At 49.2% G+C, this 72,089-nt stretch overlaps 1 protein-coding gene across 1 annotated transcript; it reads right to left on the reverse strand.

Moving 5' to 3' along the window:
* Positions 1–35,042: 35,042 nt before the first annotated feature.
* On the reverse strand, positions 35,043–38,910 carry her6 (hairy-related 6). The gene is made up of 4 exons (XM_078410081.1): positions 38,371–38,910; positions 37,780–37,875; positions 37,496–37,583; positions 35,043–35,964 (listed from the first exon to the last, which is right to left on the reverse strand). Exons 1-4 carry the CDS (start codon positions 38,476–38,478, stop codon positions 35,411–35,413), a joined length of 846 nt encoding a protein of 281 aa, XP_078266207.1. The 5' UTR covers positions 38,479–38,910; the 3' UTR covers positions 35,043–35,410.
* Between the last annotated feature and the right edge of the window lie 33,179 nt (positions 38,911–72,089).

Here is a 72,089-nt window from a genome sequence, read left to right on the forward strand (position 1 = left end):
CTCCAAAGACGTGCAGGTTTGTAGGTTAATTGACTTGGTAAATGTAAAAATTGTCCCTAGTGGGTTTAGGATAGTGTTAATGTGCGGGGATCGCTGGTCGGCGCGGACCCGGTGGGCCGAAGGGCCTGTTTCCGCGCTGTATCTCTAAACTAAAGGTTGCAGCCCTGCTGTGTTTTGCAACTTCAGATGAGCTGAGAAGGAATGAAGACTGTACCTTCTTCACATCTGTTACAATTCCCTTAGTTTAATTTGCTAATGAGCACTAAGTAAATTCAGAATCTATAGTTTGTCCAGTTGCGTCAATCTGTTTAAACGCCTTGTCCGCCACCATTACTCACAAACAGCCACAGTTTACTCTGCGTCTGTGAACCACCTTTGTTTCTTGGCATAGACAATAGACAATAGACAATAGGTGCAGGAGGAGGCCATTCGGCCCTTCGAGCCAGCACCGCCATTCAATGTGATCATGGCTGATCACTCTCAACCAGTACCCCGCTCCTGCCTTCTCCCCATACCCCCTGACTCCGCTACCCTTAAGATCTCTATCCAGCTCTCTCTTGAATGCATTAGGCATGTGATTAGATTTAGTTTAGTTTAGTTTAGTTGAGTTTAGTTTAGTTTAATGTCACGTGTACCGAGGTACAGTGAAAAGCTTTCGTCGCGTGCTAACCAGTCAGCGGAAAGACAAGACATGATTACAATCGATCCATTCACAGTGTGCAGATACATGATGAGGGAATAACGTTTAGTGCAAGGTAAAGCCAGCAAAGTCCGATCAAGGATAGTCCGAGGGTCACCAATGAGGTGGATAGTAGTTCAGCAGGGATAGGGTGAGGGAGGGTGGGGGTGAACTGCTGTAGTTCAAAAATATTTATTTCAGCAATGCGGAACAGTTTTTATGTAGCGAGACAGTGTGAAGTTGTGCTGCTCCAAGGTTCCAGTGTATTTTCCATGTATGACTGTAGGCCACCACACAGTCTGACAGCCCGTCACGAGGGCAATGGCACACTGGCCTTCATCGCAAGAAGATTCATGCCAAGCGTAGAGCTGCCTTTCTGCAGCTACACAGGGCCATGGTGACATCACACCTGGGTCTTCTCAATAAAGTTTAATTGTCCTGTTTACCCGCAACAGAACTATGATATTCTTAGTTGATGCAGATTAACGGGCCCGTAAACGCAATAACATACATAAATATTCAATAATAATTTATACAATAAATCAATAATCAGTGATACTAGGTAATCATAATAGTGTAAAACCAGAGTCCGTATTGCAACCAAGGACACAGTCCGTAGAAGTTCACAGTTGCTGAGGTCAGTGTTGTGCGGTGTTCAAGAGCCTGATGGTTGCTGGGAAGAAGCTGTTCTTGAACCTGGAGGTCATGGTTTTCAGGCTCCTGTACCTTCTCCCCCATGGTAGCAGCGAGATGAGAGTGTGGCCAGGGTGGTGTGGGTCAGTGAGAGTGTGGCCAGGGTGGTGTGGGTCAGTGAGAGTGTGGCCAGGGTGGTGTGGGTCAGTGAGAGTGTGGCCAGGGTGGTGTGGGTCAGTGAGAGTGTGGCCAGGGTGGTGTGGGTCAGTGAGAGTGTGGCCAGGGTGGTGTGGGTCAGTGAGAGTGTGGCCAGGGTGGTGTGGGTCAGTGAGAGTGTGGCCAGGGTGGTGTGGGTCTCTGATGATAGTGGCTGCCTTTTTGAGGCAGCGCCTCTTGTAGATCCCTTAGATGGTGGGGGGGTGAGTAGCCGTGATGGACCGGGCAGTGTGTAGTGGGGGGGTCAGTGTGTGATGGACCGGGCAGTGTGTAGTGGGGGGGTCGGTACCCGTGATGGACCGGGCAGTGTGTAGTGGGGGGGTCGGTACCCGTGATGGACCGGGCAGTGTGTAGTGGGGGGGTCGGTACCCGTGATGGACCGGGCAGTGTGTAGTGGGGGGTCAGTGTGTGATGGACCGGGCAGTGTGTAGTGGGGGGGTCGGTACCCGTGGTGGACCGGGCATTAGGGCTCGGCTTCTAAAGCTCTATAGGAAGGCTAAGATGTTGCAAAGTGATACTTTCAAGCTGTGTCTCAATCAGTGACTCTGTCTGTGTTGAACCATAGAATATTTTTCATGCATCGGAACGTGTGAGAAAGGTTTGATGGGCCAATTGATGTGGAACGCCCACGTGCAAAGTTCAGGCTGCTGTTGAAATGCTTTTAGACCACTTCTGGGAGCATAGAAAATGGGGAAGAAAAACGGTGAAGCATGTACAATTGATAAAGCCTCGCATGAAAGAAGTGGGCCGGCCAGTGAATAAACATTCCCTTTACCAGTGGCGGTGTTTATATTGTGGTGAATAACTTTCAAGGGTACATGTATAGAGTTCAGATACAAAACCCCCTCTGCTTTGTCCGGGGGGAGTGACTCATTATTTAAAGTTAAGGTGAGGACACATGGAGGACAGATGGAACCTGCTTCTCCGCTGAAAGAGTTTCTTATGCTATTTATGATAATCAGTGGGAATGTTGCTCGTGCATTTGAGATGATTCCATAATGAGGTTGCTGAGAATGTGTCTGCATTGTTCAGGAGAGACCATTAAAACACCCACTTGCAACGTTCACAGCCCCTCTCTTTACACCCAGCCCTTGCAAAGTTGAAAGGAACAATAAGTGAGAGCATCTTCAAACACACAGAGGAACGCCTTTGTTTGCTGCCTTTTGAACCTTTTCAAAACCCCATTTTGAAGGGTGTTCTGATTCTGTTTCTCAGCATTACTGAACTCAAATCTCCCTGTCGTTTGGTAACACACTGAATGTCAATGCAATTGTCCGAGTTACTGGGCTCCATATGGTGTGTGTGTGTCCGGTGTACGTAGCGGTATGTTTCTCCACAAACTCCCAGCTTCGTCCACATAAATAAGATGCATGTGTAGGAAAGAACTGCAGACGCTGGTTTAAACCGAAGATAGACACAAAATGCTGGAGTAACTCAGTGGGACAGGCAGCATCTCTGGAGAGAAGAAATGGGTGATGTTTCGGATCGAGACCCAGACTTCTTCAGTCTGAAGAAATGTCACCCGTTCCTTCTCTCCAGAGGCGCTGCCTGTCCCGCTGAGTTACTCCAGCATTTTGTGTCTATCTTCTAAATGAGATGCTTTCTAAATGTTATTCAGCCACTAACCATAGCCGATCAATACTGTAACACAGCAACACCAGCGACAGTTCAATGTGACTGTGCGTAGACCTGGTGATCATTAATGGAACAGGAAACTTCTTGCTATTGAGGGCGTGCAGCGTGGGTTTACTAGGTTAATTCCCGGAATGGCGGGACTATCATATGTTGAAAGACTGGAGCGACTAGGCTTGTATACACTGGAATTTAGAAGGATGAGAGGAGATCTTATCGAAACGTATAAGATTATTAAGGGGTTGGACACGTTAGAGGCAGGAAACATGTTCCCAATGTTGGGGGAGTCCAGAACAAGGGGCCACAGTTTAAGAATAAGGGGTAGGCCATTTAGAACTGAGATGAGGAAACACTTTTTCAGTCAGAGAGTTGTGAATCTGTGGAATTCTCTGCCTCAGAAGGCAGTGGAGGCCAATTCTCTGAATGCATTCAAGAGAGAGCTAGATAGAGCTCTTAAGGATAACGGAGTCAGGGGGTATGGGGAGAAGGCAGGAACGGGGTACTGATTGAGAATGATCAGCCATGATCACATTGAATGGCGATGCTGGCTCGAAGGGCCGAATGGCCTCCTCCTGCACCTATTGTCTATTGTCTATTGTCTATTGAAAGGTAAATTAATGACCTGCTTTAGTCTTTAGAGATACAGCGTAGAAACAGGCCCTTCAGCCACTGAGTCCGTGTTGACCAACGATCACCCTGTACAGCAGCACTACCCCACCCTACACACCAGGGACACTTTTGCTGAATCTAATCGACCTACAAACCTGTACGTCTTTGGAGAGTGGGAGGAAACCGGAGCACCCGGAGAAAACCCCCGCAGGTCACGGGGAGAACGTACAAACACCGTACAGACAGCACTGGTAGTCAGGATTGAACCCGGATCTCTGGCGCTGTGAGGCAGCAACTCTACCACCGCGCAGCATCTCATTGATTTACTCATTTACTTCACTCATTGATTTAATTCCTCTTAGTTATTTGATTAATCCGCAATAATAATTGCCCTCTAGTTTTGGAATCTACCCTGGGGAAAAGATTGTGAGTGTTCACTTTATCCATGCCCCTCATGATCTTGTACACCTCAATAAGGTCACCCCTCAACCTCCTATACTCTAAAGAACAAAGTCCCAGCCTGTCCAATGTTAGCCAATGGTACTGACAAGGAATACATTTGATATTGGGTTTTGCATGTAAGGTATGTGAATCATTATTAAAACAGTAGTTAAAAGGATCATAATTCAGGCAACTCTGGTTTTACAGGTGTTCAGGAATGTAAATTCATCTTTACAGAATTCACAAAGCACTTCCTTAAAACATGAGATAGGGATTAAAATTTACTGCCACAACACTTATGTGAAAACAGGTAAACAAATAAATGTGCCATTTATGGAGAGGGGATGTATATAGGGTTGCCAACTTCCTCACTCCCAAATAAGGGACAAGGTGACGTCACCGCCCCGCGCCCCACGTGACCTCACCCAGCCAGCGGCCATGTGCTCCCGCTCCAGAAATGGTGGCCACCCGGGCCGGGAGGTGGGTTGCCCCCGGGCTACAACCTCCAGGCATACAGTGTCCGGGCCTACAGTGTCCAGGTCTACAGCATCCAGGCATACAGTGTCCAGGCCTACAGTGACCGGGCCTACAACGTCCGGACCTACTGCGTCCGGGCCTACAGCGTCCGGGCCTACAGCGTCCGGGCCTACAGCGTCCGGGCCTGCAGCGTCCGGACCTACTGCGTCCGGGCCTACAGCATCCGGGCCTACAGCGTCCGGGCCTACAGCGTCCGGACCTACAATGTCCGGGCCTACAGTGTCCGCAATTACATCGCCATCCGGGCCTAATACGGGACAAGGGCGGTCCCGTACGGGACAAAGCAATTTAGCCCAAAATACGGGATGTCCCGGCTAATACGGGGCAGTTGCAACCCTCGACGTATAGGCCATGCTTTTAGTGCAATGGTCCGCACTGGTACGGCATAAGGGAACCATGATAAAGTCAAATGTCATGATTTATTTTTTCTGGCCATGTGACACGATGTTTATTAACCATGCTTGCCGACACAGCACCGTGTATATATCTGGTAAATCTTGCACTTGACAAAGTGTGCACTAATATGCCAGTGCAGAGACATGAGGAACAAGTGGCAGAGGTTCTGGGGAGAAGGCAGGGGAATTGGGAGAGATAAATCAGCCATGATTGAATGGCGGAGTAGACTTGATGGGCCGAATGGCCTAATTCTATTCCTATCACTTATGACCTCATGAACTGCAGATGCTGGAAACTTGAATAAAACACAACATGCTGGAGTAACTCAGTGGGTCAGGCAACACCTGTGGAGGGGATGGACAGGTGATGGATTGGAGTGGGACCTTTCTGCAGACATGAAATTTAGTTTAGGAAAGTACTGCAGATGCTGGTTTAAATCAAAGGAGGACACAAAATGCTGGAGTAACTCAGCGGGACAGGTAGCATCTCTGGAGAGAAGGAATGGTTGACGGTTGACGGTTGACGTTTGGAATGGTTGAATGGTTGACGAGAAGGAATGGTTGAATGGTTGACGTTTCACAGAGTGCTGGAGTAACTCAGCAGGACAGGCAGCATCTCTGGAGAGAAGGAATGGGTGACGTTTCACAGAGTGCTGGAGTAACTCAGTGGGACAGGCAGCATCTCTGGAGAGAAGGAATGGGTGACGTTTCGGGCCGAAGCCCTTCTTCAGACCTCAGAGTTTAATTTTTTTCAGCTCGTGTTCCTTGTCACAGACGGAGTTTACACAGCTTCCTAGCGTGAGAGGGGAGAGGTTTAGGAGGGATCTCAGGGGAAATCCTTTCACTCAGAGGGTAGTCCGTATCTGGAACGAGCTGCCAGAGGAAACTATGGAAGCGGATATAATTACGTTTTTTAAAAGTCATTTGGACAGATATATGAATAGGAAGGGTTTAAGTAAATTGCAATCCAGATTCTTACTTGCTGCAGTTTTTCAGGCACACAATCTGTACTTTCAGCTGTGAAGCTGTAAACTCTGTGAGTGAAAGACGTTGAACTTTTGTTGTTCAATGGAAGTGTAAAGTTTGGTTTCAGAAGCACGGCTACACGTGGCGTAGCGGCAGAGATACTGGCGCTGTGAGGCAGCAACTCTACCAACGCGCCACTCATAACCCCACTCCCCTGCCTTCTCCCCATAACCTCTGCCACCCTTCCTAATCAAGAAAAATGTAACCTTTTAAAAAATAAATTAAAACTGTACATTTTCATGCCCAAGTGTGGTTCTAAACAAGATTATAAATTTGTTACTTTTGTTTAACTGATGATGATGAGATTAGTTTTAATTCAAGGTCAAAATTAGCAATAATTCACTACTTGTGAAGAATGTATCTGGTTTATTACTAAACATACATATTTTTAATGTTCACATTTTCTTAAGTGATGTTATATTTGTTAATGAATATAATAAAACAGCTGGAATAGTTAATTTACTTCTTGCTTACAAAAAAAACCTTTTCTGCCATTGTGCTAAGGAGCCTATGACTGGCACAGGCTTTAACAGAAAAGTTATTTGTTTGATACCAGGGGGTTGATATATTTACCAGATATAATTTGTCATCTCCCGAGGAGAGGTTAAGGACCGAGAGCACAGATTGCTTTGAGTTGCTGGCTGCCAGCGTGTCATGTGTCCAGCACTAATCAAGTTATCATATCAACAGCTCTGGGCAGTCACAGCCGTTAGTGTGGGCCCTGTGAGGGGAATGTGCTGGCAACAGTGTGGACAAATGTCCAGCAGCGGGGTGTTGCAGCTCCCTGCCCGGCTGTGAGAGAGGTACCTGTAACCCCCACACAACCTCACTCTCACTCACACTCACACTCACACATCCCCCCCCCCCCCCCGCTGCTCTGTGCAATCAGTCATCGGCTCTGTGATTAGACCCGGCGGAGGGGGCCGCCAGTAATTTCCAAACAGAATTTGCTCTTTGCTTCTCAATAGACCCTTGAGCTTCGAGCTTCACTTCTGAAACATCATATCAATCTCAAAATAAATGTCAGCTTGCAAATTGCTCTCAGCATGGCTGCACTTTGTACGCGTGATTAAGCAAACCATTCTATTTTTGGACGAAACTGAACTATTTGCTTGCAAGCGTTTAACAAGTTGGACTAAGATGCACCAGGAAATTGGGGAAGGAATTTCTCCAGTTGCCAGCATCAAGTGTACGTGCATTTATTGGCCATGTTGCAAAAAATATCGATGGGAATGAGAATGATCTTACATTGAACTGGGCTTGTGAAGTGAGATTACACTTACACTTAGATTACACGTGCATTTAGATAACTTTCTCCCTCACAGTGTGACAATGCACAACATCACAAAACACTTTCAGCTGAAGCCACTGTGGAAGACGGGGTTAATTAAAGCAGAGCAAAACATTTATTCGATACCTGAACCAATAGCATTTTTATGGCAAATATTCACATTGAAGTAAGTGGTCAGATTACTCTGATAAATGTTTATGTTACAAAATGTAGGGTTTAAACTGCAAGAGAAACAGAAACAAGTTTAAAATGCTTCAGCCTATTGAAATGCTCTGTAAAAATTTTATTTCTAAAAGTGGAATGAATGAATGAATGAATAAAATGTTATTAGCCAAGGATGTACGCATACAAGGAATTTATCTTGTTACTTTGCTGGCAAGGATAGAAATACGATATACCATCGACAATTAAAAATAAAACATTAGAATTTAAACAAGTGAAAATAAAGTGTATGGAGCGGCTGCAGACGTTTGTCTGTCTGATGATCAGTTGGAGTTGTTTAGAGGGAGCAGTAGTCAGCAGGCGTGCGGGGAGAAATCAGGATTCAGCTTTGGCTGTCGGCGCAACAAAAGGGCAGGTATGGAGGGTGACCTTTCACATGAACGGCAGCCTGCTGGGTACTCCCACACAATGCCCATGAAGCTTGGTCACTGTGCTGACCCTGGCTGCCACAGCTACCTGCTGCTCTCCTGAAAGCAACTCCAGCTCAGTGCTGCCTTCCCCATGATGGAGCCGCCTGAGATAATAACAGGGCAGCTAATGCTCCCACACACCACCGGCACTATTTTATCTGCCATCAATAAGATTTATGCTCCTGAAGCTATTATTTCCTAAACATTTTGGAATTGCTTTGACTTATTTTTTTCTTCCTTTGTGTAACTAGTTAGTAATGCCCTGTAAGCATCACTAACTGATTCTGTGCACTGCATAAAGGCGGCTTCCCATTAGCCAGAGGTAATACCAGCATGCAATTATAAAGCACTCAGGCCTTGCTGCCAGCCCTCTCTCACACTCAGCTACGGTTCTCTAAATAATGGCGACGTTTTACAATGTAATAAATCTGTTTCATTCAAAAGGCTTTGTGCTGCTGGGTCCTACTTTTCCGATAACACTCGGCCAAAATGCATCGAAACTAAAACTTCTCTTAGTTGGTGCTGGGTTATTGTAGGTGGAAAGTGTCAGTTGCTATTTACACACTAAATGCATTGTTGATAGAAATATCCTCAGATTTTGAAGTTTTATTTTAGTGTAGTTTATTGTCACGTGTACCGAGGTACAGTGAAAAGCTTTTTGTTGCGTGCTAACCAGTCAGTGGAAAGACAATACATGATTACAATCGAGCCTTCCACAGTGTACAGGTAGAGGATAAAGGGAATAACGTTTAGAGCAAGATTAAGCCAGCATAGTCTGAATAAATATATCATCATCATATCATATCATATATATACAGCCGGAAACAGGCCTTTTCGGCCCTCCAAGTCCGTGCCGCCCAGCGATCCCCGTACATTAACACTATCCTACACCCACTAGGGACAATTTTTTTACATTTACCCAGCCAATTAACCTACATACCTGTACGTCTTTGGAGTGTGGGAGGAAACCGAAGATCTCGGAGAAAACCCACGCAGGTCACGGGGAGAACGTACAAACTCCTTACAGTGCAGCACCCGTAGTCAGGATCGAACCTGAGTCTCCGGCGCTGCATTCGCTGTAAAGCAGCAACTCTACCGCTGCGCTACCGTGCCGCCCATATAGTCCGATAGTAATTTAGGACCGCTCTCTAGTTGGTGATAAGATGGTACACTTGCCTGATAACAGCCGGGATGAAACTGTCCCTGAATCTGGAGGTGTGTGCGTTTTCACACTTCTGTACCTCTTGCCTGATGGGAGAGGGGGGGAAGAGGGAATGGTCGGGGTGAGACCGGTCCTTGATTGTGCTGCTGGTGGGGTTTAGATTTTAGATTTAGAGATACAGTGCGGAAACAGGCCCTTCGGCCCACCGAGTCCGCGCCGCCCAGCGATCCCCGCACATTAACACTATCCTACACACACTAGGGACAATTTTTTAAAAACATTTTACCCAGTCAATTAACCTACATACCTGCACGTCTTTGGAGTGTGGGAGGAAACCGAAGATCTCGGAGAAAATCCACGCAGGTCACGGGGAGAACGTACAAACTCCGTACAGACGGCGCCCGTAGTCAGGATCGAACCTGAGTCTCAGGCGCTGCATTCGCTGTAAGGCAGCAACTCTACCGCTGCGCCACCGTGCCGCACAGGGTTGCCAACTGTCCCGTATTAGCCGGGACATCCCGTATTTTGGGCTAAATTGGTTTGTCCCGTACGGGATGTCCCGGCTAATACTCCTGGCTAATACACCGCGTGGGGCGGTGATGTCACCTTGTCCCGTATTTGGGAGTGAGATAGTTGGCAACCCCTAGCTGCTGGCCTTGCCGAGGTAGTGCGTTAGGGCATCATTAACCGTTAGAGGTTAGAGTTTTAGAGGTGTAGTCAACGACTTTGTTGAGTGGTGTGGGCTGAATCACCTGCAGCTCAACACCGACAAGACTAAGGACTTTGTGGTGGACTTTAGGAGGAGAGGAACACCCCTGATCCCGGTCTCCATCAATGGTGTGGACATGCAGTGAGTACAAATACCTTGGAGTGTACCTGGACAGTAAACTGGACTGGTCCAGGAACGCTGAGGCCCTGTACAAGAAGGGACAGAGCTGGCTGTACTTTCTGAGAAGACTCCGCTCCTTCGACATCTGCAGTGAGATGCTGCAGGTGTTCTACCAATCAGTGGTGGCCAGTGCCATCTTCTTCGCTGTCGTGCGCTGGGGCAGCAGGGCGAAGGCTGCGGACACCAACAGGATTAACAAGCTCATCAGGAAGGCTGGCTCCGTCCTGGGGGTGGGGCTGGATTCATGGGAGGGTGTCTTGGAGGGGAGGATGCTCCTCAAACTGTGGAGCATCCTGGACAATACAGCTCACCCCCCCTCAATGACACACTGGTCAACCTGAGGAGCACCTTCAGCAACAGACTGGCTCCACCAAGATGCAGCACAGAACGAACGCCACAGGAGATCCTTCTTCCCTGTGGCTATCAGACTGTACAACCCCTCCCCCTTCTGTCGTGGGGTTGACTGACTTCCCTCCCCAACCTCCCCAATCTCTGCACATCCCCACTCCTTTCCACTCATCACTTTAACTTCATGTTTCATGTATCTTTTAAAAATATTATCTGAATGGTGTCAGATTAGGAAAAGGGGAGGTGCAACGTGACCTGGGTGTGCTTGTACATCAGTAGCTGAAAGTAAGCTTGCAGGTACAGCAGGTAGTGAAGAAAGCTAATGGCATGTTGGCCTTCATAGCGAGAGGATTTGAGTTTAGGAGCAAGGAGGCCCTACTGCAGTTGTACAGGGCCCTGGTGAGACCGCACCTGGAGTATTGTGTGCAGTTTTGGTCTCCTAATTTAAGGAAGGACATTATTGCTATTGTGGGAGATCAGTGGAGGTTCACCAGGTTAATTCCCAGGATGGCGGGACTGACATATGATGAAAGAATGAATCAACTGGGCTTATTTTCACTGGAATTTAGAAGGATGAGAGGGGATCTTATTGAAACATGTAAGATTCTAGACAGGCTAGTTGCAGGAAAAATGTTGCCGATGTTGGGGGAGTTCAGAACTGGAGGTCACAGTTTAAGAATAAGAGGTCGGCCACTTAGGATTGAGATGAGGAAATTTTTTTCATACTGTTGGGTATCTGTGGAATTCTCTGCCATAGAAGGCAGTGGAGGTCAATTCATTGTATGTTTTCAAGAGAGTGTTAGATTTAGCTCTCAGGACTAATGGAATTAAGGGATATGGGGAAAAAGCAGGAATGGGGTACTGACTTTGGATGGACAGCCATGATCATATTGAATGGCAGTGCTGGCTTGAAGGGCCGAATGGCCTACTCCTGCATCTATTTTCCATGTTTCTATGTTTCTATCTTGTGTCTTGTGACTGTTTGCAGATCAATTTCCCTCCTGGGATACATAAAGTTCTATCATATCGTATTAGGATGGTGTTCATTGTTTAGGAAAATAACTGCAGATGCTGGTACAAATCGAAGGTATCACAAAATGCTGGAGTTAAAGGACCTGTCCCACTGAGGCGATTTTAAGGCAACTGCCGGCGAATAGGCTGTCACCAAACGTTGGCCGGGGTGTCGCGGGCATGATCGTGAGTCTTCAATGAATCATAGTGGATCTCGGATCTGAGGAAAGACATTCTTGCCATAGAGGGAGTACAGAGAAGGTTCACCAGATTGATTCCTGGGATGGCAGGACTTTCATATGAAGAAAGACTGGATAGACTCGGCTTGTACTCGCTGGAATTTAGAAGATTGAGGGGGGATCTTATAGAAACTTACAACATTCTTAAGGGGTTGGACAGGCTAGATGCAGGAAGATTGTTCCCGATGTTGGGGAAGTCCAGAACAAGGGGTCACACTTTAAGGATAAGGGGGGAGAATTTTAGGACCGAGATGAGAAAGTTTTTTTTCACACAGAGAGTGGTGAATCTGTGGAATTCTCTGCCACAGAAGGTAGTTGAGGCCAGTTCATTGGCTATATTTAAGAGGAAGTTAGATGTGGCCCTTGTGGCTAAAGGGATCAGGGGGTATGGAGAGAAGGCAGGTACGGGATACTGAGTTGGATGATCAGCCATGATCATATTGAATGGCGGTGCAGGCTCGAAGGGCCGAATGGCCTACTCCTGCACCTATTTTCTATGTTTCTATGTTTCGGCGCGGCACAGAAAAAAATTCCAGATAGAAATTTCTCGGCGACAGCTGGCTTGTCGCCAAGTATGGTAGCTTATTGCGGGCGCTGTCTGTCGCACGCTGTCCCCAGGTTTGCCAGGTTGTCGCAGATGCATTTAGAAGCACGGAATATTAAATTAAGAAAAGGCACTTGAAGATACCAGAAGATAGTTGTGTTTAACCAATTTATTTACCGTCAGGACATTTGACAGGTAGATTGGAGGCGACAGTTTGACGGTCAGGTAAGCGTGGGAATTTCGCGATGTTTCCGAAGACGGTGTAATCTCTTAGCCAGGTGCTAGTTTCACAAAAAAAATAACTTGTATCGACCTGACTCGGCATTGTCGTGGTCATTGTCTTAGGGTAAAAGAACATTTTGGCGATCTGCTACGACTTTGACAGTCGCCGGCAGTTGATTTAAAAATCACGTAGCTGGGACAGGCCCTTAACTCAGAGTGAAGAAGGGTCTCGACCCGATACGTCACCCATTCCTTCTCTCCAGAGATGCTGCCTGACCCGCTGAGTTACTCCAGCATTTTGTGATACCTTCGATGGTGTTCATTGTTTGACGGTGCGGACTCGGTGGGCCAAAGGGCCTGTTTCCATATTGTTTCTCTAAAGTAATCTGTTCCTAACAAATGGCCATTTCTTACAATGTTTAGTTTAGTTAAGTTTAGAGATACAGCGCGGAAACAGGCCCTTCCGCGCCGACCAGCGATCCCCGCACACTAACACTATCCTACACACACTAGGGACAATTTTTACATTTACCAAGCCAATTAACCTAGAAACCTGCACGTCTTTGGAGTGTGGGAGGAAACCGAAGATCTCGGAGGAAAACCCACGCAGCTCACGGGGAGAACGTGCAAACTCCATACAGACGGCACCCGTAGTCGGGATCGATCCCGGGTCTCCGGCGCTGCATTCGCTGTAAGGCAGCAACTCTACCGCTGCGCCACCGTGCCACTCTAATGTTCCTGAGAATGAAGAAGGATTTTTCCATTGACTGAGGTGTTGTTTTCCACACTCTTCCCAGTTTCACGATGGAAGGCTGTTGTTCCTGATGCCACCCTGGCTTCTGGGTCACTTCACCTCCGTCACTTCGACAACCCAGACCTTTTGTTGCTCAATGATCTAAAATGAAGTAGGATTACTGTTTTGGAGATGGTGTATGTGAATGGGATTGACAGCGTTCCAAAATAAGTCAACAATCGAGAATTCTCAAAGAGAAAATTGTCCTAAATGCCTCCGCCCCTCTCTCTGCAAGTACTAATCTCAGCATACATAAAGTCCTCAATTCATAGAAACATAGAAAATAGGTGCAGGAGTAGGCCATTCGGCCCTTCGAGCCAGCACCACCATTCAATATGATCATGGCTGATCATCCAACTCAGTAACCTGTACCTGCCTTCTCTCCATACCCCCTGATCCCTGTAGCCACAAGGGCCACATCTAACTCCCTCTTAAATATAGCCAATGAACTGGCCTCAACTACCTTCTGTGGCATTCTGAATTCTTCCACACTTCTATCCTGAACTTCATATTTACAATGAAAAAACTATTTGGCTCATAAATCGGCAACTTGTTTACGTGAATCCTTGAAAGGGATTGCAGTTCCTGGTTTTCCTTCAGCCCAGTTCTGTTTGTTCCCCCACACAGTACGGTATATTTGTCTGGTCCCATTTTCTTTTTGAAAGAAGGCTTTGATTATCTCCTGTTGTGTACAGTTTCTACACCGCATTGAACTATCGAGGATGGACATTCAAGTAGAGCTTTCCATTCTGCTTTCAGTGTGACCTTGCCACTAAATGATGTCTGCCGTGTCCACTAATATTGTTCCTGTGTTCCTAAGTTCAGAGTTGCCCCTTTCATTACCTGCTCCACTAACACAGTCTCTGTACTTTCTACCCCACTCACACAGTCTCTGTACCCTCTACCCCACTCACACAGTCTCTGTACTCTCTACCCCACTAACACAGTCTCTGTACCCTCTACTGACTAACACAATATTTGTACTCTCTACCCCACTCACACAGTCTCTGTACTCTCTACCTGACTAACACAGTCTCTGTACTCTCTACCTGACTAACACAGTCTCTGTACTCTCTACCTGACTAACACAGTCTCTGTACTCTCTACCTGACTAACATAGTCTCTGTACTCTCTACCTGACTAACACAGTCTGTGTACTCTCTACCTGACTAACACAGTCTCTGTTCCTGTGGGGGCCTGCATTACCTGCTCCACTAACACACTCTGTACTCTCTACCTCACTAACACAGTCTCTGTACTCTCTACCTGACTAACACAGTCTCTGTACTCTCCACCTGACTAACACAGTCTCTGCTCCTGTGGGGGCCTGCATTACCTGCTCCACTAACACACTCTGTACTCTCTACCTCACTAACACAGTCTCTGTACTCTCTACCCCACTCAGACAGTCTCTGTACTCTCTACCTGACTAACACAGTCTCTGCTCGTGTGGGGCCTGCATTACCTGCCGCACTAACACAGTCTCTGTACTCTCTACCCCACTAACACAGTCTCTGTACTCTCTACCCCACTAACACAGTCTCTGTACTCTCTACCCCACTAACACAGTCTCTGTACTCTCTACCCCACTAACACAGTCTCTGTACCCTCTACCTGACTAACACAGTCTCTGTACTCTCTACCCCACTAACACAGTCTCTGTACTCTCTACCTGACTAACACAGTCTCTGTACTCTCTACCTGACTAACACAGTCTCTGTACTCTCTACCTGACTAACATAGTCTCTGCTCCTGTGGGGGCTGCATTACCTGCCCCACTAACACAGTCTCTGCTCCTGTGGGGGCTGCATTACCTACCCCACTAACACAGTCTCTGTTCGTGAAGGGGCTTGCATTACCTTATCCTGCCTGCACTGCAGGGCACACGTTTGTACATAATGCCACTTTACAACGGATAACCCCACACGTCTGAAATCTTTTCATTGCTGACATTCAAACTTAATTAACGCAAGGAATATGAAGCAGAAACTCAACATTTTTAAGTGAAACTAATTTGTGGAATAGTTAAAAATATTTCATTTTAAACAAACATTGAAATTATTATTTCATTTCATTTCTATGAATTCCAAAAGCTTGCCGCTTGATTTCAATTAGGACAGGATATTTCTTCATTGATACTTCTCTGGAGAGAGTGTCCAGCTTCAAGTTTCTGGGCACTCACATTTCGGAGGACCTAACATGGTCCAATAACACCGCTGCGCTGGTCAAGAAGGCACAGCAACGACTGTTCTACCTGAGAACACTGAAGAAGTCTGGTCTACCCCAACAGCTGCTGACGACATTCTACCGCTGCACCATAGAGAGCATCCTAACACATGGCATCCCTGTGTGGTACCTCAGCTGCACGGAGGCAGAGAGGAAAGCTTTTCAGCGGGTAGTCCATAGAGCTCAGAGGACCATCGGAACACAGCTACCAGCCTTGGAGGGCATCTACAACACACGATGCCTCAGAAAAACCACCAGCATCCACAAAGACTCTTCACACCCCTGCAACAGTCTGTTCGAACTCCTTCCATCGGGCAGACGATACAAGGCCTTCTACGCCCACACCTCCAGACTCAGGAACAGCTTCATCCCCAGGGCCATAGCTGCTATGAACCGGTCCTGCTGAGCCGGATGGTCACATCGCACAGTGAACCGGCACAGATCTACTTGCACTTTATTCTGTTTTAAAACTGTTACAATTTGTTTCATTGGGTTGTTTAAATGAATACTGACTAGCTAATTAATTTATTGCATCGTATGGGAGGCGCATTCCCAATCTCGTTGTACCCCTGCACAATGACAATAAAGATATATTGTATTGTATTGTATTGAGGTAGACGGCAGGTTTGGGTTTAATATTGTCACGCGTACCGAGGTACAGTGAAAAGCTTTGTTTTGCATGCTTTGCAAACAGATCAGATGTACCACACATACATACAATTAGTTCAAACTCAAGTACTATAAATAGAGCAAAGGGGAAGATGCAGAATATAGTTTAGTCTGAAGAAGGGTCTCGACCCGAAACGTCACCCATTCCCTCTCTCCTAGATGCTGCCTGACCTGCTGAGTTATTCCAGCATTTTGTGATACCTTCGATTTGTACCAGCATCTGCAGTTATTTTCCTACAGAATATAGTTTAGTTTAGTTTAGAGATACAGCGCAGAAACAGGCCCTTCGGCCCACTGAGTCCACGATCCCCACATATTAACACTATCCTACACACTCTAGGAACAATTTACAATTATGCCAAGCCAATTAGCCTACAAACCTGCACGTCCTTGGAGTGTGGGAGGAAGCCGGAGCACCCGGAGAAAACTCATGCAGTCATAGGCAATAGACAATAGACAATAGACAATATGTGCAGGAGGAGGCCATTCGGCCCTTCGAGCCAGCACCGCCATTCAATGTGATCATGGCTGATCATTCTCAATCAGTACCCCGTTCCTGCCTTCTCCCCCATACCCCCTGACTCCGCTATCCTTAAGAGCTCTATCCAGCTCTCTGGGGTCATGGGTCATGGGGAGAACGTACAAACTCCGTACAGACCGCACCCGTAGTCAGGATGGAACCCGGGTCTCTGGCGCTGTGAGGCAGCAACTCTACCGCTGTGCCACCGTAAGGCAGCACTGTTCTCAGTAATGCAGTGCAATATTGTACTGCGTTTTGATATGGAATGTAAAATATGCTGGGTTATAATCAAGTGCGCCGTGCGGTTTGACCTGAATGTCATCTCTGAATGTAAACGGATCGTGATTTCATCTGTGGGGGAAAGCCTTGATGTTCCTTTAACGATATTCCTGTCTGCTTTCCTGAAGAGTCAGCCGCAGACACAAGTGTCGACCGGGGCTTTAAACATGTAATTCATGATGTGAAGGCTGTTAAACATCTTCCAAACATTGCTCTCCTCCGTCTGCGCACCTTTGATATTTCCATTAAGAGCTTCAGTCCTGAAACTCAATCTGAGAGAGGAATTTCCCAGCCTTTAATCTGGTGGAGGCAACGTACATAGACAATGGTCCCGGGCACAAGACATTGTTCATTGTCGCATTCTTTATTACAGTTTAACGGCTCCAAATAAAACTGACCTGGTCATGTCAGACAAAGTCATAAAGTTAACCAAACTCATGCATACAGTTCTGTTTCTTAAAAAAAATATCTTAAAACTGAGGTGAAAACTGAGTTGTGAATTTGTGAAATTCTCTGCCACAGAGGGCAGTGGAGGCCAATTCACTGGATGGGTTTAAACGAGAGTTAGATAGAGCTCAAGGGGGCTAGTGGAATCAAGGGTTATGGGGAGAAGGTAGGCATGGGTTACTGATTGTGGATGATCAGCCATGATCACATTGAATGGCGGTGCTGGCTCGAAGGACCAAATGGCCTCCTCCTGCATCTATTTCCTATGTTTGTATGTTTGTATGTTTCTTTGGAGCGGTATCACTCTAACGTTACCAGTGGAATTGGGTTCATAAGTGAGAGATATGAAGCAAGTGTGTGTTGGTGCTGGTCTGGTCATCAGTTGCACAGGGCTATCATTATTACCTGTCCTCTGTAGAACTAAGACATCTACTTATCACCCAGAAACCACGTGGGCTGAACCGTGAGAAAATGTGAAGCCCTCATGCACAGATATTTGTTTTTGGTGAGCTATTAATTACAGATTTCGGGGATGGCAGTGTATTTTAGTTTAGTTTAGAGATACAGTGCGGAAACAGGCCCTTTCGACCCACCGGGTCCGCGCCGATCAGCAATCCCCGCACACTAACACTATCCCACACACACTAGGGACAATTTTTACATTTACCAAGCCAATTAACCTACAAACCTGCACGTCTTTGGAGTGCGGGAGGAAACCGAAGATCTCGGAGAAAACCCACGCGGGTCATGGGGAGAACGTACAAACTCCATACAGACAGCGCCTGTAGTCAGGATCAAACCCGGGTCTCTGGCGCTGTGAGGCAGCAACTCTACTGCTGCGCCACCATGCCGCCCATTAAAGTTTCCCGGGGGGGGGGGGTGGGATATGTTGCTAACTGTGGGATAACAACAATGATCACTCCTGCATTAGTGGAGTAGAGAGGGTACACAGACTGTGTTAGTGGGGTAGAGGGTACAGTGTGTTAGTGGGGTAGAGGGTACAGAGACTGTGTTAGTGGGGTAGAGGGTACAGAGACTGTGGTAGTGGGGTAGAGGGTACAGAGAATGTGTTAGTGGGGCAGAGGGTACAATGTGTAGTGGGGTAGAGGGTACAGTGTGTAGTGAGGTAGAGGGTACAGTGTGTAGTGGGGTAGAGGGTACAGTGTGTAGTGAGGTAGAGGGTACAGTGTGTAGTGGGGTAGAGGGTACAGTGTGTAGTGGGGTAGAGGGTACAGTGTGTAGTGGGGTAGAGGGTACAGTGTGTAGTGGGGTAGAGGGTACAGTGTGTAGTGGGATAGAGGGTACAGTGTGTAGTGGGGTAGAGGGTACAGTGTGTAGTGGGGTAGAGGGTACAGTGTGTAGTGAGGTAGAGGGTACAGTGTGTAGTGGGGTAGAGGGTACAGTGTGTAGTGGGGTAGAGGGTACAGTGTGCAGTGGGGTAGAGGGTACAGTGTGTAGTGGGATAGAGGGTACAGTGTGTAGTGGGATAGAGGGTACAGTGTGTAGTGGGGTAGAGGGTACAGTATGCAGTGGGGTAGAGGGTACAGTGTGTAGTGGGGTAGAGGGTACAGAGACTGTGTTAGTGGGGTAGAGGGTACAGTGTGCAGTGGGGTAGAGGGTACAGAGACTGTGTTAGTGGGGTAGAGGGTACAAGAGACACAGTAAAAAGGGGAGTTCAGGGATCTTTTTCCCAGGGTGGGATTGTCCAGAACTAGAGGGCGTAGCTATGAAGATAGAGGGGGAAAGTTGATTGGCGATGTGCGGAGCATGTTGTTTACACAGAGGGGGGTGGGGGCCTGGAATGCACGGGCAGGGGTGTTGGTGGAGGCAGACACGATAGTGGCGTATAGACAATAGACAATAGGTGCAGGAATAGGCCATTCGGCCCTTCGAGCCAGCACCTCCATTCACTGTGATCATGGCTGATCATCCACAATCAGTACCCCGTTCCTGCCTTCTCCCCATATCCCCTGTCTCCGCTATCTTTAAGAGCTCTATCTAACTCTCTCTTGAAAGCATCCAGAGAATTGGCCTCCATTGCCTTCTGAGGCAGAGAATTCCACAGATTCACAACTCTCTGAGTGAAAAGGTTTTCCTCATCTCCATTCTAAATGGCCTGCCCCTTATTCTTAAACTGTGGCCCCTGGTTTAAGAGGCTTTTGGATAGGCACATGGATATGCAGGGAATTGTCAATAGTCAATAGTCAAGTTTATTTGTCACATACACATAAATGCGCAGTGAAATGAAAGATTACCCACAGTCCAACAATAAGACCAATAAAAATAAGCAATAACACACACAATCATAAACCAACACAAAACAAAAAGAAACATCCATCACAGTGAGTCTCCTCCAGTCCCCTCCTCACTGTGATGGAAGGCCAGAATGTCTTTTCTCTTCCCCTGCCGTCTTCTCCCGCGGTCAGGCTGTTGAAGTTGCCATGTTCCAGGCCGCGCCGGACGGTGAAAGGCCCGCGGCAGGCCGACCCAAACCTCGCGACTCGGGGCGGGCGAAGACGCCACCGCTGCAGGCAGATGAGATTAGTTTAACAAGGCATCATGTTGGGCACAAGCATATGGGCCGAATGGCCTGTTGCTGTGCTGTACTGTTCTGTGTTCTATATGTTTCGGGTCAGGACCCTTAAGAGATAGTAAATGTGATGGGAGGTGTTGTCTCTTCCTAATGCACTCGGGGTGGGGTTGATTTTTTTGGTATTCACCCAGCGTTACAGGGGCTTCAACATGGCAATCTTGCCTTACATCCCCTTATTTTAAATGGAAGGCATCCTCGTCTTACATTAAACATAGACACAGAGTGCTGGAGTAACTCAGAGGGTCAGGCAGCATCTGTGGAGAACATGGATAGGTGACGTTTCACAGAGTGCTGGAGTAACTCAGCGGGTCAGGGAGCATCTGTGGAGAACATGGATAGGTGACGTTTCACAGAGTGCTGGAGTAACTCAGCGGGTCAGGCAGCATCTGTGGAGATCATGGACAGGTGACGTTTCACAGAGTGCCCGATAAATATGAATTAAAACCTTCAACAGAACAATCCCTTGCAAAATTGATCAGCGTCCCTTTGTAAAGGTTCATAGAAAGATGGAAACTCAATGAAATGTGGCCCCTTAGAACAGGTTTACAACTGACCAACAGAGTGGAATAGTTCATGTAAATCCAATCCTGAGCACCAAGGCACATTCCTTGTATATGTACATACTTGGCCAATAAACCTATTCATTCATTCATTCATTCATTCATTCATTCATTCATTCATTCATTCATTCATTCATTCATTCATTATTTCATCTACGGCACCAACGCAAACCTCCCTCGTCGGTGACCCTCGGACTATCCTTGATCGGACTTTGGTGATTTTATTTTGCACTAAACGTTATTCCCTTATCATGTATCTGTACACTGTAAATGGCTCGACTGTAATCGTGTATTGTCTTTCCGCTGACTGGGTAGCACGCAGCAAAAGCTTCTCACTGTACCTCGGTACACGTGACAATAAACTAAACTGAACATCAGTATAAAAGCAAACTCAGTCAACATGAACATTGCATGTTCCCCATTCAAGGTCTTCGTAACTGTAATTGCGCGGGGAATCTGCATGCTGGCTAATGCCTCTGTTCACGGTTTATTATTAGAAAGTAGGAAATCATTTGGAATTAAAAGCCAAAGCATTTTAAGAATTCAGTAATGCGTCTTTTCCTGAGCAAACAATTGGGGCAGATATAACCCACCGAGATCAAAACCCCTCAAAATATAAACCATATGAAGCAAATTACCGCAGCGTATCAAGCCACATAGCCTAAAGGCCCCAGCTACCCCAGACAAGCAACCCAAAGACCCTGCAAAAATAGCTACGTGCTAAACACCCATACAGGAAGAACAACTTACACTAAAGTTCTTTGCAAAATTAGTCAATAACACTTTATTGCACATTTTACAAATTGGATCAGTTGGATCTGATATTTAATTAACTCACTGTTCCAACACCACACAGAAAATCATTACATCCCACAGAATACTGGATATCTTGACCTTTTTTACATCTTTTTATCTTTAAAAGAATATTTGTATATTTTTAAGTAATTGACACGGCACAATGTGTATCTATTTTAGTCCAAATAATTGTTAGAAAGCGTGGATTTGATTTTCTGATTGTACCTGGAACTGACTAGTAGCGTTTAATTGTCCACTGCTTATGGGATAATTTGATTACATAGTATATGATCAGCAGCATCTGTCAGATTACATCTTTTGTTTTCAGTGAAAACTTGAATCTCTAAATGTGCAAATTGCTCTTTTTTTCTGGCTCAGTCTCTTTTACTTTGTGTACAAGCTGCCTGCAGCATTCCAGATGTTTCCTGCAAACATGTCAAACATCTGCTCCATTCCCTGCAAGACTGCACAAAAAAGGTAGAACTTAGTTCTACACGTGTTTGGACACTGTCGAGAAAATCTGAGCAAGTTTCAGAGTATGCGTTTCTCTAAATGTACAGCATGTTGGCACAGTAGCCAAGATTGCAGGACAGGCGAGAGTAGGTGCTGCCTGCCCCGCTGAGTTACTCCAGCATCTATCTTCGGTGTAAAGCAGCATCTTCAGTTCCCTTCTGCACAGCAGGGTGCCATTTGTCTGTATGCGAGCATTTGTTGGAGCAACCACAACACAAGAGAGCACAGAGCTACTTAACCCCCTCTACTGAGTGTCGTGAGATCTAATGATAGCCTCGCTGGATGATCTGATAATGTAGAACTGAAATAGGCTTCATTCAACACGTGACAATATGCCGTGGGACTAATAGATGTGCGTTTGTGGCCACGACTGATAGATGTGCGGTGTACAACGTTCATATTTGCAGATTGTTATCAGTGACATATTTCTCCAGTGGAGGTAACTTCATGTAGGCTGCTGGTTAATGCCGAGCACTGATGAGGCAAACACTTGCAAACGGTTAACGTGGTTTGATGCTCTGCTACCATTCTTTAAAACAAAACCTAAATGTGCACATGCACACACACCAATGTGCTTTCCACCTTCACACTGATCAATCGTGGACTTCCCTAAACTGGAAGACAAATGCTCCACGTCTGGGCAATGCACAGAGTGCCGCTGGTCTAAGGTAGACGCACAGCAAAACAGGCAGCATCTCTGGAGAGAAGGAATGGGTGACGTTTCATGTCCAGACCCTTCTTCAGACACAGAGTGCTGGAGGGATCCAGCGGGCCAGGCAGCGTCTGTGGAGGGAGTGGACAGATGATGTTTTGTGTGGAGACCCCACTCCATCCGTCTGAAGGAGAGTGCTGGCCCACGACGTCGCCAGTCCATTCCCTTCCACAGATGCTGCCTGGCCCACTGAGTTCCCCAGGCAGTGTGTTTCACTTGAGTACCCTGTGCCCTGAAGCGGAACACTGACATTTTTACTTGTAGCTAGCACAACACACGTGTAAATGTAGCACTCTGCAAAACCAATATATATATATATATATAAAAGTGCAGCACAGTGGCGCAGCGGTAGAGTTGCTGCCTCACAGCGCCGGAGACCCGGGTTCCATCCTGACTACGGGTGCTGTCTGTACGGAGTTTGTACGTTCTCCCCAGGACCTGCTTGGGTTTTCTCCAGGTGCTCCCACCCTCCAAAGACGTGCAGGTTTGCAGGTTAATTGGCTTGGTATAAATGTAAATTGTCCCTAGTGTGTGTAGGATAGTGTTAGTGTGCGGGGATCGCTGGTTGATGCCGATCCGGTGGGCTGAATGGCCTGTTTCTGTGCTGTATCTCTAAACTAAACTAAACTAAAAAGCTTGAGTTATTGGTAGAAGATTTACAAGGATGCTGGCAGGATAGACAATAGACAATAGGTGCAGGAGGAGGCCATTTGGCCCTTCGAGCTAGCACCACCATTCAATGTGATCATGGCTGATCATTCTCAATCAGTACCCCGTTCCTGCCTTCTCCCCATACCCCCTGACTCCGCTATCCTTAAGAGCTCTATCTAGCTCTCTCTTGAATGCATTCAGAGAATTGGCCTCCACTGCCTTCTGAGGCAGTGAATTCCACAGATTCACAACTCTCTGACTGAAAAGGTTTTTCCTCATCTCCGTTCTAAATGGCCTTCCCCTTATTCTTAAACTGTGGCCCCTTGTTCTGGACTCCCCCAACATTGGGAACATGTTTCCTGCCTCTAATGTGTCCAACCCCTTAATAATCTTATACGTTTCAATAAGATCCCCTCTCATCCTTCTAAATTCCAGTTTATACAAGCCTAGTCGCTCCAGTCTTTCAACATATGACAGTCCCGCCATTCCAGGAATTAACCTAGTAAACCTACGCTGCATGCCCTCAATAGCAAGAATATCCTTCCTCAAATTTGGAGACCAAAACTGCACACATTACTCCAGGTGCGGTCTCACTAGGGCCCTGTACAACTGCAGAAGGACCTCTTTGCTCCTATACTCAATTCCTCTTTATGAAGGCCAACATTCCATTGGCTTTCTTCACTGCCTGCTGTACTTGCATGCTTCCTTTCAGTGACTGATGCACTAGGATACCCAGATCTTGTTGTACGTACCCTTTTCCTAACTTGACACCATTCAGATAATCCTCTGCCTTCCTATTCTTACCACCAAAGTGAATAACCTCACACTTATCCACATTAAACTGCATCTGCCATGCATCCGCCCACTCACACAATCTGTCCAAGTCACCCTGCAACCTCATAGCATCTTCCTCACAGTTCACACTACCACCCAGCTTTGTATCATCTGCAAATTTGCTAATGGTACTTTTAATCCCTTCATCCAAGTAATTCATGTATATTGTAAATAGCTGCGGTCCCAGCACCGAGCCTTGCGGTACCCCACTAGTCACTGCCTGCCATTCTGAAAGGGACCCATTTATCCCCACTCTTTCTGTCTGTCAACCAATTTTCTATCCATGTCAGTACCCTACCTCCAATACCATGTGCTCTAATTTTGCCCACTAATCTCCTATGTGGAACCTTGTCGAAGGCTTTCTGAAAGTCGAGGTACATCACATCCACCGGCTCTCCCCTGTCAATTTTCCTAGTTACATCCTCAAAGAATTCCAGAAGATTAGTCAAGCATGATTTCCCCTTCGTAAATCCATGCTGACTCGGAACGATCCTGTTACTACTATCCAAATGCTCCGCAATTTCGTCTTTTATAATTGACTCCAGCATCTTCCCCACCACTGATGTCAGACTAACTGGTCTATAATTTCTCGTTTTCTCTCTCCCTCCTTTCTTAAAAAGTGGGATAACATTAGCTACCCTCCAATCCACAGGAACTGATCCTGAATCTATAGAACATTGGAAAATGATCACCAATGCGTCCACAATTTCTAGCACCACCTCCTTAAGTACCCTGGGATGCAGACCATCAGGCCCTGGGGATTTATCAGCCTTCAGTGCCATCAGTCTACCCAACACCATTTCCTGCCTAATGTGGATTTCCTTCAGTTCCTCAGTCACCCTAGGATCTCTCGCCACTAGAACATCTGGGAGATTGTGTGTATCTTGATAGGCTGAAATCTTTGATAGGATTTGATAGGGTGAGTTATCGGGGGATTGGGCAGGAGGGTGAGGGATGATTTTATGGAGATGAATAAAGTCATGAGAGGAATAGATGGGGGGGGATGCACAGTGTCGGGTCCCCATGAGGTGAGAGGGGCAAAGTTTAAAGATGTGTGGGGCAAGACTTTCCCACACCGAGGATGGTGGGGGCCTGGAACGTGCTGCCAGGGGTGGTGGTGGAGGCAGATACCATAGTGGTGTTTAAAAGGTATTTGGATAGACACATAAACTCTTTGAAGCACTTCCCTCTGGAAGGCGACTCCGGACTGTCAAAGCCAGATATAGAAACAGCTTTTTTCCACAAGCAGTAACTCTACTCAATAACCTAAAGTCTGTAGCCTCCTTTTGCTCTGGTATTTTATATTTCACTCACATGTTTAAACTATAAAGTTTTATTCTTAATTGTTTACTGTGTGTTCGTGTTGTTCCTTGCGAGTGGAGCACCAAGGAACATTCCTTGCATGTGTACATACTTGGCCAATAAAATTTATTCAATTCAATTCAACATTTATTCAACATGGATTTGCAGGGAATGGAGGGTTATGGATTATGTGCAGGCAGAGGAGATTACTTTAACTTGGCATCATGTTCAGCACGGGCATTGTGGGCTGAAGGGCCTGTTCCTGTGCTGTACTGATCTATCATCAAGCATGATGTACACCAGAGGCAGGTAAGACGAGAGCTTACAGGTTCAGGGCAAGGATGAAGGGGCACATGGAGATACCCGGGGCCCTGAGCCCGGGAGTGTGGGGTATCTGCCATGTACTGACTGCTGGCAGCTCTTTAGGAAGGTGTAGACGAGAACTCCAATACATTCCAAGCTGCACGCGCTCTGGGTTAAAAATAAATCCTCCATCAATCCCCTCAAGATGAAACCCATGCCTTGCCACGGCACGCAGTATTCCCAACGCAGCCTTGCCCACATTCCACACAACTGCACTGCATCGTTCTTGTTCCTGTGCTCAACAAGGGCCCCCACCCAAAACATCACCCATTCCTTCTCTCCACAGATGCTGCCTGACCCGCTGAGTTACTCCAGCACTCTGTGAAACGTCACCTATCCATGTTCTCCACAGATGCTGCCTGACCCGCTGAGTTACTCCAGCACTCTGTGAAACACCACCTATCCATGTTCTCCACAGATGCTGCCTGACCCACTGAGTTACTCCAGCATCTTGTGTCTTTCTGCAGAGCTACATAGGGACCTGCCTGTGGTGTGGTATAGACTGCCCCCTGGTGGCTGTCTATCCGTGGCACTGCGCTCTGTGGACTGAATAGCGTCACCCATTCCTTCTCTCCACAAGTGTTCTGATCAAGTCTCTTCCACCTGTTGCTGCTGCAGCCGCCGCCACTCTCCCTTGCGCGCCTGTCCCGCCCAGATATGCCAGCACTAAGCACTGGCTGCTTTATTGCAAAACAAGTCTGTTTTCAAATTTAAATTAAAATTGTTGAATGGGGGACCTGATTGAAACTTACAGAATAATGAAAGACACAGATAGAGTGGATGTGGAGAGAATGTTTCCACTAGTGGAAGAGTCGAGGACCAGAGGGCGCAGCCTCAGAATCAAAGGACGCTCTTTTAGAAAGGAGGTGAGGAGGAACTTCTTTAGTTAGCGGATAATTAATCTGTGGAACTGATTGCCACAGAGGGCTGTGGAGGCCAAGTCAGTGGATATTTAGCGATTTAGACGAGGGAATTAAATGTAACATCTCTAAGTTTGCGGATGACACAAAGCTGGGTGGCAGTGTGAGCTGCAAGCAGGATGCTATGAGTCTGCAGGGTGACTTGGACAGGTTGGGTGAGTGGGCAGAAACATGGCAGATGCAGTATAATGTGGATAAATGTGAGGTTATCCACTGTGGTGGCAAGAACAGGAAGGCAGATTATTATTTGAATAGTGTCAGATTAGGAGGAGGGGAGGTGCAACGCGACCTGGGTGTACTTGTACATCAGTCACTGAAAGCAAGCATGCAGGTACAGCAGGCAGTGAAGAAAGCTAATGGCATGTTGGCCTTCATTGCGAGAGGATTTGAGTTTAGGAGCAAGGAGGTCCTACTGCAGTTGTACAGGGCCCTGGTGATAACGCACCTGGAGTAATGTGTGCAGTTTTGGTCTCCTAATTTGAGGAAGGACATTATTGCTTTAGAGGGAGTGCAGCGTAGGTTCACCAGGTTAATCCCCAGGATGGCGGGACTGACATATGATGAAAGAATGGGTCGACTGGGCTTGTATTCGCTGGAATTTAGAAGGATGAGAGCAGATCCTATAGAAACATATCAAATTTTTAGAGGATTGGACAGGCTAGATGCAGGAAACATGTTCCCGATGTTGGGGAGTCCAGAACCAGGGGTCACAGTTTAAGAATAAGGGGAGGCCATTTAGGACTGAGATAAGGAAAAACATTTTCACACAGAGTTGTGAATCTGTGGAATTCTCTGCCACGGAAGGCAGTGGAGGTCAATTGACTGGATGTTTTCAAGAGAGAGTTAGATTTAGTTCTTAGGGCTAACGGAATCAAGGGATCTGGGGAGAAAGCAGGAACGGGGTGCTAATATGCAGGAGTATTCTTGATTAGTACGAGTGTTAGAGGTTATAGCGGAAGGCAGGAGAATGGGGTTAGGAGGGAGAGATAGGTCAGCCATGATTGAATGATGGAATAGACCCGATGGGCCGAATGGCCTAATTCTACTCCTAGACTTAGGAATTTATGAAGCATATCTTGAACAGAATTGTTTCTGGTGTGAGTTTCTGGTTGAACGATTGATTGTAGAACTGTGTGGGCAGATAACTCGCCCCTTCACTCCAAAAACAGGTAATACACAGGAAGACCTTTGTGGACATTGGTACAACCTATCTGTAGGTGGTGGCTGATATCCACAGTATGTCTCCACACCTTCTCTTCACTGCTGTACTTTAGAATGGGGCAGAACGCGGTGAGAACATCGTGATACAGCTGTACCAGTGGTTGGTGAGACCACACCTCAGCACTGCGGGCAGTTCAGGTCGCCCGGCTGCAGGAAGGATGTCGTTAAGTTGGAAAGGGTGCAGAAGAGATTCACCAGGATGTTACCTGGGCTTGCGGGCTTGTGTTACAGGGAGAGGGTGGACAGACTGGGACTTCCTTCTCGAGACGTGGGGCGTGGGCAGGGGAGTGTGGAGTGTGACCCAAAACCTCACCTATTGATTTGATTAGTACGGGTGTCAGAGGTTATGAGGAGAAGGCAGGAGAATGGGGTGAGGAGGGAGAGATAGATCAGCCATGATTGAATGACGGAGTAGACTTGATGGGACGAATGGCCTCATTCTTCTCCTATCACCTATGAAGTTGTGAACTTCTCATTTATCCATGTTCTCCAGAAGTGCAGCCTAACCCGCCAGTTATTCCAGCACTTTGTGTCTTTTTCTCCATAAACCAGCATTTGCAATTCCTTGTGCCTAATTGTAACGGTAAACACGTTTACTTCACAGATAGTTTATTTGTGAAAACATTCAGGGAATACTTGCCCTGGTTGGTTGAGGACAAGTTGTGGTCTGTGTAGATATTGGCGAGTTAACGATGCACAACTGCACAACCTGTGGGTGTGTGGACATGCCAACACAAGGCAATATCCTGTTCAGCCCACTCCTGACCTGCACGTTCCTGCCGCACTCACCAGCTGCACGCCGCTGCAATGTATATCACACATTCCCACATTCATCAGCAAGTGTTTGTGTTCAACGTTGTCTCCGTGTGTCGGGCAGCGTCAGGTGACTGGGTTGCCATTGGTAACCCCTAACCTGTGTGTGTGTGTGTGACTATGTCTGTTTGTGACATGTCTATGTGTGTGCGTGTATGTGTGACTATGTGTGTGTGACTATGTCTATGTGCGTGTGTTTGTGTGACTATGTCTGTGTGTGTGTGTTTGTGTGACTATGTCTGTGTGTGTGTGTTTGTGTGACTATGTCTGTGTGTGTGTGTGCGTGTGTTTGTGTGACTATGTGTGTGCGTGTGTTTGTGTGACTGTGTGTGTGTGTGTGTGTGTGCGTGTGTGACTATGTCTATGTGTGTGCGTGTATGTGTGTGTGCGTGTATGTGTGTGTGACTATGTCTATATCTATGTGTGTGTGACTATGTCTGTGTGTGTGTGCGTGTGTGTGTCTATGTGTGTGCGTGGGACTATGTCTATGTGCGTGTGTGTGTGTCTGTGTGACTATGTCTGTGTGTGTGTTTGTGTGACTGTGTGTTTGTGTGACTGTGTGTGTGTGTGACTGTGTGTGTGTTTGTGTGTGTGTGTGTGTGTTTGTGTGACTGTGTGTGTGTGTTTGTGTGACTGTGTCTGTGTGTGTGTTTGTGTGACTATGTGTGTGCGTGTGTTTGTGTGACTATGTGTGTGTGTGTGTGTGCGTGTGTTTGTGTGACTGTGTGTGTGTGTGTGTGCGTGTGTTTGTGTGACTATGTGTGTGCGTGTGTTTGTGTGTGTGTGTGTGTGTGTGTGCGCGTTCATTCATCCATTGCTACACATCCTATCCATTCATTGTTCCGGATCGCTGCCTGTCTCACTGTTCCTCCTGCTTTTGGTGTCTATTCCCCCGACAGTAGGGACCGTTCTTGAGACGGGCCGGTAGTGTGTGTGTGTGTGTGGGGGGGGTGCGGCCGGGCTCGGCGTGGCTGGGTTGTCGGAGCGGGCAGTGGCGGCTCGGAACATTGGCTCGTGTCGGAGAGACGCTGTGAACCATTCCCACAGCGCCTGGCAGCGCGCCGACTGCAGAGGGTTCGCGTCTTTCTCACGACCTCTTGGGTTTCTGGTGTCACCTGGGAGTTATTGAGTGGCTGCCAGAGCTCTCCCTGAGGCCCGGCCGTGCGCTGGAGACAGACCGCTCCGGCTCAATCACAAGCCGCCAGCCCACCACAACAAGGCAGGCCCGGCCAGAGATTGCACCGCAAGCTGGCACTTAGCGCCGGGAGACAGGCTGCACCTCGTGTGTGCGAGGGGTGCAGGAAAGTTAATTGGCCCTAATAGCAACTGCAACCAAGGCGTGGTGTCCCAGTTCACCATGTGATCCATCATTAACCCTGCCGGTGCACAGGCTTGGATAGAGTGGATGTGGAGAGGAAGTTTCCACCAGTTGGAGAGTCCAGGACCAGAGGGCACAGCCTCAGAATTAAAGGGCGTTCTATTAGGAAAGAGACGAGGAGAAATTTATTTAGTCAGAGGGTGGTGAATCTGTGGGATATTTTGCCAAAGATGGCTGTGGAGGCCAAGTCAGTGGATATTTTTAAGGCAGAGATAGATAGATTGTTGATTAGTGCGGGTGTTAGAGGTTATGGGGAGAAGGCAGGAGAATGGGGTTAGGAGGGAGAGATAGATCGGCCGTGATTGAATGGCGTAGATTTGATGGGCCGAATGGCCTAATTCTGCTCCGATCACAATAGACAATAGGTGCAGGAGGAGGCCATTCGGCCCTTCGAACCAGCACCGCCATTCAATGTGATCATGACTGATCATTCTCAATCAGTACCCCGTTCCTGCCTTCTCCCCATACCCCCTGACTCCGCTATCCTTAAGACCTTATGACCTTATGAATGGAAATGTTCTCTTCTTGCCCCGTGTCACATTCCCAAACCTTGGCAATACCTTTATTCCAAAAAAACGTCAATAATTAGGAAATAGATACAATAAACTGCAGGTGCTGGTTTCCATAGAAAGACTCAAAGTGCTGGAGTAACTCAGCGGGTCAGGCAGCATCTGTGGAGAACATGGATAGGTAATTCTAAAATGAACACGAAACGGTAACAAGCTGTAATGGCGATGTAAGGAATGTGTGGGTGGGGGTTAGAGGAGATTCAACATTGCAAATCTCTTCACCAGGAGAAGCCGTGCATTTGGGCATAACTTTGTGAAGGGGTTTCCCCAAAACATCTTAGATTAAATCATTTCACCAGTTTGTGTACATTGATCACATCGTGCATGGTAATCCTGAGAATTTCCAGATCTGAATCTGATCTCTGTGTAATCACAGGTGTTTATTCACAAAATGCTGGAGTAACTCAGCAGGTCAGGCAGCATCTCAGGAGAGAAGGAAACGATGACATTTCGGGTCTCGACCCAAAACGTCACCCATTCCTTCTCTCCCGAGATGCTGCCTGACCTGCTGAGTTACTCCAGCATTTTGTGAATAAACACCTTCGATTTGTACCAGCATCTGCAGTTATTTTCTTATACTCTGTATAATCACAGATTGTCTGATTTAAATCCAGTCTCTGTGTAATCAGAGATTATGTGATTTAAATCCAGTCTCTGTGTAATCAGAGATTATGTGATTTAAATCCAGGCTCTGTGTATCCAGGGGTTGTATGGTTTAGATCAGGTCTCCTATAACCAGATTCGATAATATTGGCCCACCAGGTCCGCGCCGACCAGCGATCCCCGCACACTAACCTACACCCACTAGGGACAATTTTACATTTACCAAGCCAATTAACCTACATACCTGTACGTCTTTGGAGTGTGGGAGGAAACCGAAGATCCCGGAGAAAACCTACGCAGGTCACGGGGAGAGCGTACAAACTCCGTACAGACAGCGCCTGTAGTCAGGATCGAACCCGGGTCTCCGGCGCTGCATTCGCTTTAAGGCGGCAACTCTACTGCTGCGCCCGATGAAGACACAACAGTGAGAACCCCCGCTCCTGTGGACTGTAACGCAGGGGATATACTTTACTGAGCCTAGTCCATGTTATGGGTATGTCCAGACTCACCGCCACAGCTAGATCGGGCTCCTCAACTACATTGATAGGTCTGGTTCAGATGGAGATGGGCCAAGCCCGGGCAGGTGGGACTAGTGCCATAAGGTCATCAGGGCATAAGAATTAGGAGTAGAATTAGGCCATTCGGCCCATCAAGTCTACTCCACCATTCAATCATGGCTGATCTATCTCTCCCTCATAACCCCATTCCCCATAACTCCTGAAACACGCACTGATCAAGAATCTATCTCTGCCTTAAATATATCCACTGACTTGGCCTTGAAAGCCTTCTGCGGCAAAGCCCTCATGTAGCTGGGACATGTTGGCCGGTGTGGGCAAGTTGGGCTGAAGGGCCTGTTTCCACACTGTATCACTCTATGACTAGTGTAGCTGGGACATGTTGGCCGGTGTGGGCAAGTTGGGCCGAAGAGCCTGTTTCCACACTGTATCACTCTATGACTAGTGTAGCTGGGACATGTTGGCCGGTGTGGGCAAGTTGGGCCGAAGAGCCTGTTGCCACGCTGTGTCACTCTATGACTAGTGTAGCTGGGACATGTTGGCCGGTGTGGGCAAGTTGGGCCGAAGGGCCTATTTCCGCGCTGTATCACTCTGTGACTCTATGGCACCGTCACCACAATAATACTGACACGATGTCTTTCTGCAACAGTGTGGTTTAGGGTGGTGTACGTGTCGCCTGGAACGTTACATAGTTGAGGAAGGAAAACTGCGGATTCTGGTTTAAATCGAAGGTAGACACAAAATGCTGGAGTAACTCAGCGGGTCAGGCAGCATCTCTGGAGTCATTTCGGGTCTGAAGAAGGGTCTCGACCCGAAACGTCACCCATTCCTTCTCTCCAGAGACGCTGCCTGTCCCGCTGAGTTACTCCAGCACTCTGTCTACGTTCCACAATGTATTCTGTAAACCACATGAAGACCGTATGAAATGCCAGGCTCTGGAGGAAGATTAGGCAGCTGTTTGTAACCATCACGCAAATCAAACTGATATTTTAGATGTGCAGCCGGCCACAAACGCGAGGATGTTCCGGGTGCGTGCCTGCCTTTGTGTGCCGCCACCTGGCCCAGCGATCAGCCAACCCCACCTGTGCGGAGAGACTAAACACACACACCAAGCACTGTGTGGCTGGCCCTGGTTCCAGGAGCCGCCGCCGTTCCAAGCTGCCTGCTCGGGCCCACACTTGTGGGAGATGCAATCTGACCCCCGGAGGCGAGGCAGTGAGCTAGCCGACATGTGACCGCACGGTCCACACACACACACACACACACACACACACACACAAAGCTCCGGCATCCCTTTCCCCATTCCTCCACAACAGCTCCAACCTCGCGCCAAATTTTAAACGCCAGACACGGCTTTGTCTCTTTGCTGTAAAGCCGGCATTTGCGGTCCCTTGCGCTTGGTTTTAAGACATTTACACTGGGTTCTGATGTTTCAAAGTGAAGGGGAAAAGATTTAATAGGAATCCGAGGGGTAACCGTTTCCACACAGAGGGTGGTGGGTGTGTGGAACGAGCTGCCAGAGGAGGTAGTTGAGGCTGGGACTATCCCGACGTTTAAGAAACAGTTAGACAGTGACATGGATAGTGTGTGTGTAAGAAGGAACTGCAGATGCTGGTTTACAATATACGTTAATGACTTAGATGAAGGGATTAAAAGTACTATTAGCAAATTTGCAGATGATACAAAGCTGGGTGGTAGTGTGAACCGTGAGGAAGATGCTATGAGGTTGCAGTGTGACTTGGACAGGTTGTGTGAGTGTGCGGATGCATGGCAGATGCAGTTCAATGTGGATAAGTGTGATGTTATCCACTTTGGTGGTAAGAATAGGAAGGCAGAGTATTATGTGAATAGTGTCAAGTTAGGAACAGGGGACGTACAACGAGATCTGGGTGTCCTAGTGCATCAGTCACTGAAAGGAAACATGCAGGTACAGCAGGCAGTGAAGAAAGCCAATGGAATGTTGGCCTTCATAACAAGAGGAGTTGAGTATAGGAGCAAAGAGGTCCTTCTGCAGTTGTACAGGGCCCTAGTGAGACCGCACCTGGAGTACTGTGTACAGTTTTGGTCTCCAAATTTGAGGGAGGATATTCTTGCTATTGAGGGCGTGCAGCGTAGGTTTACTAAGTTAATTCCTGGAATGGCGGGAAGACTATGTTGAAAGACTGGAGCGACTAGGCTTGTATACACTGGAATTTAGAAGGATGAGAGGAGATCTTATCGAAACGTATAAGATTATTAAAGAGTCCAGAACAAGGGGCCACAGTTTAAGAATAAGGGGTAGGCCATTTAGAACTGAGATGAGAAAAACCTTTTCAGTCAGAGAGTTGTGAATCTGTGGAATTCTCTGCCTCAGAAGGCAGTGGAGGCCAATTCTCTGAATGCATTCAAGAGAGAGCTAGATAGAGCTCTTAAAGATAGTGGAGTCAGGGGGTATGGGGAGAAGGCAGGAACGGGGTACTGATTGAGAATGATCAGCCATGATCACATTGAATGGCGGTGCTGGCTCGAAGGGCAGAATGGCCTCCTCCTGCACCTATTGTCTATTGTCTAAACCGAAGGTATACACAAAAAGCTGGAGTAACTCAGCTGGACAGGCAGCATCCAGAAATTCAAAACTCACCCAGAGAGTTGTGAATTTGTGGAAATCTCTGCCACAGAGGGCAGTGGAGGCCAATTCACTGGATGAATTTAAAAGAGAGTTAGATAGAGCTCTCGGGGCTAGTGAAATCAAGGGATATGGGGAGAAGGCAGGCACAGGTTACTGATTGTGGATGATCAGCCATGATCACAGTGAATGATGTGCTGGCTCGAAGGACCAAATGGCCTCCTCCTGCACCTATTTTCTATGTTTCTATGCTTCTATCTCTGGAGAGAAGGAATGGGTGACGTTTCGGTTGGAGACCCTTTTTCAGGATAGGACAGGTGTGGAGGGTTATGGACCAAGCGCAGGCAGGTGGGACTGGTGTAGCTGGGACATTGTTGGCCGGTGCGGGCAGGTTGGGGTGTAGGGCCTGTTTCCAAACTGTATCACTCTGTGACTCCATGACTATAAATGGGAGGAAACGCATTTCACTTTTGTGAAACATTGGAGGTGTTGTGGGAGCAAAGGATGAGGCGGTCACAACCCAACACATGCCCGGGCAGGGAGGTCGGAGTGTTTAGCCCTGTCTCTCCACCCCTCTGCGTCCAAACTCGCTCTGTTCCTCTCTCCGCCGGCACACAGAACGGCGAATACCAACACCGCGCAAATGTCAGTTTTCGTTTTATTGTGAAATATAAATCTCCCCGAAAGTAAGTAACCTCTAAACGCATTGAGTTTATCTTTGGCATTTCATCAACTCGTAGAAAAATGAACAGTCCGCCCGGGACCAACGAAGGGCGACGTTAAACATTCAGGGTAAAGTCAGAGTGCGTGTCTGTCCCATTGAAGATAGGCACAGAGTGCTGGAGTATCTCAGCGGGTCAGGCAGCATCTGTGGAGAACACGGATAGGTGACGTTTCGGGTCGAGACCCTTCTTCAGACCCGTTCTTCAGACAGTGTACGACGGTACAGAGTTCACATAGAAGGAGTCTTTGTTCGCGAGGCTGCCAGTGGCTGGTGGAGCGGGCCGGGCCGGGCCGAGCAGGTCACCAGGGTCTCCAGACGGTATCTGTGGTCCCGCCAGCACTGAGCGGACTGGGTGCTGCTAGGGGCAGTGAGAAGCCGGGGGCGGCGGCCGTGATGGTGCGAGTGGCCGGAGAGGCGGCTGGCGGTAGCGGGGTACCGTTGGTGAACAGGGGGATGATCGGTCCCGCTGGTGTGAGCTTGCCGCTGGCCGCCAGCGCCGCGCTGGGGATGAGGAACGCCAACTGTCCGTCGGACGCGGGCACTAACTGGAAGCCGCCGCACAGCTTGGTGGCGGCCGCCAGCGCCTCGGCCGCCTTGACGCCGCCGAGAGAGGCTCCTGATACGGGCAGCTGCATGTGGCCCAGGCCGCTGGTCAGGGCCGGTCCCGCGGCCGGAGGGGGGTAGGTGAGGCCGCTGATCTGCGACACGCAGGTAGACAGGTGGCTGAGCAGGCGGGTGCGCACCTCTGTGTTCACACCTTCGCAGGTGGACAGGAACCTGGTCACCTCGTTGATGCACTCACTGAAACCCGCTCGGTATTTGCCCAACACGCTCGGGTCTGCGCTCAGCGCCGCTGCAAACACAAAACACAGACAGTAAGTAGTGTCACAGTTCAAGAATAAGGGGTAGGTCATTTAGAACTGAGATGAGGAAAAACTTTTTCAGTCAGAGTTGTGAATCTGTGGGATTCTCTGCCTCAGAAGGCAGTGGAGGCCAATTCTCTGGATGCTTTCAAGAGAGAGCTAGATAGAGCTCTTAAAGATTGCGGAGTCAGGGGGTATGGGGAGAAGGCAGGAACGGGGTACTGATTGAGAATGATCAGCCATGATCACATTGAATGGCGGTGCTGGCTCGAAGGACCGAATGGCCTCCTCCTGCACATATTGTCTATTGTCTACTGCGTTATCATGTGTGGGACCGGACCGCTGAAGCTGCTGCTTCACACAGAAGATAAGACACAACATGCTGGAGTAACTCAGCGGGCGAGACAGGCAGTAAAAGGTCATCAGTGATAGGAGCAGAATGAGGCCATTCGGCCCATCAAGTCTACTCCTCCATTCAATCATGGCTGGTCTATCAGGTATCACAAAATGCTGGAGTAACTCAGCGGGTCGGCCAGCATCTCTGGAGGGAGGGAATGGGCGACGTCTCGGGTCGAGACCCTTCTTCAGACTCGGTCTATCTCTCCCTCCTCACTCCATTCCCCTGCCTTCGCCCCATAACCCCTGACACCTGTACGAATCAAATCTCTGGAGAGAATGAACGGGTGATGTTTCGGGTGGAGACCCTTCCTCGGCACCTTGGTGGGCATGGGCGGGTTGGGCCGAATGGCCTGTTCCCCTGCCCTACAACTTAGAATCATTTTATTAGAGTGTCATATCTCCAAGTACAGGGCCTTAACTTCACCTGAACTTTGAGTCTAGGGTAATGAACGCAATGCCGCCTAGTCATGTAGTACTCGGCTGTACCTGCGCGGGCGGCACCGTCGTCAGTTCATGTTTATAGGTGCATTTTAAACAGCTCAGGTGTTTCATTTTCAAGAGTCTATGGGTTCGCGGTCGCCTGGCTAGCATCGGTAAATAACCATGCTTGCTTGCATTTGTGAGTTTAGTTTTGTAGGAAAAATACTGCAGATGCCGGGTTAAATCGAAGTTAGACACAAGATGCTGGAGTAACTCAGCGGGTCAGGCCGCATCTGTAGAGAACATGGATAGGTGGTGTTTCACAGAGTGCTGGAGTAACTCAGCGGGTCAGGCAGCATCTGTGGAGAACATGGATAGGTGGCGTTTCACAGAGTGCTGGAGTAACTCAGTGGGTCAGGCAGCATCTGTGGAGAGAAGGAATGGGTGACGTTTAAATCTGAAGAAGTCTGCCTCGACCCGAAACGTCACCCATTCCTTCTCTCCAGAGATGCTGCCTGACCCGCTGAGTTACTCCAGCATTTTGTGTCTACCTTTGAGTTTAGTTAGGTTGAGTTGAGTTTATTGTCACGTGTACGAGGTAGGCCTCTGGGTGGAAAACGCGACTTCCCGCCGACCCTGTCTCACATCAGCGCCTATACCCCAGCCCTGGGCCACACAGGGGGTTGTAGACTAAACACTCACCTGTCATCTGTGCGCGCTGGAGCTGCCGGAGATGCCTGACTGTCATTTCAAGGATGTCCGCTTTTTCCAGCTTAGAATGCCGCGAACTCTGCGTGAGCGATGAAAGAGAGTCAGGAGTCAGGGGCTATCACACACACCGCGAATGGCCCCCTCTCCCCGCGCCACACACAGTCAGAGAACGATACAGCGTGCAAACAGGCCCTTCGGCCCAACTTGTCCACACCGGCCAACATGTCCCAACGTCTTATACAACGGCAACATGACCTCCCAACTTGTGTACTCACATCTTTCTTCAGCGCGTCCAGGATCAGAGTCTTCAGTTGGCCCAGACTTTCGTTGATCCTCGCCCGGCGCCTCTTCTCCATGACGGGTTTGGATGACTGTGGAGAGGGGCATCTCCCATTGAGCAGACGTTTCATATCGAGTATACATCCCATATTCATATTCCACCGAGTATACATCCCATATTTATATTCCACCGAGCATATATCCCATAGTTGTACTTGATTGAGTATATATTTCACATTGGGTTGATATTTCATATAATATATCTCATAGTTATACTTCATTGAGTATATATCTCCGGTATACTTCATTGAGTATATATCTCGGTTATATTTCATTGAGTAAATATCTCGGTTATATTTCATTGAGTATATATCTCCTGTATATTTCATTGAGTATATATCTCCTGTATATTTCATTGAGTATATATCTCCTGTATATTTCATTGAGTATATATCTCGGTTATATTTCATTGAGTATATATCTCCTGTATATTTCATTGAGTATATATCTCGGTTATATTTCATTGAGTTAGAGCGGCTGCAGCGTCTGACTGATGATACCCACCCCACCCCGCACACGGCATTTACCTTGCGGCTTTCCGAAGCGGTCTTCGGTTTATCCGGCGTGGCGCTGACGTTGGCCGGGGTGGCGGGCACGGGTGAAGCGGTCGCCTTCTCCATGATATCCGCTGGCATTTTCCCGAGCGGGCGGCGAGCAGGTTGTGGGAATGCAGCGGTGAGATCTCCAGCCTGGGCTGGATGGGACGGGACGGGGCGAGGGGAGGGGAGGGGAGGGGAGGGGAGGGGAGGAGAGGAGAGGAGAGGAGAGGGGTGGAGAGGAGAGGGGAGAGGAGAGGAGTGGAGAGGAGAGGGGAGGAGAGCAGAGGAGAGGAGAGGAGAGGAGAGGGGTGGAGAGGAGAGGAGAGGAGAGGGGTGGAGAGGAGAGGGGAGGAGAGCAGAGGAGAGGAGAGGAGAGGAGAGGGGTGGACGCGGTGTGTTGGCGGCTGGTGCCGGCGCTCTGCGGCCCGGCTGTCAGTGGTGTGGGCAGGCGGCGTGTAGGGGAAGTGTGGGCAGGGAGGGAGGGCAGGCTTGCAACTGCGTGTAGGGGAGGTGTGGGAGGGAGGGAGGGAGGGAGGGCAGGCTTGCGGCTCTGGCCGTGCGCTGTGTTGTGGAGCCGCTATTTATAGCGGAGTCCGCACGCGAGCGGCTCGTGTGAAACTCGCCAAAGTTTCGTTCCCACACTAACTTGTGACCAATGACGGCGCGGCTCCCCACCCCACCCCACCCCCTCCCCCCACGGCCCGCCGCCCATCGGCCCGCCCACCCCCGCCTCCCCCTCCCCCCGGCCCGCCGCCCATCGGCCCGCCCACCCCACCCCAACCCGCGCCCAACGGCCCGCCCACCCCCGCCGCGCCGCACTCCCATTGGGACCCGGGACAACCCTCGATCAAAGCCGGTGTGTAACCGAGCCGAGCAGAGAGAGGCTGCACCGAGCCGTGCCGTGCCGAGTTGTGCAGAGCGGCGCCGTGGAGAGCGGACCGATGCATCCTGCCGCAGCCCGGGAACAACACTAACCCCCCACATACACATACACCCCACACACACACACACAGATACACACACACACACACAGATACACAGATACACACACACAGACACACACACACACACACAGATACACACACACAGATACACACACACACACAGACACACACACACACACACACCCCACATACCCACACACACAGACACACACACACACACAGATACACACACACAGATACACAGATACACACACACAGACACACACACAGATACACACACACCCCACATACCCACACACACAGATACACACACACACACACAGATACACACACACCCCCACACACACACAGATACACACACACCCCACATACACACCCACACACACACACACACACACACACACAGATACACACACACACACTCACACACAGACACAGATACACACACACAGATACACCCACCCACCCACACACACTCTCACACACACACCCACACACACTTTCTCACACTCTCTAACACCCACACACACCCCACAGATACTCACACACACACACAGATACACACACACACATACACACACACACGCTCGCTGGAAATATTCAGTCTCTCCGCCGCCCGCGGTCAGTGCGAAAGGAGGAGAAGGGGGGGGGGAGCATATGAGCGGGAGGGGGGGAATGTGCGGAGCAGGCGAGGGGTGGGAAGGGAGGCAGGGAGGGAATGGAGAGGGGAAGGGGGGAGTGGGAGAGAGGGGAGGGGAGGAAAGATTGATTCCTGGGATGGCAGGACTTTCATATGAAGAAAGACTGGATAGACTCGGCTTGTACTCGCTGGAATTTAGAAGATTGAGGGGGGATCTTATAGAAACTTACAAAATTCTTAAGGGGTTGGACAGTCTAGATTCAGGAAGATTGTTCCCGATGTTGGGGAAGTCCAGAACAAGGGGTCACAGTTTAAGGATAAGGGGGAAGTCTTTTAGGACCGAGATGAGAAAGGTTTTTTTCACACAGAGAGTGGTGAATCTGTGGAATTCTCTGCCACAGAAGGTAGTTGAGGCCAGTTCATTGGCTATATTTAAGAGGGAGTTAGATGTGGCCCTTGTGGCTAAAGGGATCAGGGGGTATGGAGAGAAGGCAGGTACGGGAAACTGAGTTGGATGATCAGCCATGATTATATTGAATGGCGGTGCTTGCTCGAAGGGCCGAATGGCCTACTCCTGCACCTAACTTCTATGTTTCTACGATTCTATGAAAGAAGCGCGGAGCTGCAGTAGCAGGGAGGGGGGGGTGGGTGGGGGGTGGGGGGAGGAGGGGGGGGTGGGTGGGGGGTGGGTGGGGGGAGGGGTGAGGCCAGGCTGCCTCCCGCGGCTCGTGTTGCGGGGCGGGTGCGTGGCGCGTGTGTTGCGGGGCGGGGCGGGTGCGGGGCGCGTGTGTTGCGGGGCGGGGCGGGTGGGGGGCGCGTGTGTTGCGGGGCGGGGCGGGTGCGGGGCGCGTGTGTTGCCGGTGGGGGGCGCGTGTGTTGCGGGGCGGGTGGGGGGCGGGTGTGTTGCGGGGGCGGGGGGCGCGTGTGTTGCGGGTGCGGGGCGGGGGGCGCGTGCGTTGCGGGGCGCGTGTGTTGCGGGGCGGGGGGCGCGTGTGTTGCGGGGCGGGGGGCGCGTGTGTTGCGGGTGGGGGGCGCGTGTGTTGCGGGTGGGGGGCGCGTGTGTTGCGGGTGCGGGGCGCGTGTGTTGCGGGGCGGGGGGCGCGTGTGTTGCGGGTGGGGGCGCGTGTGTTGCGGGGCGGGGGGCGCGTGTGTTGCGGGTGGGGGGCGCGTGTGTTGCGGGGCGGGGGGCGCGTGTGTTGCGGGGCGGGGGGCGCGTGTGTTGCGGGGCGGGGGGCGCGTGTGTTGCGGGGCGGGGGGCGCGTGTGTTGCGGGTGCGGGGCGCGTGTGTTGCGGGTGGGGGGCGCGTGTGTTGCGGGTGGGGGGCGCGTGTGTTGCGGGGCGGGGGGCGCGTGTGTTGCGGGTGGGGGGCGCGTGTGTTGCGGGGCGGGGGGCGCGTGTGTTGCGGGTGGGGGGCGCGTGTGTTGCGGGTGGGGGGCGCGTGTGTTGCGGGGCGGGGGGCGCGTGTGTTGCGGGGCGGGGGGCGTGTGTGTTGCGGGTGGGGGGCGCGTGAGTTGCGGGTGGGGGGCGCGTGTGTTGCGGGGCGGGGGGCGCGTGTGTTGCGGGGCGGGGGGCGCGTGTGTTGCGGGTGGGGGGCGCGTGAGTTGCGGGTGGGGGGCGCGTGTGTTGCGGGGCGGGGGGCGCGTGTGTTGCCGGGCGGGGGGCGCGTGTGTTGCGGGTGGGGGGCGCGTGTGTTGCGGGGCGCGTGTGTTGCCGGGCGGGGGGCGCGTGTGTTGCCGGGCGGGGGGCGCGTGTGTTGCGGGTGGGGGGCGCGTGTGTTGCGGGCGGGGGGCGCGTGTGTTGCGGGTGGGGGGCGCGTATGTTGCGGGGCGGGTGTGTTGCGGGGCGCGTGTGTTGCCGGGCGGGGGGCGCGTGTGTTGCGGGTGGGGGGCGCGTATGTTGCGGGGCGGGGGGCGGGTGTGTTGCGGGGCGCGTGTGTTGCGGGTGCGGGGCTGGGTGCGGGCACGCAGTGGGGCTGCCAGTAGTCATCGCTGCCAGTAGTTGCATGCAGTGTGTCGCTGTCACACGGGGTGCGTTAGTGGAGCGGCGGCCGCTGACTGCGTTGTGATGCATCTCGGTTTATTATGATCAATCTGCACTATTGTTTATTTTTGCATTTGCTAAACACCCAGAGATGCGCCAAACCTTGGCTGCAAGTTGCCGCAGGTTGCGGGCGGTGTTGGACTTTGACCCCGGGCAGGGGGGGGGGGGGGGGGGAGAGTTTTTGGGGCGGGGGCGAATTTGGGGGTTGGGGTGGAGGTGGGTGTTTGGGGGTTGGGGGCTGTTTTGGGGGTGGGGGCGGATTTGGGGGTTATAGACAATAGACAATAGGTGCAGGAGGAGGCCATTCGGGCCTTCGAGCCAGCACCACCATTCAATGTGATCATGGCTGATCATTCTCAATCAGTACCCCGTTGCTGCCTTCTCCCCATACCCCCTGACTCCGCTATCCTTAAGAGCTCTATCTAGCTCTCTCTTGAAAGCATTCAGAGACTTGACCTCCACTGCCTTCTGAGGCAGAGAATTCCACACATTTACAACTCTCTGACTGAAAATGTTTTTTTCTCATCTCTGTTCTAATTGGCCTACCCCTTATTCTTAAACTGTGGCCCCTTGTTCTGGACTCCCCCAACATTGGGAACATGTTTCCTGCCTCTAACGTGTCCAACCCCATAATAATCTTATATGTTTCGATAAGACCCCTCTCATTCTTCTAAATTCCAGTGTATACAAGCCTAGTCGCTCCAGTCTTTCAACATACGACAGTCCCGCCATTCCGGGAATTAACCTAGTAAACCTACGCTGCACGCCCTCAATAGCATTAATATCCTTCCTCAAATTTGGATATCAAAACTGCACACAGTACTCCAGGTGCGGTCTCACTAGGGACCTGTACAACTGTAGAAGGACCTCTTTGCTCCTATACTCAACTCCTCTTGTTATGAAGGCCAACATTCCATTGGCTTTCTTCACTGCCTGCTGTACCTGCATGCTTCCTTTCAGTGACTGATGCACTAGGACACCCAGATCTCGTTGTATGTCCCCTTTTCCTAACTTGACACCATTCAGATAATAATCTGCCTTCCTATTCTTACCACCAAAGTGGATAACCTCACACTTATCCACATTAAACTGCATCTGCCATGCATCCTCCCACTCACACAACCTGTCCAAGTCACCCTGCATCCTCATAGCATCTTCCCCACCAGCATCTTCCCCACCACTGATGTCAGACTAACTGGTCTATAATTTCCCGTTTTCTCTCCCTCCTTTCTTAAAAAGTGGGATAACATTAGCTACCCTCCAATCCACAGGAACTGATCCTGAATCTATAGATCATTGGAAAATGATCACCAATGCACCCACAATTTCTAGAGCCACCTCCTTAAGTACTCTGGGATGCAGACCATCAGGCCCTGGGGATTTATCAGCCTTCAGTCCCATCAGTCTACCCAACACCATTTGCTGCCTAATGTGAATCTCCTTCAGTTCCTCCGTCACCCTAGGATCTCTGGCCACTAGAACATCTGGGAGATTGTTTGTATCTTCCTTGGTGAATACAGATCCAAAGTACCTGTTCAACTCGTCTGCCATTTCCTTGTTCCCCATAAATAAATACCCCTGCTTCTGACTTCAAGGGACCCACATTTGCCTTGACTATTTTTTTCCTCTTCACATACCTAAAAAAGCTTTTACTATCCTCCTTTATATTATTGGCTAGTTTACCCTCGTACCTCATCTTTTCTCCCCGTATTGCCTTTTTAGTTATCTTCTGTTGCTCTTTAAAAGATTCCCAATCCTCTGACTTCCCACTCTTCTTTGCTATGTTATACTTCTCTTTTATTTTTATGCTGCCCTTGACTTCCCTTGTCAGCCACGGGTGCCTCTTACTCCCCTTAGAATCTTTCCTCCTCTTTGGGATAAATTGATCCTGCAACCTCTGCATTATTCCCAGGAACACCTGCCATTGCTATTCCACCGTCTTCCCTGCTAGGGCCTCCTTCCATTCAAATCTGGCCAGCTTCTGCCTCATGCCTCTGTAATCCCCTTTGCTATACTGTAATACTGACACTTCTGATTTTCCCTTCTCCCTCTCAATTTGTAGAGTAAAACTTATCATATTGTGACCACTGCATCCTAATGGATCATTTACCTCGAGTCCCCTTATCAGATCAGGTTCATTGCATAACACTACATCCAAAATTGCCTTCTCCCTGGTAGGCTCCAATACAAGCTGGGGTGTTGGGGAGTGGGTGTGTAGGGGAGGTTGGGGTGGTGCTTTTAGGACAGGGGCGGATTTGGAGGGCGGGTCTGTGGGGGCTGGGTGTGTGGGGGTTGGATGTGTGGGGGGTGGGGGGGGGGGTGGGTGTGTGGGGGGGGGTTGGGTGTGTGGGGGTTGGTTGTGTGGGGGTTGGTTGTGTGGGGGGTGGGGTTTGGGTGTGTGGGGGTTGGTTGTGTGGGGTTTAGGTGTGTGGGGGGTGGGTGTGTGGGGGGTGTGGGTGTGTTTGGGGTGGGGGTGGGTGTGTGGGGGAGGTTGGGGGTGGTGTGTAATGGGTGGTGAGGTTTTGGGGAGGGGGTGGTGTTTGGGGCAGGGGCTCAGGTTCACCTCCAGGCCCGGGCAGCGGACAACATTTGCCGGGTTGTGCAGCGACGCGGTGCTGATTGTGAAATGCTCACACTCGGACAATGCTTCTGTTGGAGAACGGCGCTGGCTGAAATCTAAATAACCCGTCCATCTCAAATTAAATCCATTCTACTGAGGTATTCGGTGTTAAAACAATCAAAATCACAGCAATTTTAACGAATATATCATTTTGAATAAAAGCCAATGTAAAATACTAATGGGAACGCCCAACTGTACACACAGCAGATACGATTAATAATATTTCTTGCACATTAGACGGCTCCTACTGATGTAGAAGCAAGACTTGTAGATGTTGGTTTACAAAGACACAAAATGCTGCAGTAACTCAGCGGGTCAGGCAGCATCTGTGGGGAGCATAGATACTGACCTGAAACGTCACCTGTCCATGTTCTCCAGAGATGCTGCCTGACCCGCTGAGTTACTCCAGCACTCTGTGAAACGTCACCTATCAATGTTCCCCACAGATGCTGCCTGACCCGCTGAGTTACTCCAGCACTCTGTGAAACGTCACCTATCCATGTTCTCCACAGATGCTGCCTGACCCGCTGAGTTACTCCAGCACTCTGTGATTTTTATCATCTCATCTGTTCACACAATAGACAATAGACAATAGGTGCAGGAGTAGGCCATTCAGCCCTTCGAGCCAGCACCGCCATTCAATGCGATCATGGCTGATCACTCTCAATCAGTACCCCGTTCCTGCCTTCTCCCCATACCCCCTCACTCCGCTATCGTTAAGAGCTCTATCCAGCTCTCTCTTGAAAGCATCCAACGAACTGGCCTCCACTGCCTTCTGAGGCAGAGAATTCCACACCTTCACCACTCTCTGACTGAAAAAGTTCTTCCTCATCTCCGTTCTAAATGGCCTACCCCTTATTCTTAAACTGTGGCCCCTTGTTCTGGACTCCCCCAACATTGGGAACATGTTTCCTGCCTCTAATGTGTCCAATACCCTAATTATCTTATATGTTTCAATAAGATCCCCCCTCATCCTTCTAAATTCCAGTGTATACAAGCCTACACAGAGGGTGGGTGGTGGGTTTATGGAACGACCTGCCCGAGGAGGTAGTTGAAGCTGGGACTATCCCATCGTTAAAGAAACAGACAGTTACATGGATAGGACAGATTTGGAGGGATATGGGCCAAGCGCGGGCAGGTGGGACTGGTGTAACCGGGACATGTTGGCCGGTGTGGGTAAGTTGGGCCGAAGGGCCCGTTTGCACGCTGTATCACTCTAAATGACCAAGTTCTGTTTCACAGCGGTGCTAGACGCTCTGATCAGTGGGCTTGGATGTACCATTGAACACGCTCGCAATCGGATCAGCTTTATGTTTAGTAACAAGCGGGCGTGAGCACTGAGCGGGTGGGGTTCATCGGCCGCTTGTTCTGCCCGTGTACAAAGCTTCTGTTCATGTACATAGTTCTGGCCGTGTACATTGTTTCTGTTCATGTACAGGGTGCTGGCCGTGTACATTGTTTCTGTTCATGTACAGAGTCCTGTCCGTGTACATTGTTTACGTTCATGTACATAGTTCTGGCCGTGTACAGAGTTTCTGTTCATGTACAGAGTGCTGGCCGTGTACATTGTTTCTGTTCATGTACAGAGTTCTGGCTGTGTACTGAGTTCTGGCTGTGTACAGGGTTCTGGCCGTGTACATTGTTTCTGTTCATGTACAGGGTTCTGGCCGTGTACATTGTTTCTGTTCATGTACACAGTTCTGGCTGTGTACAGAGTTTCTGTTCATGTACAGAGTTTTGGCCGTGTACAGAGTTTCTGTTCATGTTCTGTTCATGTACGGAGTTCTGGCCATGTACAGAGTTCTGGCCGTGTACAGAGTTTCTGTTCATGTACAGGGTTCTGGCCGTGTACATTGTTTCTGTTCATGTACAGAGTTCTGGCCATGTACAGAGTTCTGGTCGTGTACATTGTTTCTGTTCATGTACAGGGTTCTGGCTGGCATTCCCAGTTGCCTTGCCTCTGGTCATGAAGCCGTGTTGCCACCACCTCGCTGTTTTTTCTCACACTCGGGGCCCATGGACGGTCGGCAAAGCGCGCCCAGCGCCGACAAACAAACAAACAGACCGCGGGCACTTTACAAATCCACAGCGCATAGTTTCCGATACCTGTCGTGCACCTGGCCAGGGCTAATCTCACACTCCACGTCACTCACACACTCACAACACCGTGAGAAAAGTCAAGTCAGGATCATAAAGCCCCAGCGAGTTGTTTACACATCATCCGCTTCTAATCAGGTGCCTGGGCCAATGTGTGGCCAAGTCACACAGCGATAAGGCAGAGAGAGAGAGAGAGGGAGAGGGAGAGAGAGATGGAGAGAGAGAGAGAGAGAGAGAGAGAGAGAGAGGGAGAGAGGGAGGGGGTTGCTGATACACCGCAAGCCACACACACAAATCACAGCTGCAAGGAATGTGAATTATATAACCAGAACACTATCGACATGTGTTGTTTGTACAGGGGAGGACTGTTTTATTTGGAAACATCCAATGCTGGAATCCTGAGCTAAACACCAAGTGCTGGAGTAACTCAGCGGGTCAGGCAGCATCTGTGGAGAACGTGGATAGGTGATGTTTCTGGTCATGAGGGTCTCGACCCGAAACCCTTAGAAGTGTCTCGACCAGAAACGTCGCCCATTCCTGCCCTCCACAGATGCTGTCTGACCCACTGAGTTACTCCAGCACTCTGTGAAACGTCACCTATCCATGTTCTCCACAGGTGCTGCCTGACCCGTTGAGTTACTCCAGCTTTTCTGTGTCTATCTCTTCGGTTTAAACAAGCATCTGCGGTTCCTTCTTACACAATAAAACGCAACAAGGCGGCTTTGAAGGTAGTACGACTTGGGTGGGGGAGGAGTGGAGAGAGGGAATGGCAGGGTTACTTCAAGGTAGAGAAATCGCTATTCACACTCATAGAAACATAGAAACATAGAAAATAGGTGCAGGAGTAGGCCATTCGGCCCTTCAAGCCTGCACCGCCATTCAATATGATCATGGTTGATCATCCAGCTCAGTAACCTGTACCTGCCTTCTCTCCATACCTCCTGATCCCTTTAGCCACAAGGACCACATCTAACTCCCTCTTAAATATAGCCAATTAACTGGCCTCAACTACCTTCTGTGGCAGAGAATTCCACAGACTCACCACTCTCTATGTGAAGAAATGTTTTCTCATCTCGGTCCCTTCCCCCTTATCCTTAAGCTGTGACCCCTGGTTCTGGACTTCCCCAACATCTGGAACAATCTTCCCGCATCTAGCCTCTCCAACCCCTCAAGAATTTTATATGTTTCAATAAGATCCCCCCTCAGTCTTCTAAATTCCGGCGAGTATAAGCCTAGTCTATCCAGTCTTTCTTCATATGAAAGTCCTACCATCCCAGGGATCAATCTGGTGAACCTTCTCTGTACTCCCTCTAAGGCTAGAATGTCTTTCCTCAGATTAGGAGACCAAAACTGTACACAATACTCCAGGTGTGGTCTCACCAAGGCCCTGTACAACTGCAGCAGAACCTCCCTGCTCCTATACTCAAATCCTCTTGCTATGAATGCTAACATACCATTCGCTTTCTTCTCTGCCTGCTGCACCTGCACGCTTGCTTTGAATGACTGGTGCACCATGACACCCAGGTCACGTTGCATCTCCCCTTCTCCTAATCGTTCACCATTCAGGTAATACTCTGCTTTCCTGTTCTTGCCGCCAAAGTGGATAACCTCACATTTATCCACATTATATTGCATCTGCCCACTCTCCTAATCTATCCAAGTCACTCTGCAGCCTCCTAGCATCCTCCTCGCAGCTAACACTGCCACCCAGCTTCGTGTCATCCGCAAACTTAGAGATATCGCATTCAATTCCCTCATCCAAATCATTAATATATATTGTAAATAACTGGGATTCCAGCACTGAGCCTTGTGGTACCCCACTAGTCACTGCCTGCCATTCCGAAAAGGACCCGTTTATTCCTACTCTTTGCTTCCTGTCCGCCAACCAATTGTCTATCCACCTCAACACTGAACCCCCAATACCGTGTGCTTTAAGTTTGTACCCCAATCTCATGTGGAACCTTGTCGAAGGCCTTCTGAAAGTCCAGATATAACACATCGACTGGTTCTCCCTTATCCACTCTACTAGTTACATCATTCAATCGGGGAAATTAGTTGATAGCTCTCTTTAAATTGATATTGTGTTCATCTTTAAATGTAAGTCTTGCATTCGTGTACGGCGGGAACAGGTAAACAAAGGTAAGATGGTAAAAATAAGCAACAAATTAACTTCAGAAAATGAAGCATGTAGATATAGTGTAAGAATATTGTAAGCCTTTGTCCCGCCCCCCTAACATCAGTCTGAAGAAGGGTCTTGACCTGAAACGTCACCCATTCCTTCTCTCCTGAGATGCTGCCTGACCTGCTGAGTTACTCCAGCATTTTGTGAAATAAATACCTAAGCTTGTAGATGTGAACAAGCTTCACAAACAATCACCTCAGGGGTTATGCAGTGAATGTCATTCAAATACTCTGCCATCTTGGGATCATATTGGTCATGTTCAAATGTGATAGGTAAGTCTTGATTTGTTCAATATTATAATTGGTTTAAAGATACAGCGTGGTATCAGGCCCTTCAGCCCCTCGAGTCCGGGCCGACCATCGATCACCCGTTCACACTAGTTCCATGCTATCCCACTTTTTCTCATCCACTCCCTACACACTAGGGGGCAATTTACAGAGCGGCCGATTAACCATCAAACCAGCACGTCTTTGGGATGTGGGTGAAAACCGGAGCACCAGGAGGAAACCCACGCGGTCACAGGGAGAACGTGCAAACTCCACACTGACAGCCACCGAGACCAGGATCGTACCCGGGTCTCCGGCGCTGTGGGGCATTAATTGTAATGCTAGTACTTGGGCCCCCGCTGATGTGCCCAATATTACTCATTATTACTCAATATTACTCATTATTAATCCATTGTATTATTGATTATATATGTTGTGACCGTCATCCTTTATCTGTACACTGCGGACGGCTTGATTGCATTTAGACATAGACATAGACATAGAAAATAGGTGCAGGAGTAGGCCATTCGGCCCTTCGAACCTGCACCGCCATTCAATATGATCATGGCTGATCATCCAGCTCAGTAGCCTGTACCTGCCTTCTCTCCATACCCCCTGATCCCTTTAGCAAAAAGGGCCACATCTAACTCCCTCTTAAATATAGCCAATGAACTGGCCTCAACTACCTTCTGTGGCAGAGAATTCCACAGACTCACCACTGTCTGTGTGAAGAAATGTTTTCTCATCTCGGTCCTAAAAGACTTCCCCCTTATCCTTAAGCTGTGACCCCTGGTTCTGGACTCCCCCAACATCGGGAACAATCTTCCTGCATCTAGCCTCTCCAACCCCTTAAGAATTTTATATGTTTCGATAAGATCCCCCCTCAGTCTTCTAAATTCCAGCGAGTACAAGCTCAGTCTATCCAGTCTTTCCTCATATGTAAGTCCCGCCATCCCAGGGATCAATCTGGTGAACCTTCTCTGTACTCCCTCTAAGGCAAGAACGTCTTTCCTCAGGTTAGGAGACCAAAACTGCACACAATGCTCCAGGTGCGGTCTCACCAAGGCCCTATACAACTGCAGCAGAACCTCCCAGCTCCTAAACTCAAATCCTCTTGCTATGAATGCCAACATACCATTTGTTTTCTTCACTGCCTGCTGCACCTGCATGCTTGCTTTCAATGACTGGTGCACCATGACACCCAGGTCACGTTGCATCTCCCCTTCTCCCAATCGGTCACCATTCAGGTAATATTCTGCTTTCCTGTTCTTGCCGCCAAAGTGGATAACCTCACATTTATCCACATTATATTGCATCTGCCATGCATTTGCCCACTCACCTAATCTATCCAAGAAACTAAAATAGGTGCAGGAGGAGGCCAGTTGGCCCTTCGAGCCAGCACCGCCATTCATTGTGATCATGGCTGATCATCCACAATCAGTAACCCGTGCCTGCCGTATCCCCATGTCCCTTGATTCCACTAGTCCCTAGAGCTCTATCTAACTTACCTACCGTCTTTTCATTCACCGGATAGCAGGCAATGAAAGCTTTTCCCTGTACCTCGCTGCATGTGACATTAGTAAACTAAATCAACGTCTACATTGATTTCTCAGTGTGTTGCTGTAACCGGCCTGTTAAGGTGCAGAGTGAGAATGCCACTGTCCTGATGTCTCTCCATATGACAACTAAACACTCTTGTCTTCACTCTACACTACACTTGAAATCACGATAACGACATTTAAACGGCATTTGGACAGGTACGCGGCGTGTAGGAAGGAACTGCAGGTGCTGGTTTAAACCGATAGACACAAAATGCTGGAGTAACTCAGCGGGTCAGGCAGCATCTATGGAGAACATGGATAGATGACGTTTCACAGAGTGCTGGATTAACTCAGCGGGTCAGGCAGCATCTGTGGAGAACATGGATAGGTGACAATTCGGGTCAGGAACCTGCTGTATATTTATTGTGCGTACAACATCTAATACTTACTATTTGTGATGTGCTCCAGCCTTCTGTGATGAGACCTTCCTTTGATCGGCACCCTTCTGTTCAGGCAACAACTTAGAATTCATCTTCTGTTTTGAAGTGAAATTTCGGAGCAAAATACCAGTGTGTGTAGCTGCACCCGGGCTCAAAGCACAGGGTCAGCATGTGCCAGTGATCCAGCGATCCAGTGGTCCAGTTACACAGTGGTCCAGTGATCCAGTAACACGGTGACCCAGTTACCAAGTAATCCAGTGATCTGGTGATCCAGACCCGGTTAACCAGCGATCCAGTCATCCTGGGACCCAAATGCCCCAGTGAGCCAATGGCCCAGTTACACCGTGGTCCGGTGATCCAGTAACACAGTGACCTAGTTTCCCAGTGATGCAGTGATCCAGTCACCCAATGATCCAGTGATCCAGTCACCCAGTGATCCAGTAATGCAGTGATCCAATGACCCAGTGATCCAGTAACACGGTGACTCAGTTACCCAGTGATCCGGTGATCCAGTCGCTCTATAAACACGTTGTTATTATTTATTTTCTGGAGTCAATGCTTGACTGGTGTTTTATTGTCACATGTACCCATCCAGGTACAGTGAATTTCTTCTTTGTGTACAGTTCAGTAAAGATCTCATTGCACACTTGCACAGCTACACTGAAGTAGCAGAGTGTGAGAACAGCAGACACAGGTAGTAACCAGTCGCCATGTTTACACACTTGCACAGCCACACTGAAGTGGCGGTGTGTGAGAACAGTAGACACAGGTAGTAACCAGTCGCCTTGTTTCTGTGCTACCCTGTACACCTCACATTCAAAGTTGTTAAACATGTAGGGTCTTAACTTGGCCATAAGGGCCCGTTGTCCTGGTGGCAGCAGGAGTAATAGAGCTGTACAGAAACAGGCCCATCAGTCCACCTTGTCCATTCTGAACTCGTTGGCATACTGGGCTAGTCCCATTTGGCCCACAGCCTTCTAAACCCTGTCCATCCAAACACAGTATCTGTCCAAATGTTTCTTATCCACTTCTGTAGCTTCCTCTGGCAGCTCATTCCAGGCACGGACTACCCTCTGAGCGAAAAAGTTTCCCCTGAGGTCCCTCGACCCCCACCCCCCCCCCCCCTCACCGTAAGCCTGTGCCCTCTGGTTTTAGAACCCTCTACTTCTGGGTGGGGAGAAAGACTGTGAGTGTTCACTTTATCCGTGCCCCTCGTGATCTTGTACACCTCAACAAGGTCACCCCTCAGCCTCCTACACCCCACAGGAGGAGATCCCAGCCTGTGCAGCCTCTCCCCACACACAAGCCCACAACCCCAGGTAACAATTCACTGGGTGAATTTAAAAGAGAGTTAGATAGAGCTCTAGGGGCCAGTGGAATCAAGGGACACGGGGAGAAGGCAGGCACGGGTTACTGATTGTGGACGATCAGCCATGATCACAATGAATGGCGGTGCTGGCTCGAAGGGCCGAATGGCTGCACCTATTTTCCATGTTTCTACGATGCAAAAGTAAAGATACTAACCTCTCTACCCTTCACCTGTCGGCTCAGCTCCACGTTTTAAATTCTCCCTTATCCTCAGGTTAAATCCAAATCCCTTTCAAATCCACCACCACTAATCCCCCTGTTCTGAGAACCCACTTTTGACCTCTTTGTTCTGACAAATCGCCTTCCCACCTGGAGTCTCCTTGTCAACTTCAAAGGCTTTCACGTGGCCGCCCGGAGCTGACGTTTCCATCTCTCTCATGTTGCTGCCCCTGGACAGAGCAACGAGGGGTCCTGACCCAACCCCACGTGGGGGCCACTGTGACCACGCTGTACAGTCCCCCATCCCATCCAGGCCGCAGTGGTGAGCAAGGTCGCTCTCACCACCCTCTCTCACTACTCTTTACTGCAGGCATTCCCGTGTCTACACAATCCCAGTGTACACTGCCATGAATGCAAGATACATACCAAAAGCTGGAGTAACTCAGAGGGTCAGGCAGCATCTCTGGAGAACATGGATAGGTGACGTTTCACAGAGTGCTGGAGTAACTCAGCGGGTCAGGCAGCATCTGTGGAGAACATGGATAGGTGACGTTTCACAGAGTGCTGGAGTAACTCAGCGGGTCAGGCAGCATCTCCGGAGAACATGGATAGGTGACGTTTCACAGAGTGCTGGAGTAACTCAGAGGGTCAGGCAGCATCTCCGGAGAAGAGGAATGGGTGACGTTTCGGGTCAAGACCCTTCTTCAGACTTTTTTCAGACTTCAGACTGAAGAAGGGTCTCGACCCGAAACATCACCCATCCCTTCTTCGGATTGAGAGTCAGGGGAAAGGGAAATGAGAGATATAGACAGTGATATGGAGAGATATCGAACAAATGAAAGATAGGTAAAAAAGTAAGGATGATAAGTGAAGCAGGCCATTGTTAGCAGTGGGCTGGGTGAGAACGAGTTACAGTCCGAGTTACATGGTAGCAAATTCCACACTTTAGTTGCCCTCTGGGTAAATACTTTTCTCCATCTCAAGGCCGTTGTGAAGTCATGCTGTCAGATAAGATGTCGTTCTCAGAATACATCGTGGTGCTATTGTGTGCTGGCAGAGTTTCCTCTTACTCAATCCAAACTTAACCAGAGCAATATAATGATAAAGGTGGTGTAAAGTCCATAACTATCAATCAGCTGATCATATGCTACATTCCAAAGATAGACACAGAGTGCTGGAGTAACTCAGCGGGTCAGGCAGCATCTCTGGAGAGAGGGAATGGGTGACGTTTCACAGAGTGCAGGAGTAACTCAGCGGGTCAGGCAGCATCTCTGGAGAGAAGGAATGGGTGACGTTTCACAGAGTGCTGGAGTAACTCAGCGGGTCAGGCAGCCTCTCTGGAGAGAAGGAATGGGTGACGTTTCGGGTCCAGACCCTTCTTCAGACTGAGGGTCAGGGGAGGGATTGTTTACTTTCGTTTAGTTTAGAGATACAGCGCAGAAACAGACCCTTCGGCCCACCGGGTCCGCGCCGACCAGCGATCCCCGCACACTAACACTATCCTACACACACTTGGGACAATTTTACACTTATACCAAGTCAATTAACCTACAAACCTGCACGTCTTTGGAGTGTGGGATGAAACCGAAGATCTCGGAGGATACCCACGCAGGTCATGGGGAGAACGTACAAACTCCGTACAGACAGCACCCGTAGTCAGGATGGAACCCGGGTCACCGGCGCTGAATTCGCTGTAAGGCGGCAACTCTACCGTTGCGCCACCGTGCCGCCACCTTCCTTTTGCTGCAATAGAAATAGATGCAAACTCCTGTACCTTTTAAACTAAGTAGAAGGATGTACCTTTTTCAGGTCCACAGTAGATTTTGTTGGTAATTTTCAGTAAAGATGGTTCCCCACTCATGCAGATTGGGTCTGTCTCCAGAAAGGAAACAGGGTCTTTGTTCTGAGCAGCAATGAGGGACTACTCTGACGGAGAAAATTCAACATCTTACCACTTTGAGTATTTGTCCTGATACTTTAATCGATATTTCAATGATTATTTAATTTAAATTTATCAAACTTTTGTTTATTAACAGATTCAGGGATAGTTTCTTCCCGGCTGTTATCAGGCATCTGAACCATCCTACCACAACCAGAGAGCGGTGCTGAACTACTATCTACCTCATTGGTGACCCTCGGACTATCTTTAGTCGGACTTTAGAGGCTTTACCTTGCACTAAACGTTATTCCCTTATCATGCATGTATCTGTGCACTGTAAATGGCTCGATTGCAATCACGTATAGTTTTGGTCTCCTAATCTGAGGTAAGACATTCTTGCCATAGAGGGAGTACAGAGAATGTTCACCAGATTGATTCCTGGGATGGCAGGACTTTCATATGAAGAAAGACTGGATAGACACGGCTTGTACTCGCTGGAATTTAGAAGATTGAGGGGGGATCTTATAGAAACTTACAAAATTCTTAAGGGGTTGGACAGGCTAGATGCAGGAAGATTGTTCCCGATGTTGGGGAAGTCCAGAACAAGGGGGTCACAGTTTAAGGATAAGGGGGAAGTCTTTTAGGACCGAGATGAGAAAGTTTTTTTTCACACACAGAGTAGTGAATCTGTGGAATTATCTGCCACAGAAGGTAGTTGAGGCCAGTTCATTGGCTATATTTAAGAGGGAGTTAGATGTGGCCCTTGTGGCTAAAGGGATCAGGAGGTATGGAGAGAAGGCAGGTACGGGATACTGAGTTGGATGATCAGCCATGATCATATTGAATGGCGGTGCAGGCTCGAAGGGCCGAATGGCCTACTCCTGCACCTATTTTCTATGTTTCTGTGTTTCTATGTCACGTACCGTCTTTCCGCTGGCCGGATAGCAGCAACTTTAGCTCGGTACACGTGACAATGAACTAAAGTGGACTGAAACCGAACGAGTAATGTGGAGATCTCTTGTTGGCAACTTGCACATATGTACCTCACATGACTGAAGAATCAAAATGAAAGTTGCCGAGCCTTCCAGAGACTAGCAGGCTGCAAACTGGAGAGTGTGGTGCAACCTCGGAAGCAGTGAAGCTTTCGTTTTAAGTTTGCGTTGAATGGGGGGAGCGTTGGGTGGTGTGAGTGGGGGGAGGGGAGGCAGCATTCATGGGAACATGCTCCTACTCTGGGCTTAGCAAGGCTTACAGCCGACTGCAGCCACAACACTCCTACGCCAGCAAATGCCACACAGTGGTTCTTTTTTTCTTTCGGAAGACAGACAGGCAGGATTTAGGGACTCAGCAGCCTATTAAATCATCCAGTCTTCAGGGATTTTGGGAGATTACCCTGAAAGAACACACAAGGGGAAGCAGACTTTCCCACAGGCTCTTCAATTACTCCGTGTGTTCGGCGGAACCCATTCAAGCAGCAAAGGCAAGAGCCGGCTGGAAAGCAGGAGGAGAGGCTAACACGCAGAGTTTTAATAACCGAGTGACTTTAATTATCCTGGGAATGCAACTGTTGCCTCTAGCTGCATGCACATCGTTAGTTCATCATTAACCTCACAAAGGGATAAACCACACCGTTTACTGTTACTGTTACTGTGCAGGAAGGAACTGCAAGCATTCTTACATTCTGTAAGGAACTCTTACATTCTGCTTCTGACAAACTTTAACATGCGTCACTTGGAGTTTAAATGCTTTGTCACGTCGTCTAATCTGTGAGCAAACAGCCGTACTGGCTTCCAAATAAAGGAAGTATGTCGGAAAAAACACTGCAGATGCTGGTTAAAACCGAAGGTAGACACACAATGCTGGAGTAGTTCAGCGGGTCGGGCAGCATCTCGGGAGAGAAGGAATGGGTGACATGTCGGGTCGTCTCGACCCATTCCTTCCCTCCAGAGATGCTGCCTGACCCGCTGAGTTACTCCAGCGTTTTGCATCTACCTCCAAACAAAAGGACACTGGCAGCAACAACTATGTGATACAGCACAGAACGCCACAGCAGATCGATCCTTCTTCCCTGTGGCTATCAAACTTCACAACTCCTCCCCCTTCTGTCGTGGGCTAGACTGAGACTGAGACTGACTCCCCCCCACCCCCCCCCAATCTTTGCACACCCCCAATCCTCTCCACTAGTCATGTTTCATGTATCTTGTGTTTTATGACCAATCTCCCTCCTGGGATAAATAAAGTTCTATTGTATCGTGGCATATCATGTCGTATCATATCGTATCGTATCGTATCATGTCGTATTGTATCGCGTTGTACCGTATTGTATCGCGTCGTATCGTATCATGTCATATCATGGCATATCGTGTCATGTTGTATCGTGTCGTATCGTGTCGTATCGTATTGTATTGTATCGCGTTATATCGTATCTTGTCGTATCGTGTCGTATCGTGTCATGTCGTATCGTGTCGTATCGTATCGTGTCGTGTCATATTGTATCGTGTCGTGTCGTGTCATATCGTATCGTGTCGTGTCGTATCGTATCGTATTGTATTGTATCGTGTCATATCATGTCGTATCGTGTCGTATCATGTTGTATCGTGTCGTGTTGTATCGTATCGTATTATATCGCGTCGTATCATATCGTATCGTGTCGTACTGTATTGTATCGTGTCGTATTGTATCGTATCGTGTTGTATCGTATCGTATTGTATCGTGTTGTATCATGTCGTGTCGTATCGTATCGTATTATATCACGTCGTATATCTGCAAGAAGGGAACAAATGTGGGGAGTTACATAGAAACATCGAAAATAGGTGCAGGAGGAGGCCATTTGGCCCTTCGAGCCAGCACCGCCATTCATTGTGATCATGGCTGATCATCCACAATCAGTAACCCGTGCCTGCCTTCTCCCCATATCCCTTGATTCCACTAGCCCCCTAGAGCTCTATCTATCTCTCTCTTAAATTCATCCAGTGAATTGGCCTCCACTGCCCTCTATGGCAGAGAATTCCACAAATTCACAACTCTCTGGGTGAAAAAGTTTTTTCTCACCTCAGTTTTAAATGGCCTCCCCTTTATTCTTAAGAGTTGGGACCATCTTAGATGGGACATCCCAGTTGGCATGGGCGAGTTGGGCCGAGGGGCTGGTTTCCATGCTGGAGGACTCAAGACTCGATGATAGTGTTGTTTTGGGTGTTTACAGCATAGGGTAGATTTGCCCAACAGATCAGTACGTCTGTGGCAAGTGTGATGTCTCTTGTTACTTTGCAGATGCATATTTTGTGACCAGGCCACCCACAGAACAATGGCCGTGGGCCGGAGCTGATGACCGTGGCCTTGTTGCATGCGGAGGAAAGCCCACGCATCGTTGTGTGTGGAACTGCCTGTGGATGAGCTGAGCTCATTGACCAGAGAGGCTTCTGTGGCAGCAGTCTGCACTTCAAATGCTTCCATAAACATGATCAACTTAAAAAATACAGAGGGGATCTCTGTATTGCTTAGGTAATACAGTCACGGTGGTGCAGCGGTAGAGTTGCTGCCTTTCAGGCAATGCAGCGCCAGAGACCTGGGTTCCATCCCGACTACGGGCGCCGTCTGTACGGAGTTTGTACGTTCTCCCCGTGACCTGCGTGGGTTTTCTCCGGGACCTTTGATTTCCTCCCACACTTCAAAGACGTGCATGTTGGTAAATTGGCTCGGTATAAGTGTGAATTGTCCCTAGTGTGTGCAGGATAGTGTTAATGTGCGGAGATCTCTGGTCAGTTTGGACTCGATGGGCCGAAGGGCCTGTTTCCGTGCTGTATGTCTAAAACTAAAAAAACTAACAGCTAAAGTAAATAATCTCAAGAATCAAGAGTGTTTAATTGTCATACGGATATTACATGGACAGGACAGGTTTGGAGGGATATGGACCAAGCGTGGGCAGGTGGGACTAGTGTAGCTGGGGCATGTTGGCCGGTGTGGGCAAGTTGGGCTGAAGGGCCTGTTTCCACACTGTATCACTCTGTGACTCAATGACTATATGAACCGGCAACAGAATGAGATTCTGACTTGCTGCAGCTTCGTAAGCCTGTAAACACAATAACACAGAGATAATATAGAACAATCAAAAGTGCCATAAATTAATAGTTGCAATACTGGGTTCTCGGAATTACTTCGGCAAAGCATAAATCCTTTGTTCCACCAAAGACACAGTCTGTGGCAGATTACATCACTGAGGTTGGTGTTGTACAGGGTTCAGCCTGTTCAACACAAGGTTTACTAACTCCCAGTGTGAGGCTAAGGAAAAGGGTGGGTGGGTGGGTGGGTGAGTGAGTGGTGCAGGAGAGAATGTGACTTGTCATTCATGAAACACACACCCAGCAGATTATACAATGTTTGCGCTGGATGTTTCTCTGGATCGGGCTGGGCCCACCTATGAGCAGTGCTTTGATCACCCGCTGGGCCAATGACGCTCTCCAAAGAGGAACAGATTGCATCCAATTAGTTTTTAGTTTAGTTTAGAGATACAGCGCGGAAACAGGCCCTTCGGCCCCACCGAGTCCGCGTTGACCAGCGATTCCCGCACACTAACACTATCCTACACACACTAGAGCCGATTTACAATTTTTCCAAAGCCAATTAACCTACAAACCCGCACGTCTTTGGAGTGTGGGAGGAAACCGGAGCACCCGGAGATATGCCACGCAGGTCACGGGGAGAACCTGCAAACTCCGTACAGACAGCACCCGTAGTCAGGATGGAACCCGGGTCTCTGGCGCTGTGAGGCAGCAACTCTACCGCTGCGCCACCCTCAAAAACGTATGAGACTTGTGAAATGTTTTAAGAATAGAATCCTGTCTTCAAATAAATAAATTGGTCTTATCGTTTGCTCTGTTAAAAAATTGAACTTATCGTTTAAGATTGTGTTATACCACGGTTGTTTCCTGGTGATACCCTCTCTGTTTGCAGTTAGCAGGAATTCTCATGCTGATGCCTGACCTGTTTGTTGGAATCAAGATCATTGACGTGTCTAAAACCAATGAGGTTAAATGCAGCTGGTGTTGGATGCTGGTGATAATGTTCCTAAACACCAAGTTACTGAACACTTGTGGCAAGCAACAGAGCCTGCTATGGGCCAGGACGATGTCTGTGGAAAGGTCCCGACCCCAGACATCACCTGTCCATGTTCACCAGAGATGCTGCCTGACCAAAGTACCATTAACAAATTTGCAGATGATACAAAGCTGGGTGGCAGTGTGAGCTGTGAGGAAGATGCTATGAGGTTGCAGGGTGACTTGGACAGGTTGTGTGAGTGGGCGGATGCATGGCAGATGCAGTTTAATGTGGATAAGTGTGAGGTGTGAACTTTGGTGGTAAGAATAAGAAGGCAGATTATTATCTGAATGGTGTCAAGTTAGGAAAAGGGGACATACAACGCGATCTGGCAGTGAAGAAAGCCAATGGAATGTTGGCCTTCATAACAAGAGGAGTTGAGTGTAGGAGCAAAGAGGTCTTCTACAGTTGTACAGGGCCCTAGTGAGACCGCACCTGGAGTATTGTGTGCAGTTTTGGTCTCCAAATTTGAGGAAGGATATTCTTGCTATTGAGGGCGTGCAGCGTAGGTTTACTAGGTTAATTCCCGGAATGGTGGGACTGTCATATGTTGAAAGACTGGAGCGACTAGGCTTGTATACACTGGAATTTAGAAGGATGAGAGGGGATCTTATCGAAACATATGATTATTAAGGGGTTGGACACGTTAGAGGCAGGAAACATGTTCCCAATGTTGGGGGCGTCCAGAACCAGGGGCCACAGTTTAAGAATAAGGGGTAGGCCATTTAGAACGGAGATGAGGAAAAACCTTTTCAGTCAGAGAGTTGTGAATCTGTGGAATTCTCTGCCTCAGAAGGTGGTGGAGGCCAATTCTCTGAATGCATTCAAGAGAGAGCTAGATAGAGCTCTGAAGGATAGCGGAGTCAGGGGGTATGGGGAGAAGGCAGGAACGGGGTACTGATTGAGAATGATCAGCCACGATCACATTGAATGGCGGTGCTGGCTCGAAGGGCCGAATGGCCTCCTCCTGCACCTATTGTCTTTTGTCTATTGACTCGCTGAGTTACTCCAGCATTTTGTGTCTACCTTCGATTTAAACCTGTTTTTTTTTCCTACACCTCCTGAGAGCTTCATCTACCCCGCTATCTCCAGTGGTTGATGAAACTGACAATCTGTTCAATAAGATTCCAAGAGCAGGATGCTTTACGTCATGAAGTCGTTTTTTTGTTAAATTCCTTTTGAGCAAGGCTCGATGAAGTGCCCCTGAGATGAATATGTGCTGACTTTATAAAACACAGATTGGCAATTAGAAGGGCCCAGTCAACCTCGAACATCTTTTATCATTTGCTTAATGTCCATGTTACCGGGTCACTCTTGGAAGGGATTAGAAATAAAATCAAAACACTGCATATAGTGTTGTGGCTTAATCCTTCCCCTAGACTGCTGACAGAGGCAAAGTCCATGAGCAGAGGCAGCCTACCCACACAACCCTTGACATAGTCACTTCCTCAGTAATTAACAGCTACTACAGTTCCATGTGAGATGCAAGGGCTAAAAATATAATGACCCTTTTTTTCCTGTAGCTTTAGACAGGCCCTATTCATCGTGAGGAGCTGATGCAGTTTATTCAGAGGCAAGAGGGGGCAAGATGAAAGGAAGCAACGCTTTCACCGAGCTGCGTCTAGTGGGGGCACAATGATGGCCACAGATGTACGTGGCACCACACGTCTGCCATGTGTCTAGCGTGTGTCTGCCATGTGTCCACCTGTGTGTCTTCCTGTGTGTTTACCTGAGTGTCCACCTGTGTGTCTACCTGTGCGTTTACCTGTGTGTCTACCTGTGTGTTTACCTGTGTGTCTGCTGTGTGTCCACCTGTGTGTCTACCTGTGTGTTTATCTGTGTGTCTACCTATGTGTCTACCTGTGTGTCTACCTGTATGTCTACCTGTCTGTCTACCTGTATGTTTACCTGTGTGTCTTCCTGTGTGTTTACCTGAGTGTCCACCTGTGTGTCTACCTGTGTGTCTACCTGTGTGTTTACCTGTGTGTCTACCTGTGTGTCTATCTGTGTCTACCTGTGTGTCTGCTGTGTGTTTACCTGTATGTCTACCTGTGTGTTTACCTGTGTGTCTACCTGTGCATTTACCTGTGTGTCTGCTGTGTGTTTACCTGTATGTTTACCTGTGTGTTTACCTGTGTGTCTACCTGTGCATTTACCTGTGTGTCTGCTGTGTGTCTACCTGTGTGTCTGCCTGTGTGTCTACCTGTGTATCTACATGTGTGTCCACCTGTATGTCTGCAGTGTGTTTACCTGTGTGTCTACCTGTGTGTCTACCTGTATGTCTACCTGTGTTTCTACTTGTGTGTCTACCTGTGTGTCTGTTGTAGGCTGCCCAAGCAAAATCTGAGCTCCAATTTGCGTTGGGCCTCACTCTGACAATGGAGGAGGCCCAGGACAGAAAGGTCAGGTTGGGAATGGGAGGGTGAGTTGAAGTGCTGAGCCACCAGGAGATCAGGTAGGTTAAGGCGGACTGAGCAGAGGTGTTCAGCAAAACGATTGCTGAGCCTGCACTTGGTCTCACCAATATGCACAATCCTGGAGCAGCGGATGCAGTAGATGAGGTTGGAGGAGGTGCACGTGAACCCCTGCCTCACCTGAAAAGACTGTTGGGGTCATAGAAACATAGAAAATATGTGCAGGAGTAGGCCATTCGGCCCTTCGAGCCTGCACCGCCATTCAATATGATCATGGCTGATCATCCAGCTCAGTAGCCTGTACCTGCCTTCTCTCCATACCCCCTGATCCCTTTAGCAAAAAGGGCCACATCTAACTCCCTCTTAAATATAGCCAATGAACTGGCCTCAACTACCTTCTGTGGCAGAGAATTCCACAGACTCACCACTCTCTGTGTGAAGAAATGTTTTCTCATCTCGGTCCTAAAAGACTTCCCCCTTATCCTTAAGCTGTGACCCCTGGTTCTGGACTCCCCCAACATCGGGAACAATCTTCCCGCATCTAGCCTCTCCAACCCCTTAAGAATTTTATATGTTTCTATAAGATCCCCCCTCAGTCTTCTAAATTCCAGCGAGTACAACCCCAGTCTATCTGGTCTTTCCTCATATGTAAGTCCCACCATCCCAGGGATCAATCTGGTGAACCTTCTCTGTACTCCCTCTAAGGCAAGAACGTCTTTCCTCAGGTTAGGAGACCAAAACTGCGCACAATACTCCAGGTGCGGTCTCACCAAGGCCCTGTACAACTGCAGCAGAACCTCCCTGCTCCTAAACTCAAATCCTCTTGCTATGAATGCCAACATACCATTCGCTTTCTTCACTGCCTGCTGCACCTGCATGCTTGCTTTCAATGACTGGTGCACCATGACACCCAGGTCACGTTGCATCTCCCCTTCTCCCAATCGGTCACCATTCAGGTAATACTCTGCTTTCCTGGTAATACTCTGCTTTCCTTGGACAGAGTCGAGGGGGGAGGTAAAGGGACAGGTGTTGCATCGCCTGCGGTTGCAGGGGAAAGTGCCCGGGGAGGGGGTGGTTTGGGTGGGGAGGGACGAGTTGACCAGGGAGTTTCGGAGGGAATGGTCTCTACGGAAAGCAGAAAGGGGTGGAGATGGGAAGATGTGGCCAGTAGTGGGATCCCGTTGGAGGTGGCAAAAATATCGGAGGACTATATGCTGTGCGCGACGGCTGATGGGGTGGAAGGTGAGGACAAGGGGGACTCTGTCCTTGTTACGAATGGGAGGGGGAAGCAAGAGTGGAGCTGTGGGATATTGAGGAGACCCTAGTGAGAGCCTCATCTATAATGAGGAAAGATTGGGAATAGATGACATATGAGGAAAGATTGGGAATAGATGTCATGTGAGGAAAGATTGGAAAGACTGGGCTTGTATTCACAGGAGTTTAGAAGGATGAGATGGGATCTTAAAGAAACCGTACAAAATTATAAAAGGACTGGACAAGCTAGATGCAGGAAAAAATGTTCCCAATGTTGGGGGAGTCCAGAACCAGGGGCCACACGGTCTAAGAATAAAGGGGAGGCCATTTAAAACTGAGGTGAGAAAAAACTTTTTCACCCAGAAGAGTTGTGAATTTGTGGAATTCTCTGCCACAGAAGGCAGCGAAGGCCAATTCACTGGATGGATTTAAAAGAGAGTTAGATAGAGCTCTAGGGGCTAGTGGAATCAAGGGGTATGGGGAGAAGGCAGGCACGGGTTACTGATTGTGGATGATCAGCTATGATCACAATGAATGGTGGTGCTGGCCTCCTCCTGCACCTATTTTTTCGATGTAACAGTAGGATTCTTGCACTAAGCATTATTCCCTTTCCACATGTCTGTACACTGTGAATGGATCAATTGTAATCATGTTTTGTCATTCCGCTGACTGGTTAGAGCGCAACAAAAGCTTTTCACTGTACCTTGGTGCACGTGACAATATACTAAACTAAACTGAACTAAAGTAATGTGTAGGAAGGAACTGCAGACACAAACTGTTGGAGTAACTCAGAGAGACAGGTAGCATCTGTGGGGGAAATGGTAGGAAATGTACCTGCATGCTTCCTTTCAGTGACTGATGCACTAGGACACCCAGATCTCGTTGTACGTCCCCTTTTCCTAACTTGACACCATTCAGATAATAATCTGCCTTCTTATTCTTACCACCAAAGTGGATAACCTCACACTTATCCACATTAAATTGCATCTGCCATGCATCCGCCCACTCACACAACCTGTCCAAGTCACCCTGCAACCTCATAGCATCTTCCTCACAGTTCACACTACCACCCAGCTTTGTATCATCTGCAAATTTACCAATGGTACTTTTAATCCCTTCATCCAAGTCATTCATGTATATTGTAAATAGCTGCGGTCCCAGCACCGAGCCTTGCGGTACCCCACTAGTCACTGCCTGCCATTCTGAAAGGGGCCCATTTATCCCCACTCTTTGCTTTCTGTCTGTCAACCAATTTTCTATCCATGTCAGGCAGCATCTGTGGAGAACACGGATAGGTGACGTTTCAGAGTGCTGGAGTAACTCAGCGGGTCAGGCAGCATCTGTGGAGAACATGGATGGGTGTCGTTTCACAGAGTGCTGGAGTAACTCAGCGGGTCAGGCAGCATCTCTGGAGAACATGGACAGGTGACGTTTCACAGAGTGCTGGAGTAACTCAGCGGGTCAGGCAGCATCTGTGGAGAGAAGAAATGGGTGGCGTTCCGGGTAGAGCAGAAGGTGGTAAAGTGAATAATCTGCCTCTGCGTGTACAATTAACGTCGTGTACATTGAGCCACAGGGCATGGAAACAGGCCCTTCGGCCCAACTTGCTCATGCCGACCAAGATGCCCCACCTAAGTGAGTCGTACCTGCCTGCGTTTGGCCCATTATCCCTCGAAACATTTCCTGCACTGTAAATGTCTCGATTGTAATCATGTATTGTCTTTCCGCTGACTGGTTAGCACGCAACAAAAGCATTTCACTGTGTAGGAAGGAACTGCAGATGCTGGTTTAATTCGAAGATAGGCAGAGAAAGCTGGAGTAACTCAGCGGAACAGGCAGCATCTCTGGAGAGAGGGAATAGGTGACGTTTCGGGTCGGGTTTCAGTCTGAAGAAGAGTCTTGACCCGATACGTCACCCATTCCTTCCCTCCAGAGATGCTCCTTGTCCCGATGAGTAACTCCAGCATTTTGTGTTCTATCTAAAAGCTTCACACTGCACCTTGGTACACGTGACAATACGTAAACCTGACCTAAACTGAGCTGAACGGTAATGCCCACTGACTGTGAGCCATGCAAACAGCCATCTCCTCTCCAGCATTTAAAGCCACGTGCTTGAGATTGCAGCGGGTGGGACCTATTACTCAGCAGCCCTCAGTAAACAGCGCTCTGTCCTGACTCCAGACCAAGGAGGACCTTCCTCTGACGGCTGAGGAATGTGTAAGAGGCGTGAACGAGCGGCTGGGACTGTGGGAAAGCACTGCTCCACTGAACACACACACCAGCTGCCCGCTCCCTGCAGCCGACAGTGTGGTCACTGGAAGAAAAGCTCACACTGCACCCCTCCCTCCCCACTACACTGATACTGCACCCTCCCTCCCCACTACACTGTTACTGCACCCCTCCCTCCCCACTACACTGTTACTGCACCCCTCCCTCCCCACTACACTGTTACTGCACCCCTCCCTCCCCACTACACTGTTACTGCACCCCTCCCTCCCCACTACACTGTTACTGCACCCTCCCTCCCCACTACACTGTTACTGCACCCTCCCTCCCCACTACACTGTTACTGCACCCCTCCCTCCCCACGACACTGTTACTGCACCCCTCCCTCCCCACTACACTGATACTGCACCCTCCCTCCCCACGACACTGTTACTGCACCCTCCCCACTACACTGTTACTGCACCCCTCCCTCCCCACTACACTGTTACTGCACCCCTCCCTCCCCACTACACTGTTACTGCACCCCTCCCTCCCCAACACGACACTGTTACTGCACCCCTCCCTCCCCACTACACTGTTACTGCACCCCTCCTCAACACTACACTGTTACTGCACCCCTCCCTCCACAACACTACACTGTTACTGCACCCTCCCTCCCCACTACACTGTTACTGCACCCCTCCCTCCCCACTACACTGTTACTGCACCCCTCCCTCCCCACTACACTGTTACTGCACCCCTCCCTCCCCACTACACTGTTACTGCACCCCTCCCTCCACAACACTACACTGTTACTGCACCCCTCCCTCCCCACTACACTGTTACTGCACCCCTCCCTCCCCACTACACTGTTACTGCACCCCTCCCTCCACAACACTACACTGTTACTGCACCCCTCCCTCCCCAACACTACACTGTTACTGCACCCCTCCCTCCCCACTACACTGTTACTGCACCCCTCCCTCCCCACTACACTGTTACTGCACCCTCCCTCCGCACTACACTGTTACTGCACCCCTCCCTCCCCAACACTACACTGTTACTGCGGGCAGGGCCGAAGATGTCCTGGTTGGGTTGCTCCTGGGCTTGGCCAAGCTGGCCATCCGCGAGTCACGGCGCCAGGTGGAAGAGGGCTCTGCCCGAGCCGGCTGCCTGCCCCTTTTCCGGGGATACGTCCGTCCGTGCCCGAGTGGGGTTGGAGAGGGACCGCGCGCTGTCCACGGGCACCCTGGGGGATTTCCGGGACCGCTGGGCACCAGGAGGGGTGGAATGCATCCTCAGTAAGGATGGGCGAATAGTCATTTGAGAATTTGAGATCCCTCTGCTCTACAACACTCCCTGTCTACCTGGGAACTGTGTACCTGTGCTCCTAGACCCCTCTGCTCTACAACACTCCCTGTCTACCTGGGAACTGTGTACCTGCGCTCCGAGATCCCTCTGGTCTACAACACTCCCTGTCTACCTGGGAACTGTGTTCCTGCGCTCCTAGACCCCTCTGCTCTACAACACTCCCCATGTTGCTGCTATTTATTGTGAAGATCATGCCCTGGGTTGACTCCCCATAATGCACCACAATCCACATTAAACTACATTGGCCATTCCACGGCCCACTTGTCCAGCTGATCACAATCCAGCTGTAATTTTGCAAACCCTCACCATTACTCATTTTTACTTGTTCTGGGGATCAGGGTTAGTCTGAAACAAAGTCCGAGGTTGACCCGCTGCCGAACCATGAGGAGCATGGGTCGATGATGGGTCGATGATGGGTCGATGATGGGTCGATGATGGGTCGATGATGGGTCGATGATGGGTCGATGATGGGTCGATGATGGGTCGGTGATGGGTCGGTGATGGGTCGATGATGGGTCGATGATGGGTCGATGATGGGTCGATGATGGGTCGATGATGGGTCGATGATGGGTCGATGATGGGTCGATGATGGGTCGATGATGGGTCGATGATGGGTCGATGATGGGTCGATGATGGGTCGATGATGGGTCGATGATGGGTCGATGATGGGTCGATGATGGGTCGATGATGGGTCGATGATGGGTCGATGATGGGTCGATGATGGGTCGATGGGTCTCTACTGAAGTGAGTGCTTCAGTAGAAGGGACTTGAGAATGGAAGATAAGACAAATGATGAGAGGCCAACACAGAACATAGTAACAGAACGTGTCTGCTTATGACCAGCGGCACGGATAGAGAACACAGGCGGCCATGATAGAGGACAGAGGTGGCCATGATAGAGGACAGAGGTGGCCATGATAGAGGACAGAGGCGGCATGGATAGAGAACCTAGGCGGCATGGATAGAGGATACAGGCGGCATGGATAGAGGATACAGGCGGCACGGATAGAGGATACAGGCGGCACGGATAGAGGATACAGGCGGCACGGATAGAGGATACAGGCGGCACGGATAGAGGATACAGGCGGCACGGATAGAGGATACAGGCGGCACGGATAGAGGATACAGACGGCCATGATAGAGGAGAGAGGCGGCACGGATAGAGGATACAGGCGGCACGGATAGAGGATACAGACGGCCATGATAGAGGAGAGAGGCGGCACGGATAGAGGATACAGGCGGCACGGATAGAGGACACGGGCGGCCATGATAGAGGATACAGGCGGCATGGATAGAGGATACAGGCGGCCATGATAGAGGATACAGGCGGCATGGATAGAGGATACAGGCGGCCATGATAGAGGATACAGGCGGCACGGATAGAGGATACAGGCGGCACGATAGAGGATACAGGTGGCACGGATAGAGGATACAGGCGGCCATGATAGAGGATACAGGCGGCACGGATAGAGGATACAGGCGGCACGGATAGAGGACACGGGCGGCCATGATAGAGGATACAGGTGGCACGGATAGAGGATACAGGCGGCACGATAGAGGATACAGGTGGCACGAATAGAGGATAGAGGCGGCACGGTTAGAGGATACAGGCGGCACGGATAGAGGATACAGGCCTGACAGCTGTTCCCTGCACAAAGTTGTGTTCGCACTTCAAAGTGTCGGCGGCTTGGCTAAACACAGGCAGTCGGGTGGAGGCCACTTGCTTTATTTTTACAACTGCCCGGTCAGTCATTGGTGTGGACTTCATGCACAGACACCAACGTTTGTTGCCAGAACAGATGTTCAAGGACATTTTCAAAGCTTTATAAAGATCCAGGAACTTTACAAGTTTGCTTAATATGATCATTTTAATGCTTCCATATGAGGTTTGGCTGTGCAGACACGTAAAGGAACAGGATCTAATTGCAAGTAAACTCCAGTGCTTAAAGTGGTACAAGCTATTGCAAGTAAACTCCAGTGCTTAAACTCTTACAAGCTATTGCAATTAAAGACGTTGCAAAAATACTACATGTAGGCCAATACTTTTCAAATAATCCTCAGCAATGAGTGGGTTCGCCTATGATGAGTGTTTGTCAGCACTGGGCCTGTACTCGCTGGAGTTTAGAAGGTTGAGGGGGGACCTCATTGAAACGTGCAGAATCATGAAAGGCAAAGATAGAGTGGATGTGGAGAGGACGTTTCCACTGGCGGGAGAGTCTAGGACCAGAGGGCACAGCCTCAGAATTAAAGGGCCCTCTTTTAGAAAGGAGGTGAGGAGGAACCTTTAGTCAGAGGGTGGTGAATCTGTGGAACTCATTTACACAGAGGGCTGTGGAGGACAAGTCAGTGGATGTTTTTAAGGCAGAGATAGACAAGTTCTTGATTAGAACGGGTGTCAAGGGTTATGGGGAGAAGGCAGGAGAATGGGATTAGGAGGCAGAGATCAGCCGTGATTGAATGGCGGAGTAGACTCGATGGGCCGAATGGCCTCATTCTACTCCAACAACTTGTGAACTTGTGCACTTGAGAAGTTCATTTTAAAAGCTGTTAGAACTCAGTGGGTCAGGCAACACAAATGGACAGACAATATTTTGGGTTGGGACTTCTACTGCTCAATTATCATAGAACATAGAGAACCATTGAACAACAGCATGCCCTTCGGCCCACAATGTCTGTGTCGAACACCATGCCAAGACCAACTCTCCTCTGCCTGCACGTGATCCATATTCCTCCATTCCCTGCATATCCACGTGCCTATCCAAAAGCCTCTTAAACACCACTATGGTATCTGCCTCCACCACCACCCCTGGCAGCATGTTCCAGGCCCCCACCACCCTCTGTGTAACAAACCTGCCCCACACATCTCCATTAAACTTTGCCCCTCTCACCTTGAAGCTGTGCCCTCGAGCACCTGGCACTCCCACCCTGGGTAAAAGGTTCTGACTGTTCGCTGGAATTGCTGGTCTTGCTATCTACAGCGTTGGTTTATCTACGACGGGTCTTCATGCTGCTTGCACACAGTGGGTGTATGGGGGGGCTTATGAGCGATGTTTAGTGGAAAGTTATAAGCTTTGCACTCAGTGACGATAAATGGGCCTACATTGTCCTGAAACAACTCTGTCAGTCAGGTTACTTCCCCAGATAAAGGGCGGTCATGGTGGCTCAGCGGTAGAGTTGCTGCCTCACAGCGATTGCAGCGCCGGAGACTCGGGTTCCATCCCGACTACTTGTGCTGTCTGTACAGAGTTTGTACGTTCTCCCTGCGACCTGCGTGGGTTTTCTCCGAGATCTTCGGTTTCCTCCCACACTCCAAAGACGTGCAGGTTTGCAGATTAATTGGCTTGGTATAAATGTAAACATTGTCCCTAGTGGGTGTAGGATAGTGTTAGCGTACGGGGACCGCTGGGCGGCGCGGACCCGGTGGTCCGAAAGGGCCTGTTTCCGTGGCGTGTCTCTAAACACTAAACTAATCACCTCTTGCTGAAGGCTGGGCAGAAGCACCTCTTTGTGCTTTACACTTTCGGAAAGGAATTGTGGTTTTTGTAAAGAAGGTTTTGTTGAAACAAAGGCGGGCAGTCGTAGCAAGAGGGAAGAATCCAGGGTGATTAGTTTGAGGAGAGGGGAGCGCTGGTGGACAAAGGGGAGAGGGATCTGTGTGAGGCGTAATGTCACCTTGCATTTTCCACGTGGCATCAACACTCTGTGAGGACAAAGGGCCTGCGATACCACCAGCAATTAGAGAGAGGCAGAATATGAACAAATAACCCCAGCCCCCGCACACTCACCCCACACACCACCTCTGACCCCGGCTTCAACAACACTGATATAACGCTGCTCAAACAAGGTCCCTGGCCCTGCTCTCATCAGCCACTCGTGTGTGAAACATTCACAAAGGATCAACATTTACAACCATTAAACTGCACCAGCTCAGATGCTCCAACAAAACCTTTCAAATTATGCATTTTAAACGCACACTCCCTAATAATCCAAACTCCCGTCGACTGCACATTGCTCGGCTAAAGCAGTCTCCATCCCATTACACCCTGTACTCTGCAACGCTGCAGGCTCAACGACACAGTCCACACACGGCCGACTCTGCACCGAACACAGACACCAAACGCTGGAGTAACTCAGCGGGTCAGGCAGCATCTGTGGAGAACATGGATAGACAATAGACAATAAAGAATAGGTGCAGGAGTAGGCCATTTGGCCCTTCGAGCCAGCACCACCATTCAATGTGGTGACGTTTCACAGAGTGCTGGAGTAACTCAGCGGGTCAGGCAGCATCTGTGGAGAACATGGATAGGTGACGTTTCACAGAGTGCTGGAGTAACACAGCGGCTCAGGCAGCATCTGTCGAAAACATGGATAGGTGACGTTTCACAGAGCGCTGGAGTAACTCAGCGAGTCAGGCAGCATCTCTGGAGAACATGGATAGACAATAGACAATAGAGAATAGGTGCAGGAGTAGGCCATTTGGCCCTTCGAGCCAGCACCACCATTCAATGTGGTGACGTTTCACAGAGTGCTGGAGTAACTCAGCGGGTCAGGCAGCATCTGTGGAGAACATGGATAGGTGACGTTTCACAGAGTGCTGGAGTAACTCAGTGGGTCAGGCAGCATCTGCGGAGAGAAGGAATGGGTGACGTTCCGTACACTACAACACCGTAGTGCAGAGTCCTGGGTCGTGTGTGCAATGCTGATATCTGTGTGTAAGGGATGTAGTCTGGCCTGAAGATGTTCTTTTACACACGTGTTCCATCTTCAGTGCGATGCAGAAACGTAACAACAATGATTATTTTGATTTAGAGCTATAGAACCATAGAACCAAACAGCACAGAAACAGGCCCTTTGGTGCAACTTGTCCACTCCAACCATGGTGCCCCATCTACACTAGTCCCACCTTCACTAGACCCATATCCCTCTAGTTTAGGAGGTCCTACTGCAGTTGTACAGGGCCCTGATGAGACCACACCTGGAGTATTGTGTGCAACTTTGGTCTGCTAATTTGAGGAAGGACATTCTTGCTATTGAGGGAGTGCAGCGTAGGTTCACCAGGTTAATCCCCGGGATGGCGGGACTGACATATGATGAAAGAATGGGTCGACTGGGCTTGTATTCACTGGAATTTAGAAGGATGAGTGGGGATCTTATAGAAACATATAAAATTCTTAAAGGATTGGACAGGCTAGA

Source organism: Rhinoraja longicauda, chromosome 13, assembly GCF_053455715.1.
Source record: "Rhinoraja longicauda isolate Sanriku21f chromosome 13, sRhiLon1.1, whole genome shotgun sequence".
Taxonomy (NCBI): domain Eukaryota; kingdom Metazoa; phylum Chordata; class Chondrichthyes; order Rajiformes; family Arhynchobatidae; genus Rhinoraja; species Rhinoraja longicauda.

Coding starts and splice junctions, on each gene's coding strand:
- her6 (XM_078410081.1), bottom strand. CDS start 38,478: ATGCCAGCGGATATCATGGAGAAGGCGACCGCTTCACCCGTGCCCGCC. Junction 37,876..38,370: donor CCGCTTCGGAAAGCCGCAAG/GTAAATGCCGTG, acceptor CCCTCTCCACAG/TCATCCAAACCCGTCATGGA. Junction 37,584..37,779: donor TGGACGCGCTGAAGAAAGAT/GTGAGTACACAA, acceptor TCGCTCACGCAG/AGTTCGCGGCATTCTAAGCT.